Here is a 71,500-nt window from a genome sequence, read left to right on the forward strand (position 1 = left end):
TTGTGAACGTTTGCTGATTAGTGCATTTTCTGCCTAAAAAGTAAACGGCCACAACTTTGCGCTCGTAACTCCGATTGAGGTAAATCCAACGCCCGCGTCTTCGTCTCATCGAGCCCATTCCGTTCCCAACATTTTCACTATGGTTTGACACTGTGAAAATGACCACTTTGCCCTTGTCCGTAAACAGCCCCCTCCGAGAGAGAACTGTTTCCGGCGAATTTTTCTGCGGTCGTTTCTCACTTCTTCCCGGAGTATTTGTCGACCCCCAGGCAAGCCAACCTCTTATCATGAGCCCCGAACTTGCATGTTGACTTTGCTTGCACCTTGTGTGTGTGTAGTTGCAGTTGTTTCTTATCGTTTTCGTCTGCAGTTATTTTATTATGCTTATTATGCATGCTTGTGTTTTCATGCTACTTCTTGCCATGATAATTAGAATGTTGCTATTGATGATGCCATTTCACTACTCTAATTCATTTTCAAGTCATCGTTCTAAAATGATATGATGATGGTAATGCACCGTGGATATGTTAGTATTTGGTATTGTCATGATCGTTATGCTATAAGTGTTCACTTGAGAAGCCCGATGTTTTGTTAAAGTATTTGTACGAGGTATGCTCATTGTTGCATTCATGTTAAAATGCTGGTATGATGGTTGATGATGGAGAATATAATAATATGACTTAATAACAAAACCCCTCCATCATTGATGGGATCGAGTCATAGTGCCGCCAAATCGAACTTTTTCCAAGTGCAACCACATTTGCCGGTATGGGACCGCCTTAATGCGGTCTATTGTCGTGCCTCTGGTCAGTGCCTCCAACTAGGGAAGGTTATGGGCGTGCGCTACCCTGATCAGGTAGGCAGAGCATAACCTTGTGAGCCCGTTGTTAAGTTAAGTTTTGGTACCGGATCCCAGAGTGGATCGTGCCCACGACGGTGGTCGAGGTGTCTAGAGGTAGACACGGGGCCACCCAGGACTAGCCCAGTGGGGAGTGAGTCGGAGTGGCCGGGAGAGTGTCATGACAGTAGATCGGTTTCGTCAGAATGCCGTTGGTCCACCCGAGTGTGATGACGAGGCCATGGGTTCCGTGGTGTGGGTACAGTGCGCTACCTCTGTAGAGTGTATTTAAACTATCGATAGCCGCATCCTCGGTCATGGGCATAAGTTCGCAGTAGGGTACACTATCGGGTCTTGGTCGAAATGGAGGATAAACCTGAAATAATTAAGCTAGGCCAGATGTGGTCAGGTTGTGATCGCTGTCAGGGGTTGGGTGGGACATATGCCAAAGGATGGCTTATCATGGTGGGGGCGAGTAGAACGTCGCCAGTGCCTAGAAACGGGATAAGGCGTAGACATGCACGCCGGTGAATCTTACCCAGCTTCGGGGCTCTCCGGGGAGATAACACCCCTATTGCTGCTCTGCGGGGTCTCTGCATGGTCACTAAAGCAAGGTGACTACAATGGTGCTCCTGGAGCTGTATCGGGAGGCGGGAGAGAGCAAGGCTAATCCTCTCCTTCCTGGGCTATGTGTCTATCTCTATCAAGGTCCGAACCCTTTGCATGGGTGCCCCGGGGGGTTTATATAGGCCTACCCCCCGGGGATACAATGGTAATCCGGCTGGGCGCGGGTCCCAGCCGTCTGTCTCTCATGCCGCTGTCCTTCCCGCCGGCTTCTAGGGCCCGCCGACTGGTGGGTCCCGCGGACAGGCCCGACACTGTGTGGCACTCCTGATCACGCAGGCTTGGTCATTGGGTCGTGGCAACAGTGTCGCCGTCTATCAGGCGATCACTGTCGCCATTCCCCATCCAATCTGGTTAATGGCTTGTGGGGCCCTGGAGGGGAGACGGCCGACTCCAGGGAGGCCGACTCCCACAGGGCCGTCTTCGGGCGCTCTGGCCACCTTCGATCCACCCACTGACAGGCGGCCCCGCGGTCTTCGGGCCGTACAGGCCGGCGTCATGGGCATAGTGCGTCGTGCACTGTGGCTGAGGTCAGGGCAGGCATGGCAACAGTGCCGCGCCTCGCCGGAGATCTTCCGGCGATACGGCTCACTGTAGCCATGCCAGTCCCTCGTAGGCAGGAAGGGACGGCCACGTCGTGACCGTACTCTGCATTGGGCTTCGTGAAGTGTCATGGGCCGACTCCCATAGTCGGCCTCTCTGGAGGTCGCCAGCTTGGAGTCGGCTTGCCTTGGAGTCGGCTTGCCTTGGAGTCGGCTTGCCTTGGAGTCGTCATCAGGGACTCGGCTTCTCTGGAGATCGCCAGCTGGGACTCGGCCTCTCTGGAGGTCGCCAACTGGGAGTCGGCTGAAGGGGTGCGGCCTGCCCCGATGTCTTGAAAGATCTAGGGTCCCGGGTCAGCCTACCCGTGGCCCATTACTCCGACAGTAGTCCCCGAAGCTGGTGAAGCCCTGCGGACGCCGCCTCGTGGGGCTTCAAAAGTTTCAAACTTCCCAGCGCCGACTCTGAGACTCGGCCGTTGTCTTCTTTTTGGCCGACTCGCTGAAGTCGGATTTGTTCAGCGAGGGGCCGCTGTTTGTAAGTCGCGGTGGGAAATCAGGTGGCGTATTGGATACGCTTCCCTGCTGCCATCGAGGTGGTCCTATCGCGTGGCGCCATGTGGGGAGGATAGTCTGCTCACCCACGCGCACGAGGGACGGGCCGTCAGGCGGGGCCCGCCACTACCGTGCCTCGGCATCCGAACGGATCCGCTGCGGTCGCGAACGGTTGGCTCCCCCACGTCGTTACTGCGGGCAGTAACTTCATGGGGTAAATCATGGGGCGGCGTGGGGCTTCGTGCGTAGTTAATCCCACGCCCGCCCACTCGGCTCCTCAGCCCATAGGGCTATAAATAGGCAGGGAGGAGCGGGGCGGCACCGCACGCGCATCCTCTCCCCCACTCTCCTGCCTTCTCTTCTTCCTCCGCCGCGAGCAAGGGCACCTCACACCACGGCGATGAGTTCTTCCTCCGCCGCGGCCCCTGCCACGCGCTCCGGCGTGTGGGACGGTTCGGATGTGGAGGCGGAACATATCGAGTTCCTCCGCCGGACCCGTCGTCTCCCCAGTGCAGACCTCGTGCGCGCCCGTCCCGCGCCGGCGGGAGAGACCCGGCCCGCGCCGGAGGAGGGCGAGCGGGTCGTCTTCCGCTTGCACCTCATGCGCGGGCTGGGGCTGTCGGCGAGCGGTTTCTTCCGCTCGTTCCTGGAGTTCCACAACCTTCAGCCGCACCACCTTACTCCAAATGCGGTGGTGTTGCTCTCCGCCTTCGCCACTCTGTGTGAAGGTTTCCTCGGCGTTCTCCCCACCCTCGAGTTGTGGGGGGAGTTCTTCTCTTTGAAGCTCGGCACGTAGGCCGCCGGCACGCCGGCTCAGTGCGGCACCTACATCGCGGTGCGGCGCTCGACGGCCGACAACCCTTTTCCTCCCATCTCGCTGATAAAGTCGGTGAAGATGTGGCAGCGCTCCTACTTCTACGTGAAGAACCTCTCCACCGACGGTGACTGGGTCAACCTGCCGCACTTCAACCCGGCCCCCCTAACTGGGAGGCTCCCCAGCTGGTCTCATCGGGCCAAGTCGCTGACTCCCTCCGGAGCCGCCGCCATGGCGCGACTCCGAGTATTGCTGCAGTCGGAGGGCCTCATCGGATCCGACCTTCTGGCCGATTCGTGGCTCGCCGAGTCCTCCCATTTCAAGGCCGGCCTCACCTAATCTGTCAGATGAGCGGCCGCCACGACCCGAGTCAGATGTGCACCAAGGAAATGCCCCGCAGGGAGGTGGCGAACTTGGTGAACCACATCGTGCACTGCGAGTTCACGGAGGACTGGCAGTTCGGCAAGCAGCCGTACTCGCGCGACAACCCCCCTCCAGTGGTAAGTCGCATCTTTATGTAGTTTGGTCTTCTTTGCGGCCGACTCCGGCTTCTAATTCTTGTCAGTTTCTTCTGGGCAGAACCCCCTCATGGAGCCCGCAGCCGGCGCCATGAGAGAGCCCCGCGACTACGTCCCAGACTGCGAGGATAGCGACGTTGACGACCCCGACTTGGGGGCGGCGGCATTGGAGGCCGACGCCGAAGACGGCGGAGAAGGGGCAGACGGCGGCTTCAGGCCCTCGGCCACCTTCGCCGACTGGCCTGAAGATGACGCCGACGGGGAAGTCGTCCCACGCCACCAGCCGAGGGCCGGCCACTCCGGCCAAGGCGGCGCGAAGAGGCGTCACGCCAGGCTGAGCGCGCCCGGCAGCAAGCCGAAGAAGTTCAAGGGTGCGGCCGCGCGACCAAACGGGAGGAGGCGGCCGCGAAGGCCAACCGCTTCCGAAGGGAAGTGAGAAGGCCGCCGCTAGTTTCCGCGTAAGTCTTTATGCTCTTTTATTTTCCTTTGTTGGATCTTGTCCGAGTCTTCTTTGATTTTCCCTCCGCTCTTCTCCAGAGCCCCCCTCTCCCTTGAGAGAGTCGCTGTCCCCTCTATTATGGGGTCGGTAGAGACGTCCGCCAACACCCGGCGGGTCGATCCCGCCGCCGACCTTCGGGAGGCGACGGAGCGAACGCGCGGGAGAAGCGCGACGAGGAGGAGGCCGACCGCCTGGAGAAGGCACAGGCCGAGAAGGCGGCCGCCAACGCTCATAAGAAACTGGAGGAGGCCGAAGCCGCCGCCGCGGCGAAGCGGCGTGCTGAGGAGGCCGCGCGTCACCGATCGGCGATGCTCGTCCCTCCGTTGTCGTCGGCGCTGCCGGCTCCGGAGTTCACGGGGCAGACCGAAGAGGTCGGCACCGAGAACCCCCTCGTGGAGGAGGGCAGCGAGGCTTCAGGCTCGGACACCCTCGCGCCGCCTCCGCCGCCTCCACCACCGCCTGGGAGGCCGCACGGCAAACAGTCGGTGGGCCAGTCGGTTCCGTCGATCACGGACGAGGCCGAGGCGCGGCTGCTTCTTCAAGTCGCCGCGCCGGCGCGCTGCCGGCTTGAGAGGACGACCTCGGCGCCACGAGCTCGGGAGACCGGCGCCGCCAGCTCGGCGAGTCTGGACGTCGAGGCCTCCAGTGCCGCGCCCATCGGGTGGTTGCGCGGAGGCGGCACCGGCCCGCTGAACCAAGCGCTCCTGGACGTCCAGGCGAAGCTGCGCGCGGAAAGCGACGCCCTCCAAGTCTGCACCAGGGCGCATCTGGCCGTGCGGACATCCGTCCGAGCACGTTTCCTTCTTCTTTTTTGATGCATGTCTTCCTCTGTGGGGGCGCGCCAGCACACCCACTGAGTGTAGTCCCCGAGTTCTGGGCCGGCTGCTGAGCAGGCGGTTCGGAACTCCCTCTGGCGAGTTCCGAATACTGACTTTGCCTTTGTCGGTTTTTTGTAGGAGTATCATAACCTCTGCGCCACTGCCTTCAACCGCAATGTCGAGGAGCTGAACAAGCGGACCACCGACTTGGTGGAATGCCGGGGTGAGCTCTTTTCTTCCTTCTTCGCGGGGGCGCGCTGGCGCACCCATGGGCTGTAGTCCCCGAGATTCGGGCCGACTGCTGAGCAGTCGGGCCGGATCTCCCCGGCGATCTAATTTACTGATGACTTTCTTGTCTCTTCCTTCGTTCTTCAGGTGCCAACACCGCCCTTTAGGAGCAGCTGGGCGAGGCCAACACTGCTCGGCGTGCCAAGGAAGAGGAGTGCGGCAGGCTCGCCAAAGAGCATGATGTGCTGGCGACGCAGCTGGCCGAGCAGAGGGAGCTGCTCCAGAAGGCGCAGGATGAGGCCAAGACGCGGGAGGCCACCCTCATGGCCGAGTTCGAGATCGAGCTCTCCACCTGGACTGATAGGGAGGCGATGCTGACCTCTGGCTACCACGAGCTCGAGGACATCGTTGATGGTAAGTCTCTTTCGTTTCTTTGGGCTTCCGACTGTGTCAAGCCGACTTCTAATTTTCCGACTTTCTTCTTTTTTGTCTTGGCAGACTTCTTTCCTGGTCATTCACAGGCAGTCCCTCTGGCCATCGAGGCTGCTCGGGAGGCGCGAAGGGCGAAGGGTGAGGTGATCGCCGCCAATGCCCCCCAAACCATCGACGAGCAGCTCCTGGGCATTGGGGCCCGTCTTTGTCCGGCTCACCGGCTGCTGCGCCGGCTTCAGCGTGCCGGTGCCCAGGCGGTTGCCGCCCTGTGGCCGGACATGCCGGCTCTGCGCACCGCCAGTCGGACCGCCGACTGTCTGGAAGTCGCCGCCAGCCGTCTTGAGGCTTGGAAGGGTTCCTCAGCCCGGGCCGGAGCACGCCGGGCCTTGGAGTTTGTCAAGGCGTGGTATCTGGGGCTGGACCTGGACCGTCTGGCCACGTTCGGGTCAGAGGCCCAGGCCGAGCTGGAGGCCGTGGAAGGCGCCCTTGTCGAGCGCGCGGCAGCCATCGCCGAGTATACGGACACCAACGTCTTCGTGCCCGAGCGGACTGAAGGCGGCGAGGAAGTGTCGCCGGACTGGTTCGGGATGAACCCGGAGTATGACGAAGACTCGGCGGAGGTGATCGACTCCAGCGCCAAGGAGGAGGACGAGGCAGAGGACGGAGGCGAGGAGGAGGCGCCAGAAGACGGAGCGGGCGGCCAGCCTCAGCCCGATCGCGCCTCCGGCAACGAGCCGCACGGAGACAAGGCGATTGCCGCCGGAGGCGACCAAGCTGAGACCGCCCAGCCGACTGCCCCGGCACCCGACACCGCCGTCACCTCCGATCCTCCGGCCCCGGAGGCCGCCTCCTAGACTGCTTTTTCCGCCTCTGTTTATCTGTCTTTAGTAATCTTTTGAAAGACTTGTTAGGTTCGAACAATTCCACCCGCGGGGTGTATCCTAAATTTCTATTCGAAAATTCGGCCAAGGGCCTATGTAAATTTTTATCCGATTTCTACCTTTCCTTGCTTATTGCTCCTTAGACCTTTTCCTTTGCCGTCTTCCTTTAGTTGCCGCCTTGCCGGCTGGACAGCCGCTCTGCGGACTGTCGCAAGGTCAAGTGCTTGGCTACTTCGGGAAGGCAAGTACTTGGCTGTTTAGAGTTTCTTTAGCAAGTCGGCTAGAAAGCGACAGGCCGACTATCCGAGAGTCGGCTGTCTTTGATAAAAGCTGAGACGGCGAGCCGACTACTCATGAGTCGGCTCTGTGGGCGGAGGCTGGTAGCCGGCTTGAGCTATGCATAAGCTTTTAGGTCCTTAGCCATTTTTTCATGTGTGCGCTCGTTCTTGCTTGTTCTCTGCCTACCAGCAGTCGCTCTGCGAGCTGCGGCTTTCGACAGGAGACGGCTTGAGCGCAACACATTACTTGTCCGACTGCAGGAAGCATTTCATAGCGCAAGACGGCAAGTCCCCGGGCCGACTAGTCGGACCCGGTGCCAGACGGTATGATAAAAAAGAGTAGCATATTCGGAAGCGTAATTCTTATCATACAGATAACAAAAAGGCAGTCCCCAAGCTCGTCTCGGGGGGCCTAAGGTCTTAGTACTTTAATACAAAGGGGGTAGTGCGATACATACTGCATCAACTGTAAAATCTCCGAAGAAGATTCGCGTTCCACGGGCGCTCTGTTTCTTTGCCGGAGTCGTCCCTCTTGCGCGCTCGAGGCTTCTGAGCGTCAATCAGATAGTAGGCGTCGTTACCTAGCACCTTGCTGATGATGAAGGGACCCTCCAAAGGTGCCGACAACTTGTGCTGGCCGGCTGTTCTCTGAATCAGCCGAAGCACAAGGTCGCCCTCTTGGAACAATCTCGGCTTGACCTTGCGGTTGTAGTATCGGCGCAGACTCTGCTGGTAGATGCCGGACCGGCTGAGTGCCAACAGTCGGCCCTCTTCCAGCAGATCAACGCCGTCTTGGCATGCTTCTTCAGCTTCCTCTTCGGTGTACATGGTGACTCGTGGAGAGTCGAACTCTATATCCATCGGGATGATGGCTTCGGCACCGTGGACGAGGAAGAAAGGCGTGAAGCCGGTTGACTTGTTTGGAGTCGTGCGCAGACTCCAGAGGACAGCTGGTAGCTCCTCGACCCAACAGCCGGCCGAACGCTCGAGTGGTTCGACCAGTCGAGGCTTGATGCCGGACAGGATGAGGCCATTTGCTCGTTCCACCTGGACGTTTGACTGCGGATGGGCAACGGACGCTAAGTCCAGTCGGATGCCCTGCGTCGCGCAGAAACGGGCCAAGGCGCCCTTGGCAAAGTTTGTGCCGTTGTCAGTGATGATGTTGTGCGGTATGTTGTACCGCACCATTATGTCGGCGATGAAGGTTACTGCAGCCGGCCCGTTCAACTTCTTGATGGGCTTTGCTTACACCCACTTGGTGAACTTGTCCACCACAACAAGCAGATGAGTTAGGCCGCCCCGGGCCGTCTTGAATGGTCCTACCATGTCCAGGCCCCAAACTGCGAAGGGCCAGGCGATGGGGATTGTCTTCAGCGCGGAAGCCGGCTGAAGTGGCTTGGAGCAGAACATCTGGCACCCCTTGCATTTTTGGACTAGCTCTTTAGCTTCTTCCAGGGCAGTCGGCCAAAAGAAACCGTGCCGAAAGGCTTTGGCGACGAGTGCCCTTGAAGCCGCATGATGGCCGCACTCGCCCTGATGGATGTCTCTTAGAATTGCTTGGCCTTGTTCTGATTCTGCGCAGCGCTGGTAGACACCAGTGACACTGCGCCTGACTAGCTCTCTGTTGACTATGGTGTATGCTGCCGCTCGGCGCTGCACTTGCCGAGCCAGGATCTCATCTGTCGGCAGCTCTCTGTTCACTAGAAACTTGAGGATGGGTTGCGCCCATGAAGGTGCTACTATCTCTTCAACTACTACCACAGCGACTTGGACAAGGGTGGCTGGGCTGGGAGGCGGCGGGCTGGAGTCTGCGGCCGTTTGCTCGATTGATGGAGTCTTTGGGCCGACTGGCGCAGTTTCCGGGCCGGGCTCTGAAGTCCTCGGGCCAACTGGCGCAGTCCCCGGGCCGGGCTCCGAAGTCCCCGGGCCGGTTGGCACAGTCCCCGGGCCGGGTTCTAGAGTCCCCGGGCCGGTTTCAACTGTGGTTTTCTTGAGGCTGTCTGCTGGGGCTTTGGAGTCGGATCCGACTACTTCTGGAGGAGCCGGCACAAAGATGGAGTCTGACTCTGGTGAAGGCTTGATAGACGGCTTGAGGAGGCGCTGAAGGGCGATGCCGGAAGGTATCGCTTGGCGAGTGGAGCCGACTCGCGCCAAGGCATCTGCTTGATCGTTGTCATTTCTTGGCACGTGAAGGAATTCGCACCCCTCGAAGTATCCGCTGAGTTGCTGCACCAGGAAGCGGTAGCTCGCCATGTTTGCGTCTTTGGCGTCCCAGTCGCCGGATGACTGCTGAACCACCAAGTCGGAGTCGCCATAGCACAGGATCCGGCGAATGCCGAGTTCTTTGGCAAGCCGGAGCCCATGAATGAGCGCCTCATATTCGGCGACGTTGCTGGAGGCGGTAAAGTGGATCTGCAGCACATACTTGAGCTTGCCGCCCTTAGGGGAGGTGAGGACGACGCCGGCTCCCAGGCCGGTGCGCATCTTGGAGCCATCGAAATGCATCCGCCAATGGGTGGAGTCAGGCGCTGGCGGCAGGTACTGGGTCTCGGCCCAGTCGACGAGGAAGTCGGCCAGCGCCTGCGACTTGATGGCGTTGCGGGGCTGGTAGTAGATGGTGTAAGGAGCCAGATCTATAGCCCATTTGGCTACTCGACTGGAGGCGTCTCGGCTTCCAATGATCTCGGCGAGTGGAGCGGTGCAAACCACAGTGATTGGATGCTCTTGAAAGTAGGGCTTCAGCTTCTTGGCGGCAAAATGCATGCCATAGCACATCTTCTGGTGGTGAGGGTAGTTCTGCTTGGAGGTCGACAGTACCTCGCTCAGGTAATATACCGGTCTCTGAACAGGGAGCGCCTTGCCTTCCTCCTTGCACTTGACTACGATGACTGTGCTGACTACTCAGCTGGTGGCGGCGATGTACAAAAGCATGGGCTCTTTGGGAGTCGGAGCCGCCAACACAGGGGGAGTAGTCAACATCTTCTTCAGTTGGAGAAATGCCTCATCCGCCTTGTGGTTCCACTCAAAAAAGGTGGTCTTCTTCATCAATTGATACAAGGGCAGAGCTTTCTCGCCCAGCCGACTGATAAATCGGCTGATGGACGCCAGGCAGCCGGTGAACTTCTGCACATCCAACAGTCGGCTGGGTACCTCCATTCTCTCGATGGCCTTGATTTTCACGGGGTTGCACTCTATGCCGCGTTCGGAGACCAGGAAACCAAGGAGCTGGCCGGCTGGTAATCCGAAAACGCACTTCTCAGGGTTGAGCTTGATCTGGAATCGGCGCAGATTCTCAAAGGTCTCCTTGAGGTCTTCCAGCAGCGTCCCACGCTTCTCCGTCTTCACCACCACATCATCCACATAGACGTGGGCGTTCCTGCCGAGTTGCTTGAGGAGGCACTTCTGCATGCAACGCTGAAAGGTGGCGCCGGCATTCCTCAAGCCAAACATCATTGTCAGGTAGCAGAAGGCTCCAAATGGTGTGATGAATGCGGTCTTCAGTCTGTCCGCTGGGTTCAGCTTGATCTGGTGGTATCCTGAATATGCGTCTAGGAAACTCAGCAGCTCGCATCTGGCTGTGGAGTCTATCACCTGATCAATTCTTGGCAGAGCAAACGGGTCCTTTGGGCAGGCTTTGTTGAGGCTTGTGTAGTCGATGCACATCCGCCACTGCTTGTTCTTCTTCAGCACCAAAACCGGGTTTGCCAGCCACTCTGGAAAAAACACTTCCATGATGAAGCCGGCTGCCAGGAGCCGGGCTATCTCTTCTCCAACAACTCTTCTTTTCTCTTCTGACAGGAGGCGCAAGGGCTGCCTGATGGGTTTTATATCTGGCATAACGTGTAGCTTGTGCTCGGCGAATTCCGGCGGTACACCCGGCATGTCTTTGGGGGACCATGCAAAGATGTCCTGATTCTCACGGAGGAAATCGACGAGCTCGCCTTCCTATTTGCTGTCAAGGCCCGTGCCCATGACAGCGTACCTTTCTGGGTGCTCCGAGTCCAAGGGTATCTTCTTGGTCTCTTTGGCCGGCTTGAATGATCCTTCTGCCTCCGACTCCTTGGGGTCGGGCGACATCTCTGGCTGCTTTCCGGCCATCGCCACGACTCGGTCAAGGAGCCGCTTCTCGGCCGCGATCACCAGGGACTCGGCCAGCCGACTGCTCTCGGCCGCGCAGGCGGATGACTTCTTGTAGTCGCTGGCTACGGTCAGAATCCCCTTGGAACTCGGCATCTTCATCTTGAGGTAGGCGTAGTGGGGAACCGCCATGAACTTGGCCAGGGCAGGTCGGCCAAGCAGGGCGTGGTACGGGCTCTGCAAGTACACCACCTCGAACCAGACCGGCTCTTGGCGGAAATGATCTTTGTCTCCGAAGAGGACGTCTATCAGGATCTTGCCGATCGGCGAACAGGAGAGGCCGGGTACAATTCCATGGAACACGGTCCGGCTGCTCTGCAGCTGTCTTCGCTTGATTCCTAGCTTCTCCATGGTGTCCTTGTACAGGATGTTGATGCTGCTGCCTCCGTCTATCAGGACTCGCGAAAAACGGGCGGCCCGCCTATCAGTGGCCAAGGTCGCACGTAGGACCAGGGCATAAGAGCCCGGACTCGGCATCACCTCTGGGTGATCCGCCCGACTCCAACTGATAGGCCTCTCGGACCAATGCATGAACTCTGGAGCATCTGTTGCCACTGCATTTACTTCTTGTTGCTGTTGGCACCTGCTGCGCCGGTCATCTGCCACACTAGTGAACACTACGTAGGCTCCGTGCTCTTGTGGGAACTCGTCTTGCACTGCGCCGACTGGCCGAGCCGCCGGCTGCTGGGGTGGCGGCGGAGGCGGCGGCCCAGCAGGCGGTGGAGGAGAGAGGTCGTCTCCCTTGGCGATCCTGGTGAGCCAGTGGCACTTTCTAGTGGTGTGGTTTGACGTCTTCGCACCACTATGGAACTTGCAAGGACCATCCAAAGTCTGCTCATAGGAGAAAGCCGGCAACTAGTTGGACTTGCCGCCCTTCTGCCGCTTGGCCGGAGGCTGCCCTTCCGGCTGCTGATCTTCAACTGCTGCGACCTGCCGACTGTTGGAAGTCGGCTGTTGGGCCTTGCGCTTGTTGTCATTCTGTTGCTGTCGCCGACTGGTGTCTCCAGCCGGAGTTCTGGGAGCCTGAGGGGTCACCTTGCCAGCGGCGCTGACTTGGATTTCTGTCTTCATGGAAGAGTCGACTGTGGCGTACTTGTCTGCTATGACTAGCAGTTCGTCGAGGGTTTCTGGCTCGTCGCAGAGGAGCTTGTGCTTGAGGAGGGTGCCCTCTCGGCACCCGGCGGTGAAGTACTCGATAGCCTGCACCTCGTGCACACCCTCGCAGGAGTTCTGGAGCTCGCCCCAGCGTGTGAGGTAGTCGTGCATTGATTCATCAGGGCCTTGTACGCACAAGGAGAGTTGGCGCGGCTTTGGAGGTCGCTTGTACGTGCTCGTGAAGTTGCGGATGAAGGCTTCAGTGAAGTCGACCTAGCTGTTGATGCTGCAGGGCTTCAGGCTATTCAGCCATGTCCGGGCCGTGCCCTGGAGCATGAGAGGAACGTACTTCACGGCAACTCGCTTGTTGCCGTTCGCTATGCTGACGGCTGTGGAGTAGTCTATCAGCCAGTCCTCCGGCTTCATGGAGCCGGTGTACTTGGGTGTGTCTCGGGGGAGCGTGAACCCTTTGGGGAAGGGCTCGTCTCTGATGCGGGGCCCGAAGCAAGGCGGACCCAACTCGTCTTCCTCTTCCAGCGCCAGGGATCGGTGGAGTCGGTAGATCCGATGGCGGGCATCATTCTCTCCGACTCCCTCTCGGCATCCAAGGCGACCTCCGAGAGTCGGATGCTCAACAGGCGGCGGGGAAACTCGCCGCTCTCTTCTGGGCGGGGGAGGCAGGTAGTCGTCCCGCCGCTCTACTGCTCTCGGGCGGCCGTCTTGGTCGCGCTCGATGGTGATGTGAGTCCGACTGTGACTGACAGTCGGCTCCTTCTCTTTCCTTCCGCGGACTCCGCCAGTCGGCGTCCGAGAGGTCGCGCCTTGATCTCGGCGGGGAGGCAAGTCGTCGTTCGGCTGCTGCAGCGCATCTGCGCGGCCGCCGGCCGCGTTTTGCGCAGCAACCGCGTCAAGGAGCTGCTGGACTCGCTCCGTCATCACACGGCGCTCTTCGCCCTTGAAGTTCTTCAGCTCGTCAGTCGCCGCTTGGGCGGCGCGGATGTTCTCCACCGGGGTGGCGTACACGGGGCGTTTTGCCCCGAGCAAGTCGGCGATGGCTGCACCGCGCTGCCGGACCGCACCTAGACGGCTCGGCCCAGTCGGAGCCGGCGAGCCGCCTATGACGCGATCCATCTCGCGCTGGTATGCCTCTGACAAGCGCCTCATGCTTGCCAACTTCTTGGCGCCTTCGATGATCTGAAGGCGGCGCGTCTCCAGCGTCTCGGCGTCTGTGTCCTCTGGAATGGGCGCGGTTAGGTCTTGCAGGGCCGTAGGTAGCGGGTCCTGGGCTTCTTCGCCGGAGTGCTCGCCGTGGCTGATGACGAGCACCTCCGTGACGGCGCTTCCGCCGCTCTCCTCGTACAGAAGCGTCTCATCGTAGACCACCATGTTGGTGGGGGAAATGTCAAGCGACACGGTGTCGGAGTCGACCAGCATCGGGTCGGTGGAGCCTACGGACTCCAAATCTACGGCAGGCTCGCCGGTGATGTGGAGTTGGTCGAGGAGGCCCGCGAGAAGGCTCTCGGGGCCACCCGTGCCTGCATCGGATGCAGGTTCGTCGGAGAGGCGCACCTCGCCGACAAGTTCGGTGAGGCTTCTCGCGGCGCAGGCGGCCTCAGCGCCACGCAGCGTATCGAGGCAGACTCCATCTGGCGAGCCTGGCTGGCTGCGCTCGCCAGGGAGGAAGAGGGTTCCCGTCCAGAACAGATCTCCGGACGACGGTGCACCTCGCCCCACGGTGGGCGCCAAATGTCGGGGGTTGGGTGCGACATATCCCAAAGGATGGCTTATCATGGTGGGGGCGAGTAGAACGTCGCCGGTGCCTGGAAACGGGATAAGGCGTAGACATGCATGCCGGCGAATCTTACCCAGCTTCGGGGCTCTTCGGGGAGATAACACCCCTACTGCTGCTCTGCGGGGTCTCCGCATGGTCACTAAAGCAAGGTGACTACAATGGTGCTCCTGGAGCTGTATCGGGAGGCGGGAGAGAGCAAGGCTAATCCTCTCCTTCCTAGGCTATGTGTCTATCTCTATCAAGGTCCGAACCCTTTGCATGGGTGCCCCGGGGGGTTTATATAGGCCTACCCCCCGGGGATACAATGGTAATCCGGCTGGGCGCGGGTCCCAGCCGTCTGTCTCTCATGCCGCTGTCCTTCCCGCCGGCTTCTGGGGCCCGCCGACTGGTGGGTCCCGCGGACAGGCCCGACACTGTGCGGCACTCCTGATGACACAGGCTTGGTCATTGGGTCATGGCAACAGTGTCGCCGTCTATCAGGCGATCACTGTCGCCATTCCCCATCCAATCTGGTTAATGGCTTGTGGGGCCCTGGAGGGGAGACGGCCGACTCCGGGGAGGCCGACTCCCACAGGGCCGTCTTCGGGCGCTCTGGCCGCCTTCGATCCACCCACTGACAGGCGGCCCCGCGGTCTTCGGGCCATACAGGCCGGCGTCGTGGGCACAGTGCATCGCGCACTGTGGCTGAGGTCAGGTGTCAGGACCCCGACTCAATGCCACATCGATCTAGCATGTAACACCTCATATCACTTTGCGGCCTCACGCACGGTATTCCCACGGGTGTCGCCTTACCTTTGCCCGGGACCGTTTGCGCCTTTTGGCACACGTATATGACAGTGTCGCTAGCATCCATATGATAAGGAGCCCGGGCTGACATGGCTAGTCGTAAACCCAAAGTGGCACAGACTTACAGGGACAGGCATCCATGACCCAGCATCGAACGTGTCGGTCATCAGCGAGCGAATCCAGGCTGTAGCACTGGGCTAGCAGGACTCCGGTGAACCGGGCTGTAGCGGGCTAACAGGACTCTGGTATTCACCGCGTGACATTTCCCCGAAGGGACAGACACAGGAACGAAGAAGGACACATGCCGGCCAGCCTAAGTGTTCCAGAGCAGTAGCAAGCTACCATGGCTCAGTGAAACACTAGGAGACATTTCCCGGTAAGAGAGGCTACTAAAGATAAACAACTAGATAGTCAGATCCCACACATACCAAGCATTTCAATAGCATACACACAATATGCTCGATATGTGCAATACAACATGGCATCACAAAATGACTCTACGACTCAAGTAGTTTATTCAATAGGCTCCGAGGAGCGAGACATTACAAACATGGGTCTCATGACCCAACAATCAGAGCATACAAGTCAAAGCATATGCGGAAGCTTAACATGTCTGAGTACAGACATCTATAAATGAAAAAGGCTGAGAAGCCTGACTATCTACCAGATCCTGCCGAGGGCACAAGATCGTAGCTGAGGTAACAAGCTAAACGTCGAAGACCACGCGAACTACTAGTGAGACCGAAGTCTCTCTGCAAAACATAAAATAGGCAAACGTGAGTACAAATGTACCCAGCAAGACTTACATCAGAACTAACTACATATGCATCATTATCAACAAAGGGATGGTGGGGTTTAACTGCAGCAAGCCAGCTTTGACCCGGTGGCTATCCTAAACTACGACTGCAAGCGACTCTTTTGAGGTGGCGCACACGAGTCCACATATTCACCATATCAATACACCACTATGGATCCGCTCCCGTCTCCCTATGAGAACGCCATCCATAGCACTCACGCTTATCTTGCGTATTTTAGAGTATCCACTTTCACTTGTCTATGAACTGATATAAGCAACCCAGAAGTCCTTTTCCGCGGACACGGCTATTCGAATAGATCATATTAACCCTGCAGGGGTGTACTTCTTCACACACGCTCTCACCACTTACCGCCGTTTACACGACATGTACTCGGCAACCTTCAAGCGGAAGCCCAACGTGGGTGTCGGCCACGGCCTGCCTAAACACTCAAGTCCCTAGTCCAGGTTTATCGCCTATTTGGGTTCCATCCATGAGGAGATCCGGCCGGAGTTTCGCTCACAGCCCCAAACGATGTGAATAGGGTTCCGTGACACCAAACGGGCGCCCGGTTTACCCGGCCACGTGCCTACCGCATCACAGCCCACCCCTACGGTCAGCGCTGCGCACGGCCTCCAGCATACTACAAACACCAGAAACTACTTGCAACTCCTGGACAGAGGACAAGGGTGATTAAGAAGCCGAGAGGGTCCATTGGTTTCGGGCCCAATGCGTGGTAGTAGCTGAATCATGGATCACAAACACCGAACTCAGTTCCTGAGGATGGTTGCAATGAGACAACCCACCATGTACTCCTACATGGCCTCTCACCGCTACCTTTACCAAATCATGTTCACACACTTAGCTCACACACAGTAGGACATGTTCACACGCCTCTGATTCATCCCCGATGAATCAGACCTGACTCAACTCTAAGCAGTAGCAGGCATGACAAACAAACATGAATGAGTAGGCACAACAGGGCTCAAACAACTCCTACTCATGCTAGTGGGTTTCATCTAATTACTGTGGAATGACAGGTCATGCAGAGGATAAAGGGGTTCAACTACCGCAGCAAGTAACAGATGAATCGATGTTGTCCTAATGCAGTAAAAGAGAGCAGGAGCGAGAGAGCGGGATTTTATCGGAATGAACAAGGGGGTTTTGCTTGCCTGGCACTTCTGAAGATAACATTGAGTCTTTATCAGTGTCAACGATCACATCATCGGTATCACGTCTATCGAGAGGGGACAAATACCGGCAACACAGAAGGGAACACAATCAATGCAATGCACAATATGATGCATGATCATGACATGGCAAAATGAATGTGTTTTGGGCTAATTCATCTAAAACCAGATTAAATAAAGTTGGTTTGAATCCAAGATTCAAATTCAAACTCCATATGTGGTTATTTAAATGTCATTCACTTCATTTGCCCTAAACAGTAGTGATAAGTTGTTCTAACATGCATGTAAATGGTACAGATGGATTCCTTGAATTTTTCTGATAATTTTTCATATATAAATTATTTAATTTGGAGTTACGGTTAATTTTCTATGATTTATTGAAGTTTATATAATTTTCTGGAATTATAAATCATTTCCTAATTTATTTTAATTCCAGAAAGGAATTATTGCGTCAGCATGACCTCATGCTGACCTCAGCAGGTCAACGGGCGCCGTCCAGGTCAAACTGACCTGTGGGCCCTGCGTGTCAGTGTCTGGACTAACTAACATAATTAAGATTAACCCTAACTAACTTGGTTAGCCGGGCGGGGCCCGCATGTCAGTGAGTCAGTGTCTTAGTTAAAATTAGTTATTATCTTAACCAAGAGTTAGCAGGGGACGGTCCCACACGTCAGTGACCCAGGGGGGTCAAATCCCTGGTCAACCGGGGCTAATCCACCGGCGACATGACGCCGGCGAGGCCCGAGATGGCGGCGATGCGCGGAATCGCAGCACAGGCCACGGATCGAGGCGCGGATGGCACCGTTGGAACCCCGAGCCTCGTCCGCGTCCTCTGGTGCTAGTGGGGTTGCCGGAGACGACTCAGATCGACGGCGGCGTCCACTTCCGCGGCGGCCGGAGCTCGGCTAAGTGCGGGTGTGGTGCTGCAGCTCATAGGTGGGTGAACGGAGGTGCTAGGCAGCACCTAAAGGGCGGCAGGAGCATGTTGGAGCTGCTATGCGAGGCAGAGGTGCTCGGGGCACGGAGCTCGCCGGCCATGGCGGACGGCGGCTTCGGGTGCTCGTGGGGCGGCGGCTACAGGGCGCGCGAGAGAGAGAGAGGTGAGGGGAAACGACGGTGAGCTCACAGGGGGGCAGCAGGGTGGCTCAGTGGGCTCGGGGATGCGCCAGACGTCACGAATCGACGGCGGTGAGCTTCGGTGGCCGGCGACGGAACGGCGATGGTGGCGGCGTTGCAGGGCTTCCGGAGGGCCGTGGGTCGGTGGGGAGGAAGGAGTGGGTCGAGGCAGAGCCTTTGAGCGCATCGGCGAGGCTAGGGGTGGCCGGTGGCCACGAGGGAGCTCGTCGGCGGCGGTGAGCGTGTTCGGTGAGGTGGGAAACGGCGAGAGAGGGAGCAGGGGAAGAGTGAGAGAGGTCGGGCGGATCGGGACGACACCGGGGCATTCATCCACGCGGCCAGGGGAAGCAGGAGGTGGCCAGGGGAAGCAGGAGGTGGCCAGGCAGCGTCGGCGCGCGCCACGCCTCGCCTCTGTTCGTCCTCCTGGCAGAGGAGGAAGAGGACAAGGGGGAGGAGGTGGGCTGGGCCGGCCAGATGGAGCTGGGCCAGGTAAGTGGCGCCAGGTAAGTGGCCCAGGTGGCCTTCTCTCCCTTTTATTTCTGTTCTGTTTCTCTTTTCTATTTCTGCAATTTGTTTTTGATTTGATTTAAAATATCAAATCATTTTATAAAATCCTGGAAATAATTATGGGTGCTTTCTGAATTATTTCAGTGACCCTTAACAATTTCCAACATTTATTTGAACATTTAAATTATTTATAGTATTTAAATGCCCAAAGTCAAATACAATATGGTTTATTCAAAAAATCCAAAAATGTCTTGGAAAAATATCCATCATCTCTGGATATGGTTTTCACCCTTTTCCAGTAATCATGAACATTTTTGCAAACCAATTTGGGTTCTGTGAAAATATTTTGAAGTTGAACCTATTTGCAATGCTTTGGTGCTAGGGCTTGGTCATCCCCATGTCAAATTTCATAAAATTTAAACATGTTGCATAGATGCTAAAACAAAAACAAACAAGGGCTGATCTGGGGCTGTGACAGCTCACCCCCACTAAACAAAAATCTCGTCCCGAGATTCAAGCGTAGGGTAGGGTGAAGGGGGAGCGCAAACTAGCACAATCTTCACGATCCAGGTTGCACTTCATAGGAACGTTGATTCGATCACCATCATTGTCTTGAAGTCTTGCTCTGAGAAATCCTGTCAACATGACATGGAGGGAAGAAGACTCTAGAAGGGTCGATCTCCTCGAAGATCGAACAACTCACGGAATGAGACATAGGACCATCTCTCGGGTTGAGACACGAGATACACATCAAGAGGGGTGGAAAGAAACGGATGACGAAGGTTCACTAGGTAGACAATAATTCCACACTTAAGAAGGTGGTAAACGATTGTCCACGTAGCGAGGAGTTGAGTTGCTATGATACCACGACGAAACATCCTGGAGGAGGGTGATTCATAGATTATTACCCTAAGTGGCAAAAAGAATTACCTTTGATTCAGAGATCATTGAAACTCTTTATACCAGCTTAAGGCAAATCATAATCGATCATTTAGAGGGGTTTGGTAGAATGGCATACTCGGACTTGGATGATGTGGATTACCTTGTTGAAGACAACACAATGGATGATTTTTACTTACCACCGGAAATGGAAGAGACCCATGGTAGAATGGCACATTGGCGGTGCAAGCTGGGAACAAAATGCAAATGCTGGGAATGATTCTAGTAACTGGGGAGAGGCTCAACAATAGAGAGTTATCCCACTATTGGAATGGTTATAGCATAACCGAGGAAACTGAGAGGAATCCAGTTAGAGCCGATGGTAACACGTAGCGCTTGTGCGTGCTCTCAAGAACTTGAGCATTTCCATAATCATCAAGGTTTTACCAACATCCGTGTCAAGGATCCTGGCAACACAACATACCACCATGATGAACAACGATGGACGATGCAGATGCATAGGAAGATAACATCAACTCAGATTTCACCCTAGCGAGGCCAAGGAAACAAAATCTGGATGATCGACCGAGAGACATTTAGCACTCCGCTTCTAATGTTCTCCTTGACGTGCTAGTGTAACCCATTCATAGATATGGTTTGATAACTAGAACATCAAGTAAAGGTCGGACTTCGGGAGCAATAGAATCCATAAGGAACAGTTACGGAGGTAAATCCTACGAAATCCTTATGGGGAGGTGGCCAACTTCCTCAAACAAGATACTACAATAATAGGTCTTCCGGCTGGGTGTGTTGGCCACAACATCCACTTTACCGGTTATCGAGGGACCAATATTATAGTTCTTGGGAAATATTCCAACCATCATATCTGCCTGAGACTCAGATCTGGTTGGTGTCAGGATATTCCAGGCTCATCGAGTCCAGGAGGAAAAATGAAAGTTTGCAACACAATTCGACGAGATGACGTTGCGAGATTCTCGGGAAATGAACTACGATAGCAAGCTCCAAAACATGAGCTGGTTCTGCTACAAACATGTGAACACGTTGTCCCAGACAAGCATGCCCACATGGTAGTCTTACAATAAAACACTACCGAGTTCAGGAGGGGGAACCATCAACGAGGATATCGAAGTTCTTTCATAAGTCCGGATTAGCTTTTATGAAGATACTCCTTCTCCTTGAACAAATCAGTCAGTGGCTTGGTGTGCTAGGATACACATATGGAATGAAGGTTGCAAGTCTCCAGACCACAGAATACTTCGCACGTGTGCATGACTGACTTGCGATGATTCCAGAGGAAGCAACATTGATTTTCTCGAGTCCACGGCGGCAACTTGCATCAAATGCACATGAACTAGAGGAAGTCACTTCTTACATCCGAACATATGCTTCATGAGCTAGCATGAACAAATGCTTCAAAAGTTTCCAACACTAACTTATTGTCCAACAAAATCATGGAGGAGATAAGGATGTTGTCAATGGGCTCAACAACTATTCATCTGGGTTTCCTTTTAAAAGGAATTCCATAGTTAAGTGAACAAGTGATAGCATTGGTCAGACCAAAGATGTAATGGTGTATGCTCGAGGGATCAACCACGAATAAGACAACATTATGAGCATCGTTGGTACTGATTTGATTTGACGATAGCCCACACTCAAATCAAGGATTGATAAGACAATAGGTCCAGCAACTGATCGCAAGGACCAATTGATGAAGATATCATCTTTCTTCAGCACACCCTACACAAGAATATCCCTTTGGAACGAACTAAGTCAGACAAGCTTTTATCTTCCAACTCTCCAAGTTGTTGTCTAGCTTAACCAACTAGCTCAGGGATATCTAACACCGATTCTTGGAGAGAAGGTGGTTCATAAGAAACCAACTTGATCACGAGCTCAACATAACGGTCAGGTGACGACCTGGTAATACTTCCGAGAAGATCCTCGGAAAATCACGAACCACCGGTATGTTACTAAGCTCGAGAACAATCTTGCTTCTGAGGGCAAGACGACATGATCAAATGGGTGAGGACCTGAAATAATTCCTAACTCATTGGTCGAGGAGTGCACCAGAAATAGGGACTAGGTAGCACAATCAATCTTAGGGTGACGATTCAATAATCAACACGCTAAGAATGAGGTTATCGTCCATTTAACTACCAAGCAACAAAGTTGCTAGCAGTATTGATTTCACACGCCACGATTCACTTGTCGGCATTCTGGTTACAATAACACAGGAACCGAGGAATGAACAATGATGGCAAGAAGTATCACTGTACCAAGAGTTCATAGGATGGTGTGCAATTCCTATAACAATCCCGATATAAAGATGGTAATACTTCAGGGTAGAACAGAATCAAAAGCTGGGCTGGCATTTTGATCTGCGGAGCACAACTTCTTTGACCCAATCCTGGATATGGAAGAGGTACTGGAGTTTGTTTCTCCTAGTCATTCTGCGATAGAATGGCTTGACAGACCACAAGAGTAATAGGCATCGATGAACGAATGCACACATAATCTTAACTATCAATTGATAGACGAAGGTCAGTAGACAACTAAAAAGGGACAACTCAAGGAACATATGATTTTCTGCGTTGTGGATGCATGGTTTAGCATGTCGAACGAAGTTCAACAAATTTCTTCCGGATAACCCATGCAGAAAAGTAGAACTGGCAGAGCCATAACATATAATGGAGAACTCATCAAGAGCACTCTGGTTGTGATCGTTCAGTTCAACGAGGAACTTCTGCCATAAGTAGTTCATGGTATTTGGAAGAACGATATACCACGGACCTTGAGGACTAATGCAAAGGTTACTAATAACCTAAAGGAACAAGCAAACCCTATCAACATGAAGTAAGTAGAGTGAATCTCGGGTTCAGAACCCAGGAGTAGAATACCTACTCCTAAGTGGCATCACGGGATGCTTTCGAGAATAAAGGCCAGGATCATCACACTAGGATCACAAAACATTGCTAGATTACTAGGTGACTCCCTTAAACACCTAGGGCCATAATAGTAACTCCAACATAATGTCAAGGCAATAGAATACCTCAACTCAACAATTAGTGTAATTGAGCTGGCATAAAGGAGCATCGAAACCAGAGGAAAAGGATTTTGCAAATGCATCAGACTATTTAGAAACCTGGAATGACTCGGACAGCATAACGGCTGTAAATGCTCAGAAAAGATTTGAGACATTCACAAAAATGGTGGCATAACCACTCAGAAGCACAATATCAAGGTTTCAAGATCAACAATTAACATACGGAAGTAGTAGGAACTGAACTGAGACTTAAATCCAACAATCTTATAAGTCCACTGATTAGAAACACGTGATCCTGATAGAAAGAAGAGATAGCCTAGTTCTTAATCCCCGCAGGAAAGATAAGATGACTCAGATCAGAAGGCATAAGGTATAAGGAGTAAAAAGAGCCTTACGTTCCATCCCACAATCAATTCCCTTATATAACTAAAGAATTTCTAGACTCAACTTCGACCAGTTTGGCTTGGTAATCCTACAGGCAGTCAAGCTCTGATACCAGCGCTGTCAGGACCCCGACTCAATGCCACATCGATCTAGCATGTAACACCTCATATCACTTTGCGGCCTCACGCACGGTATTCCCACGGGTGTCGCCTTACCTTTGCCCGGGACCGTTTGCGCCTTTTGGCACACGTATATGACAGTGTCGCTAGCATCCATATGATAAGGAGCCCGGGCTGACATGGCTAGTCGTAAACCCAAAGTGGCACAGACTTACAGGGACAGGCATCCATGACCCAGCATCGAACGTGTCGGTCATCAGCGAGCGAATCCAGGCTGTAGCACTGGGCTAGCAGGACTCCGGTGAACCGGGCTGTAGCGGGCTAACAGGACTCTGGTATTCACCGCGTGACATTTCCCCGAAGGGACAGACACAGGAACGAAGAAGGACACATGCCGGCCAGCCTAAGTGTTCCGGAGCAGTAGCAAGCTACCATGGCTCAGTGAAACACTAGGAGACATTTCCCGGTAAGAGAGGCTACTAAAGATAAACAACTAGATAGTCAGATCCCACACATACCAAGCATTTCAATAGCATACACACAATATGCTCGATATGTGCAATACAACATGGCATCACAAAATGACTCTACGACTCAAGTAGTTTATTCAATAGGCTCCGAGGAGCGAGACATTACAAACATGGGTCTCATGACCCAACAATCAGAGCATACAAGTCAAAGCATATGCGGAAGCTTAACATGTCTAAGTACAGACATCTATAAATGAAAAAGGCTGAGAAGCCTGACTATCTACCAGATCCTGCCGAGGGCACAAGATCGTAGCTGAGGTAACAAGCTAAACGTCGAAGACCACGCGAACTACTAGTGAGACCGAAGTCTCTCTGCAAAACATAAAATAGGCAAACGTGAGTACAAATGTACCCAGCAAGACTTACATCAGAACTAACTACATATGCATCATTATCAACAAAGGGATGGTGGGGTTTAACTGCAGCAAGCCAGCTTTGACCCGGTGGCTATCCTAAACTATGACTGCAAGCGACTCTTTTGAGGTGGCGCACACGAGTCCACATATTCACCATATCAATACACCACTATGGATCTGCTCCCGTCTCCCTACGAGAACGCCATCCATAGCACTCACGCTTATCTTGCGTATTTTAGAGTATCCACTTTCACTTGTCTATGAACTGATATAAGCAACCCAGAAGTCCTTTTCCGCGAACACGGCTATTCGAATAGATCATATTAACCCTGCAGGGGTGTACTTCTTCACACACGCTCTCACCACTTACCGCCGTTTACACGACATGTACTCGGCAACCTTCAAGCGGAAGCCCAACGTGGGTGTCGGCCACGGCCTGCCTAAACACTCAAGTCCCTAGTCCAGGTTTATCGCCTATTCGGGTTCCATCCATGAGGAGATCCGGCCGGAGTTTCGCTCACAGCCCCAAACGATGTGAACAGGGTTCCGTGACACCAAACGGGCGCCCGGTTTACCCGGCCACGTGCCTACCGCATCACAGCCCACCCCTACGGTCAGCGCTGCGCACGGCCTCCAGCATACTACAAACACCAGAAACTACTTGCAACTCCTGGACAGAGGACAAGGGTGATTAAGAAGCCGAGAGGGTCCATTGGTTTCGGGCCCAATGCGTGGTAGTAGCTGAATCATTGATCACAAACACCGAACTCAGTTCCTGAGGACGGCTGCAATGAGACAACCCACCATGTACTCCTACATGGCCTCTCACCGCTACCTTTACCAAATCGTGTTCACACACTTAGCTCACACACAGTAGGACATGTTCACACGCCTCTGATTCATCCCCGATGAATCAGACCTGACTCAACTCTAAGCAGTAGCAGGCATGACAAACAAACATGAATGAGTAGGCACAACGGGGCTCAAACAACTCCTACTCATGCTAGTGGGTTTCATCTAATTACTGTGGAATGACAGGTCATGCAGAGGATAAAGGGGTTCAACTACCGCAGCAAGTAACAGATGAATCGATGTTGTCCTAATGCAGTAAAAGAGAGCAGGAGCGAGAGAGCGGGATTTTATCGGAATGAACAAGGGGGTTTTGCTTGCCTGGCACTTCTGAAGATAACATTGAGTCTTCATCAGTGTCAACGATCACATCATCGGTATCACGTCTATCGAGAGGGGACAAATACCGGCAACACAGAAGGGAACACAATCAATGCAATGCACAATATGATGCATGATCATGACATGGCAAAATGAATGTGTTTTGGGCTAATGCATCTAAAACCAGATTAAATGAAGTTGGTTTGAATCCAAGATTCAAATTCAAACTCCATATGTGGTTATTTAAATGTCATTCACTTCATTTGCCCTAAACAGTAGTGATAAGTTGTTCTAACATGCATGTAAATGGTACAGATGGATTCCTTGAATTTTTCTGATAATTTTTCATATATAAATTATTTAATTTGGAGTTACGGTTAATTTTCTATGATTTATTGAAGTTTATATAATTTTCTGGAATTATAAATCATTTCCTAATTTATTTTAATTCCAGAAAGGAATTATTGCGTCAGCATGACCTCATGCTGACCTCAGCAGGTCAACGGGCGCCGTCCAGGTCAAACTGACCTGTGGGCCCTGCGTGTCAGTGTCTGGACTAACTAACATAATTAAGATTAACCCTAACTAACTTGGTTAGCTGGGCGGGGCCCGCATGTCAGTGAGTCAGTGTCTTAGTTAAAATTAGTTATTATCTTAACCAAGAGTTAGCAGGGGACGGGCCCACACGTCAGTGACCTAGGGGGGTCAAATCCCTGGTCAACCGGGGCTAATCCACCGGCGACATGACGCCGGCGAGGCCCGAGATGGCGGCGATGCGCGGAATCGCAGCACAGGCCACGGATCGAGGCGCGGATGGCACCGTTGGAACCCCGAGCCTCGTCCGCGTCCTCTGGTGCTAGTGGGGTTGCCGGAGACGACTCAGATCGACGGCGGCGTCCACTTCCGCGGCGGCCGGAGCTCGGCTAAGTGCGGGTGTGGTGCTGCAGCTCATAGGTGGGTGAACGGAGGTGCTAGGCAGCACCTAAAGGGCGGCAGGAGCATGTCGGAGCTGCTATGCAAGGCAGAGGTGCTCGGGGCACGGAGCTCGCCGGCCATGGCGGACGGCGGCTTCGGGTGCTCGTGGGGCGGCGGCTACAGGGCGCGCGCGAGAGAGAGAGGTGAGGGGAAACGACGGTGAGCTCACAGGGGGGCAGCAGGGTGGCTCAGTGGGCTCGGGGATGCGCCAGACGTCACGAATCGACGGCGGTGAGCTTCGGTGGCCGGCGACGGAACGGCGATGGTGGCGGCGTTGCAGGGCTTCCGGAGGGCCGTGGGTCGGTGGGGAGGAAGGAGGGGGTCGAGGCGGAGCCTTTGAGCGCATCGGCGAGGCTAGGGGTGGCCGGTGGCCACGAGGGAGCTCGTCGGCGGCGGCGAGCGTGTTCGGTGAGGTGGGAAACGACGAGAGAGGGAGCAGGGGAAGAGTGAGAGAGGTCGGGCGGATCGGGACGACACCGGGGCATTCATCCACGCGGCCAGGGGAAGCAGGAGGTGGCCAGGGGAAGCAGGAGGTGGCCAGGCAGCGTCGGCGCGCGCCACGCCTCGCCTCTGTTCGTCCTCCTGGCAGAGGAGGAAGAGGACAAGGGGGAGGAGGTGGGCTGGGCCGGCCAGATGGAGCTGGGCCACGTAAGTGGCGCCAGGTAAGTGGCGCCAGGTAAGTGGCGCCAGGTAAGTGGCCCAGGTGGCCTTCTCTCCCTTTTATTTCTGTTCTGTTTCTCTTTTCTATTTCTGCAATTTGTTTTTGATTTGATTTAAAATATCAAATCATTTTATAAAATCCTGGAAATAATTATGGGTGCTTTCTGAATTATTTCAGTGACCCTTAACAATTTCCAACATTTATTTGAACATTTAAATTATTTATAGTATTTAAATGCCCAAAGTCAAATACAATATGGTTTATTCAAAAAATCCAAAAATGTCTTGGAAAAATATCCATCATCTCTGGATATGGTTTTCACCCTTTTCCAGTAATCATGAACATTTTTGCAAACCAATTTGGGTTCTGTGAAAATATTTTGAAGTTGAACCTATTTGCAATGCTTTGGTGCTAGGGCTTGGTCATCCCCATTTCAAATTTCATAAAATTTAAACATGTTGCATAGATGCTAAAACAAAAACAAACAAGGGTGATCTGGGGCTGTGACATCAGGGCAGGCATGGCAACAGTGTCGCGCCTCGCCGGAGATCTTCCGGCGATACGGCTCACTGTAGCCATGCCAGTCCCTCGTAGGCAGGGAGGGACGGCCACGTCGTGACCGTACTCCGCATCGGGCTTCGTGAAGTGTCATGGGCCGACTCCCATAGTCGGCCTCTCTGGAGGTCGCCAACTTGGAGTCGGCTTGCCTTGGAGTCGGCTTGCCTTGGAGTCGTCATCGGGGACTCGGCTTCTCTGGAGATCGCCAGCTGGGACTCGGCCTCTCTGGAGGTCGCCAACTGGGAGTCGGCTGAAGGGGCGTGGCCTGCCCCGATGTCTTGAAAGATCTAGGGTCCCGGGTCAGCCTACCCGTGGCCCATTACTCCGACAATCGCCATAAGGATCACGAGCCAGATATGGTCGGGTTGTGATCACCGTAAGGATCACGGGCCAGTTGTTGGTCGGGTTGTGATTGCCGTAAGGATCACGAGTTTGTCTCTGTTGGTGATCAGGAAGTGAGGTGATCACCGTTGGTAAGAGAGTCCGAGGGACTCGGTACACAAGTTTGGTTGCATTGCATGAGTAATATGTTTGCATTTAAAGAACCATGAGATGGTTGCATAAAGTTGACATGCTATGTCTGCATTTGATATGATTGGTAGTTTATGTATGCAATGCCATGCTTTGATTGATATGGTTGAGATGATATGCTATGTTTGGATATTGACAAGTTAGAAGTAAATTTGATATACCATGTTGTTGCCATGCTAGTGGATGCCATGATGTTAGTTTGATTTATGCCTTGGGTTCATATCATGCCATGCTTAGTTCTGATATGAGATAGTTGTTGCATTCGCTTGGTTCTTGCTCTGTCTTCTACTTGTTTGGATGCTATGTATTTGGTTGTCTTGCAAGTACATTCAATGTACTGACCTGGCGTATCATGCCAGTTTTGTAGGTCGCTCATTTGTTTCGTCGTACTAGGCCGTAATCTTGCCAGTCCTGTGAGTTGTGGAGCCCCGCCAGAGTGTTATGCTGCCAAATCAAGACTCCCGCCGCCATTTAAATAGACTTCCGCTGCCATGTAAATAGCCTTAGGGCTATGCCAGAAGATTATATTCATCACTGATGTAATCATATACACATGTATTTGATGAATATTCTTGTACCTGGAATGCTGTATCATGGACCTGTCGTGCGTCAGGTGTTATCCTGGGCTGACGTGCGAAGGCCCCCTACTCCATGCGGATCGGGGTGCCACAAGGGTGTTGTTGGGAAATGCTTCAAACAACCTCATAATGTCACATTTGACAAACTCCCAGCAGTGCTTATAGAATTCTGCTAGTATGTTATCTGGGACAGGGGCTCGATTGCTTTCCATACTAAATAAAGCCTTCTTAACCTCCTCTTCAGTGAAAACACTGGTAAGGATGATATTATCATCAGCTGTGAGCTTCTCATCACCAGACCGTGTTTCAAGAGACAGATGGAACAAATTTCCCTTCGCCGGGCAAAAGAGATCTTTGTAAAAGGTTGAGGCATGGTCTAGTAGGTTTTTGGTACCCTCTATAACAGCACCCCCACCAGTCAGGGAGTGGGTAATATTTTTCCTTTTTTCCATTTGCAACACCATGAAAATAAGTTGTGTTTTGGCCTCCCTTCAGTAATCATCGCTCATTAGAGTGCTGTAACCAAAACAACTCCTCGTCTGCAAGGATTTCATTCAGTTCCGCACATAAAAAGTCCTTTTCTCATACGTATCCGGATCAAGGGGGCCATTTTCCTCTTCTTTTTCAATCTCTTCCAACTCCTGCTTGATCCATTTTTTCCCTTTCCTCGCATGCCCAAATGCATGCGACCCCCAGCCTTTAAAATATTTTTTGATGCGCTTCAGTTTGATATTCAGAATATCAATTGGATCCTCAGAGTTTACAGGTTGTTCCCAAATCATCTTGGCGTTAACATAAAATTCTTCATTCTTCAACCAGCTCAATTCAAACCTGAATTCACGTTGGTGAGGGGGTTTGTTCTTTAAAGGTTCAGAGGAGAGCAACCGGGGATTGTGGTCCAAAACATCTCACACCAGCTTACGAATAGCAACTAAAGGAAACATGTCTTCCCACTCAGGGTGAAGGAAATATGCCCTAGTGGCAATAATAAAGTTATTACTTATTTCCTTATTTCATGATAAATGTTTATTAATCATGCTAGAATTGTATTAGCCGGAAACATAATACATGTGTGAATACATAGACAAACATAGTGTCACTAGTATGTCTCTACTAGACTAGCTCGTTGATCAAAGATGGTTAAGGTTTCCTAACCATAGACATGAGTTGTCATTTGATAAACGGGATCACATCATTGGGAGAATGATGTGATTGACTTGACCCATTCCGTTAGCTTAGCACTTGATCATTTTAGTTTACTGTTATTGCTTTCTTCATGACTTATACATGTTCCTATGACTATGAGATTATGCAACTCCCGATTACCGGAGGAACACTTTTTGTGCTACCAAACGTCACAACATAACTGGGTGATTATAAAGGTGCTCTACAGGTGTCTCTGATGGTACTTGTTGAGTTGGCATAGATCGAGATTAGGATTTGTCACTCCGATTGTCGGAGAGGTATCTCTTGGCCCTCTCAGTAATGCACATCACTATAAGCCTTGCAAACAATGTGACTAATGAGTTAGTTGCGGGATGATGCATTACGAAACGAGTAAAGAGACTTGCCGGTAATGAGATTGAGCTAGGTAATGAGATATCGATGATCGAATCTCGGGCAAGTAACATAATGATGACAAAGGGAACATCGTATGTTGTTATGCGGTTTGACCGATAAAGATCTTCGTAGAATATGTAGGAGCCAATATGAGCATCCAGGTTCCGCTATTGGTTATTGACCTGAGACGTGTCTCGGTCATGTCTACATAGTTGTCAAACCCATAGTGTCCGCATGCTTAACGTTCATGTGTTTGCGTGTTTTGATGTACCGAAGGTAGTTCAGAGTCCCAGATATGATTACGGACATGACGAGGAGTCTCGAAATGGTCGAGACATAAAGAATGATATATTGGATGACTATGTTTGGACCTCGGAAGTGTTCAGGGCAAGTTCGGACATATACTGGAGTACCGGGGGGTTACCGGAACCCCCTGGGGAGTATAATGGTCCTATTGGGCCTTAGTGGAGAAGAGGAGGGGAGGCCAAGGCAGTGTCGCGCGCCCCCTCCCCCTTTAGTCCGAATTGGACAAGGAGGGGGCGGCGCCCCCCTTTCCTTCCCCCCTCTCTCCTCCTTCCCACTTCTCCTACTCCTACTAGGAAAGGAGTCCTACTCCCTGTGGGAGTAGGACTCCCCCCTTGGCGCGCCCTCCTCCTGGCCGGCCGCCTCCCCCTAGCTCCTTTATATACAGGGGCGGGGGGGAACCCCAAGGCACACAAGTTGATCATTGATCTTTAGCCGTGTGCGGTGCCCTCCTCCACCATAATCCACCTCGGTCATATCGTAGCAGTGCTTAGGCGAAGCCCTACATCGGTAGCTTCATCAACACCGCCATCACGCCGTCGTGCTGACGGAACTCTCCCTCCAATCTCTATTGGATCGTGAGTTTGTGGGATGTTACCGAGCTGAACGTGTGTAGATCACGGAGGTACCGTATGTTCAGTACTAGGATCGGTCGATCATGAAGACGTACGACTACATCAACCATGTTTTCATAACGCTTCCGCTTATGGTCTACGAGGGTACGTGGACGACACTCTCCCCTCTCGTTGCTATGCATCACCATGATCTTGCGTGTGCGTAGGAAATTTTTTGAAATTACTACGTTCCCCAACAGTGGTATCAAAGCCAGGTTTATGCGTAGATGTTATATGCACGAGTAGAACACAAGTGAGTTGTGGGCGATACAAGTCATACTGCTTACCAGCATGTCATACTTTGATTCAGCGGTATTGTTGGATGAAGCGGCCCGGACCAACATTACGTGTACGCTTACGCGAGACTGGTTCTACCGACGTGCTTTGTACATAGGTGGTTGGCGGGTGTCAGTTTCTCCAACTTTAGTTGAATCGAGTGTGGCTACGCCCTGTCCTTGTTGAAGGTTAAAACATCACTAACTCGACGAAATATCGTTGTGGTTTTGATGCGTAGATAAGAACGGTTCTTGCTCAGCCCGTAGCAGCCACGTAAAAACTTGCAACAACAAAGTAGAGGACGTCTAACTTGTTTTTGCAGGGCATGTTGTGATGTGATATGGTCAAGACATGATGCTAAATTTTATTGTATGAGATGATCATGTTTTGTAACAGAGTTATCGGCAACTGGCAGGAGCCATATGGTTGTCGCTTTATTGTATGCAATGCAATCGCCCTGTAATTGCTTTACTTTATCACTAAGCGGTAGCGATAGTCGTAGAAGCAATAGTTGGCGAGACGACAACGATGCTACGATGGAGATCAAGGTGTCGCGCCGGTGACGATGGTGATCATGACGGTGCTTTGGAGATGGAGATCAAAGGCACAAGATGATGATGGCCATATCATATCACTTATATTGATTGCATGTGATGTTTATCTTTTATGCATCTTATTTTGCTTTGATTGATGGTAGCATTATAAGATGATATCTCACTAAATTTCAAGTATAACTGTTCTCCCTGAGTATGCACCGTTGCCAAAGTTCGTCGTGCCGAGACACCACGTGATGATCGGGTGTGATAAGCTCTACGTTCAATACAACGGGTGCAAGCCAGTTTTGCACACGCAGAAATACTTGGGTTAAACTTGACGAGCCTAGCATATGCAGATATGGCCTCGGAACACTGAGACCGAAAGGTCGAGCGTGAATCATATAGTAGATATGATCAACATAGTGATGTTCACCATTGAAAACTACTCCATTTCACGTGATGATCGGAACTGGTTTAGTTGATTTGGATCACGTGATCACTTAGATGATTACAGGGATGTCTATCTAAGTGGGAGTTCTTAAGTAATTTGATTAATTGAACTTTAAATTATCATGAACTTAGTACCTGATAGTATTTTGCTTGTCTATGTTGTTGTAGATAGATGCCCGTGTTGTTGTTCTATTGAATTTTAATTCGTTCCTTGAGAAAGCTAAGTTGAAAGATGATGGTAGCAATTACACAGACTGGGTCCATAACTTGAGGATTATCCTCATTGCTGCATAGAAGAATTACGTCCTGGAAGCACCGCTAGGTGCAAGACCGGTTGCAGGAGCAACGCCGGATGTTGTGAACGTCTGGCAAAGCAAAGCTGATGACTACTCGATAGTTCAGTGTGCCATGCTTTACAGCTTAGAACCGGGACTTCAACGATGTTTTGAATGTCGTGGAGCATATGAGATGTTTGAGGAGTTGAAGCTAATATTTCTAGCATGACCGAATTGAGAGATATGAAGTCTCCAATAAGTTCTATAGCTGCAAGATGGAGAAGAATAGTTCTGTCAGTGAACATATACTCAAAATGTCTGGGGTATAATAATCACTTGATTCAACTGGGAGTTAATCTTCCTAATGATAGTGTCATTGACAGAATTCTTCAATCACTGCCACCAAGCTACAAGAGCTTCGTGATGAACTATAATATGCAAGGGATGGAAAAGACAATTCCCGAGCTCTTCGCGATGCTAAAGGCTGCGGAGGTAGAAATCAAGAAGGAGCATCAAGTGTTGATGGTCAACAAGACCACCAGTTTCAAGAAAAAGGGTAAAGGGAAGAAGAAGGGGAACTTCAAGAAGAACGGCAAACAAGTTGCTGCTCAAGAGAAGAAACCCAAGTCTGGACCTAAGCCTGAGACTAAGAGCTTCTACTGCAAAGGGACTGGTCATTGGAAGCGGAACTGCCCCAAGTATTTGGTGGATAAGAAGGATGGCAAGGTGAACAAAGGTATATGTGATATACATGTTATTGATGTGTACCTTACTAAAGCTCGTAGTAGCACCTGGGTATTTGATACGTTCTGTTGCTAACATTTGCAACTCGAAACAGGGACTACGGATTAAGTGAAGATTGGCTAAGGACGAGGTGACGATGCGCGTGGGAAATGGTTCCAAAGTCGATGTGATCGCAGTGGGCACGCTACCTCTACATCTACCTTTGGGATTAGTTTTAGACCTGAATAATTGTTATTTGGTGCCAGCGTTAAGCATGAACATTATATCTGGATCTTGTTTGATGCGAGACGGTTATTCATTTAAATCTGAGAATAATGGTTGTTCTATTTATATGAGTAATATCTTTTATGGACATGCACCCTTGAAGAGTGATCTATTTTTGTTGAATCTCGATTGTAGTGATACACATATTCATAATGTTGAAGCCAAAAGATGCAGAGTTGATAATGATAGTGCAACTTATTTGTGGCACTGCCGTTTAGGTCATATTGGTGTAAAGCGCATGAAGAAACTCCATACTAATGGACTTTTGGAATCACTTGATTATGAATCACTTGGTACTTGCGAACCATGCCTCATGGGCAAGACGACTAAAACGCCGTTCTCTGGAACAATGTAGCGAGCAACAGATTTGTTGGAAATCATACATACTACTCTGTATGTGGTCCAATGAATATTGAGGCTCGCGACGGGTATCGTTATTTTCTCACCTTCACAGATGATTTGAGCAGATATGGGTATATCTACTTAATGAAACATAAGTCTGAAACATTTGAAAAGTTCAAAGAATTTCAGAGTGAAGTGGAAAATCATCGTAACAAGAAAATAAAGTTTCTACGATCTGGTCCTGGAGGAGAATATTTGAGTTACGAGTTTGGTCTTCATTTGAAACAATGCAGAATAGTTTCGCAACTCGCGCCACCCGGAACACCACAACGTAATGGTGTGTCCGAACGTCGTAACCGCACTTTATTAGATATGGTGCGATCTATGATGTCCCTTGTTGATTTACCGCTATCATTTTGGGGTTATGCTTTAGAGACGGCTGCATTCACATTAAATAGGCACCATCTAAATCTCGTTGAGACGACGCCTTATGAACTTTGGTTTGGCAACAAACCAAAGTTGTCGTTTCTTAAAGTTTGGGGTTGTGATGCTTATGTGAAAAAGCTTCAACCTGATAAGCTCGAACCCAAATCGAAGAAATGTGTCTTCATAGGATACCCAAAGGAGACTGTTGGGTACACCTTCTATCACAGATCCGAAGGCAAGACATTTGTCGCTAAAAATGGATCCTTTTTAGAGAAGGAGTTTCTCTCGAAATAAGTGAGTGGGAGGAAAGTAGAACTTGATGAGGTAATTGTACCTGCTCCCTTATTGGAAAGTAGTTCATCACAGAAACAGGTTCTTGTGATACCTACACCAATTAGTGAGGAAGCTAATGATATTGATCAAGAAACTTCAGATCAAGTTACTACCGAACCTCGTAGGTCAAACAGAGTAAGATCCGCACCGGAGTGGTACGGTAATCCTATTCTGGAGGTCATGTTACTTGACCATGGCGAACCTACAAACTATGAGGAAGCGATGATGAGCCCAGATTCCGCAAAATGGCTTGAGGCCATGAAATCTGAGATGGGATCCATGTATGAGAACAAAGTGTGGACTTTGGTTGACTTGCCCGATGATCGGCAAGCCATCGAGAATAAATGGATCTTCAAGAAGAAGACTGACGCTGACGGTAATGTTACTGTCTACAAAGCTTGACTTGTTGCAGAAGGTTTTCGACAAGTTCAAGGAGTTGACTACGATGAGACTTTCTCACCCGTAGCGATGCTTAAGTCTGTCCGAATCATGTTAGCAATTGCCGCATTTTATGATTATGAAATTTGCCAAATGGATGTCAAAACTGCATTCCTGAATGGATTTCTGGAAGAAGAGTTGTATATGATGCAACTAGAAGGTTTTGTCGATCCAAAAGGTGCTAACAAAGTGTGCAAGCTCCAGCGATCCATTTGTAGACTGGTGCAAGCCTCTCAGAGTTGGAATAAACGTTTTGATAGTGTGATCAAAGCATATGGTTTTATACAGACTTTTGGAGAAGCTTGTATTTACAAGAAAGTGAGTGGGAGCTCTGTAGCATTTCTAATACTATATGTAGACGACATATTATTGATTGGAAATGATATAGAATTTCTGGATAGCATAAAAGGATACTTGAATAAGAGTTTTTTCAATGAAAGACCTCGGTGAAGCTGCTTATATATTGGGCATCAAGATCTATAGAGATAGATCAAGGCACTTAATTAGACTTTCACAAAGCACATACCTTGATAAAGTTTTGAAAAGGTTCAAAATGGATCAAGCAAAGAAAGGGTTCTTACATGTGTTACAAGGTGTGAAGTTGAGTCAGACTCAATGCCGGACCACTATAGAAGATAGAGAGAAAATTAAAAATGTTCCCTATGCTTCAGCCATAGGCTCTATCATGTATGCAATGTTGTGTACCAGACCTGATGTGTGCCTTGCTATTAGTTTAGCAGGGAGGTACCAAAGTAATCCAGGAGTGGATCACTAGACAACGATCAAGAACATCCTGAAATACCTGAAAAGGACTAAGGATATGTTTATGGAGGTGACAAAGAGCTCGTCGTAAATGGTTACATCGATGCAAGCTTTGACACTGATCCGGATGATTCTAAATCGCAGACCGGATACGTGTTTATATTGAACGTGGAGCTGTTAGTTGGTGCGGTTCTAAACAAAGCATCGTGGCGGATCTACGTGTGAAGCGGAGTACATAGCTGCTTTGGAAGCAGCAAATGAAGGAGTCTGGATGAAGGAGTTCATATCCAATCTAGGTGTCATACCTAGTGTATTGGGTCCAATGAAAATCTTTTGTGACAATACTGGTGCAATTGCCTTGGCAAAGGGATCCAGATTTCACAAGAGAACCAAGCACATCAAGAGACGCTTCAATTCCATCAGTGACCAAGTCCAGGTGGGAGACATAGAGATTTGCAAGATACATACGGATCTGAATGTTGCAGACCCGTTGACTAAGCCTCTCTCACGAGCAAAACATGATCAACACCAAGACTCTATGGGTGTTAGAATCATTACTGTGTAATCTAGATTATTGACTCTAGTGCAAGTGGGAGACTGAAGGAAATATGCCCTAGAGTCGATAATAAAGTTATTATTTATTTCCTTATTTCATGATAAATGTTTATTATTCATGCTAGAATTGTATTAACCGGAAACATAATACATGTGTGAATACATAGACAAACATAGTGTCACTAGTATGCCTCTACTAGACTAGCTCGTTGATCAAAGATGGTTAAGGTTTCCTAACCATAGACATGAGTTGTCATTTGATAAACGGGATCACATCATTGGGAGAATGATGTGATTGACTTGACCCATTCCGTTAGCTTAGCACTTGATCGTTTTAGTTTACTGCTATTCCTTTCTTCATAACTTATACATGTTCCTATGACTATGAGATTATGCAACTCCCGATTACCGGAGGAACACTTTGTGTGCTACCAAACGTCACAACGTAACTGGGTGATTATAAAGGTGCTCTACAGGTGTCTCCGATGGTACTTGTTGAGTTGGCATAGATCGAGATTAGGATTTGTCACTCCGATTGTCGGAGAGGTATCTCTGGGCCCTCTCGGTAATGCACATTACTGTAAGCCTTGCAAGCAATGTGACTAATGAGTTAGTTGCGGGATGATGCATTACGGAATGAGTAAAGAGACTTGTCGGTAACGAGATTGAGCTAGGTATTGAGATACCGACGATCGAATCTCGGGCAAGTAACATACCGATGACAAAGGGAACAATGTATGTTGTTATGCGGTTTGACCGATAAAGATCTTCATAGAATATGTAGGAGCCAATATGAGCATCCAGGTTCCGCTATTGGTTATTGACCGGAGACGTGTCTCGGTCATGTCTACATAGTTCTCGAACCCGTAGGGTTCGCACGCTTAACGTTCGGTGACGACCGGTATTATGAGTTTATGTGTTTTGATGTACCGAAGGTAGTTCGGAGTCCCGGATATGATCACGAACATGACGAGGAGTCTCAAAATGGTCGAGACATAAAGATCGATATATTGGATGGCTATGTTTGGACTTCGGAAGTGTTCCGGGCAAGTTCGGACATATACCAGAGTACCGGGGGGTTACCGGAACCCCCCGGGGAGTATAATGGGCCTATTGGGCCTTAGTGGAGAAGAGGAGGGGCAGCCAAGGTAGGGGCGCACGCCCCCTCCCCCTCTAGTCTGAATTGTACAAGGATGGGGGCGGCACCCCCTTTTCCTTCCCCCCTCTCTCCTCCTTCCCCCTTCTCCTACTCCTACTAGGAAAGGAGGAGTCATACTCCCGGTGGGAGTAGGACTCCCCCCTTGGTGCGCCCTCCTCCTGGTCAGCCGCCTCCCCCCTAGCTCCTTTATATACGGGGGGCACCCCAAGGCACACAAGTTGATCATTGATCTTTAGCCGTGTGCGGTGCCCCCCCCTCCACCATAATCCACCTCGGTCATATCGTAGCGGTGCTTAGGCGAAGCCCTGCGTCGGTAGCTTCATCAACACCGTCATCACGCCGTCGTGCTGACAGAACTCTCCCTCGAAGCTCTACTGGATCGTGAGTTCGTAGGACGTCACCGAGCTGAACGTGTGTAGATCGCGGAGGTGCCATACGTTCAGTACTAGGATCGGTCGATCGTGAAGACGTACGAGTACATCAACCGCGTTGTCATAACGCTTCCGCTTACAGTCTACGAGGGTACATGGACGACACTCTCCCCTCTCATTGCTATGCATCACCATGATCTTGCGTGTTCGTAGGAAATTTTTTGAAATTACTATGTTCCCCAACACAGGGCTCATGAGAATTCTATCCAATTTCTCCAAAGTAGGGTGCCTTTGCTTACTAGTCCATGTATATCTGCCTCCCCCCATATGGATCTCCCTAAGATTCAGGTTCTGGATGATACAATTAAACCTATCCATGTAAATGGAGCGATGAAGATCCTTATTTTTATTGCAGCTCTCACGGAGGATATTAAAGTCACCACCAATCACATAAGGAGTACTAATACTACTACACATTGAGGCCAATTCTGCAAGGAATTCATCTTTTTTGTCATCGTGGGCCGCCCCATATACCACCACCAGTGTCCAAACACTCTTAATTGTCATATAAAACACAGTAACCTGCAGTAGGTAGATACCTGCAACCCAGGCGACCACTTCCAATGTTTCCTTCTTAACTCCACACAGAATCCAACCAGATTTACCAACAGAAGGAATCCAGTTCCAACTGAATCTATCAAAGGGGTCAACTCTTCTCAAATATTTGGGGTCAAAATTCTTTTTCTTGGTCTCTTGAATGCCCACAAAATCCAGGGAATGGTCTTTAATAATATCAGAGAAGCAGGTAGTCATTACTTTCTTTCCTGCTCCTCTGCAATTCCAAAAGAGACCATTCATGGTGGGTTTTTCTTTTTTGTACCTCTCTTTCTGGTAGCCCTACTAGGAGACAGAGTAGGGCTTCCAGATCTTCTCCCCAACGAGGTCACATTTTTTTGGCTTCTAGTAGTGGGTCTAGCTATAATCACAGTAGGTTTCCTCTCTTTCTTTTCCTAGACCTCACCACAGTGAATTTCACTTCCTCCTCATCATGCACATCCACCCATTCCATATTTAAAGGTGTTTGGTCCCCTTTTCCATTGGTCAATATTAATTCCCCCTCCCCCCCCCCCCCAAAATTATCATGATCAATATTTGTTTTATTGTTTTCAATATTTCTACATTTTTCAAGCTCTCTAAGGACGTCCACACTCGCAAAGTCATTATCAGGAATATTAACCCCTATTTTCACAGCCCTAAGAATAAGATCAGGATTAGACAAGGTTTCAAAAGAATTAGGGCTTTACACCATACCTTCTATATCTCTCTTTTTAGTTGCTGCCATGGCCTTCTCATCCACCCTCTCCATCATGATGTGGCATTCCTCAGGCTGAATCGCCAGATTCTCTTTAGTGACTAGTGGGGGAGCAGGCAGCCCCTCCCCAACCTGCTCAACTTCAGGAGATTCAACCCTGTATTCCTGAGTGGTAATTAGGGTACGATCACAGTCCCTAGTTACTTCCACCACCTGATGACATTTTACCACATCAGAGTAAGTTTTCTTAGGGCAGATCAGGTTACATGACACAGTTTTCTCAGCAAGGGGGATTACTTTTTCCTGTTCCCTCTCTTGGGCCATAGTATCAATGAGAAGTGTAGTGTGCAGCGAGTCATCAGACTCCACACTCTCCTGCGACTCCCTGATGGGGTCTGGTTTCCCTCCCCGGGCAGTAAAAGGAGATTTTCCATAAGACACAGCAGGAGGATCTTTTTCTTTATTTCCAGGAGTCGACAGGGGACGATTTTGTCCATCAACATTGCCATCAGGCTTAGCAGGAGTCTGGACAACTTTTTATCTCTATTAGGATCTTTCACCAGTATCCGTTCCACTTCATAATAAAAGTCATAAAAGTAATCTCCCAGCACAGCTTCAGCAATCACAGGAATTTCATCTACATTTCTGCATCCAATCCTCACCCGGACAGAAGTCGGGCGGTGCAAAGTGGCAGCATCAATCTCCAAGGGAACCCCAACTAGTGATGTTACATATGCCAAGTTCCTCTCACTTATTTTATCCAAGGGAACGTTGCTGACCTTAACCCACGCCATTTCCATCTTTCCTTTAGCCCCAACCGCAGACGACCACGGTGTTGGCATGGATAATAGCACCACTAGTCTTAAGCTTCACCCTCCCCACATAGCAAATCTGAGCTACAGCTGTGGATCAAGTTTTCGTTCTCTTCGTTTGTGTGGTTACATGTTTCATCTTTCCGATCTACTTTGTTGGTGCACTAGTACTTTGGGGCCTTAGCACACCGATTTCTCGACTGTCTACTACAACAAGGTTTGCCCAGCTCCAATGAGGGCGCGCCTTCGGCTCACTTCAGTGCTTCTAGTCGTCGCTAGGTGGTCTATAGACCTAATTGTAACATTTATTATCTCTAGTGTTCTCTATATTGCAATGATTGATGAATAGATTGAAATTTTCCTCGCACAAAATAATATTTATATCAACTTCCCATTTAATAGTATCTCAAGCTTGTCTCAGAAACTTTTGGTGGACAGGAATCAGGGATAATAATTCAAACAGAAGTCTTTGTCTCAGAGCTTGGAAGGACATTTGTACAGCTAAGAATGAAGGAGGGTTAGGTATTAGAAACCTCCAAGCCATTAATGAAGGCCTTATTCTTGCTTCAGCTTGGAGACTTGCAGATGCTCCTAACTCTTATTTGTACCTTGTGCTCAAATCCAAATACTTTCCGAACTCTTCCATTTGGACTGCTACTTCCACTGTTTGAAAATCTGCTTATTGGTCTTACATTCTCAAAATACTTCCCAAGTTAAAAGCCCACTCTTTCTACCAAATTACTCAAGGGAATATTGCCCTCTGGAGTTCCCCATGGTGTTCTTCCTGGTCCACTATTCATAATCATCTCATCATTCAGCCACCTGGCTTTATTTATCCTGCTCAGGTTAATGATCTATGGCTTCCTGGGCAAAAAACTTGGAACAACAATCTTATTCATTCTCTTTTCCAAGAGCCTATGGCTACTTCTATTACTCAAACCTCCATCATTCAAGATGACTGCCCAGATATTCTCTGTTGGGACCTCGCTCCGAGTGGCAAATGCACTTCTAAATCCACTTATAAATTGTGCTTGCAGGATATTCAAAGCATTCCTAGGAATACTCCCTCTCAACTATCTTTGTAGGTTAAAAATCTTCTCACTCAGGTTTGGAAGCAAAAGTTGATTGCACCCTGTGTTCAAACTTTTGCATGGAGACTTCTTCGAAAAGCTCTTCCTACAGGTTTGCGAGCGGGGTGGTGAGGATGAAAATGAAATGCATCACTTTTTTCTTTGCGATTTTGCTAGAGCAGCCTGGTTTGGCCACCCTTGGTATATTAGATCTGATGGCTTGGTTCAAAATCATTTCTCTATGCATAGTATTATTCTCAGTTTACTAAATATGAATCATCCTCATGCATATATATCTAACATACTAAATTTTATGTGGTGCATATAGAAAGCCAGAAATGATAAGCTTTTTGACAGGCGCAATTCTCAACCTCATCATGTTCACATTGCTGCAAAAGCTTTGTCTGACAAATATACGACTGTGTCAATTTCTTCTAATCAGGGACAAGCTATTGGTCAAGTTCATCAGCAAGGAAATAGTTGTGTTATTCCTGCTCAATGGCACACTCTCAAATCTGATCTTCTTATATCTGGAGCAAAATTTATTCTGATGCTGCTTTTAAATGTGCAAAGGTTCCAGGATTACCACGTGGCACAACAGCTACAGGAGTAGGAATGTTTCTCAGTTTTTTCAGGACCAATCGGAAGTGAATGTGCAAATTCAAGCTTCTACCCAGAACACCAGCTTGCCACTTCAAGCGGAAGCTCTTGCTTTGCTTTTTGCAGCTCAAGTCGCCCATAGACTTCAGATCTCTAGGCCTACTTTTCTTACTGATTGCCTCTCTTTGGCAAAGCAGCGGCGGCAAGAAGTGTATTGGCAGATTCTACCCCTTGGACCATCAGAACTTCTCTAGCTGAATTTTTCTCCTTTACAAATGATCTCCAAGCACAGGTGTATCACATATCAAGAGAGATCAATGGTATTTCTCATAATGTGGCTCATCAGGTTCTTAGAAGTTTACCAGAACCTGACACTAGTTGTTTTGCTTCAGCTCATACAAACATGATATGCCCTGTTGTTTCTCTCCTGTCTAATTACAATTCAAGGGCTATGTAATTCACGCTGTAAGATGTTACTGAGCTAAATGTATTGGTTGGCGCTTTGTGCGCCTTTCTATGTTCAAAAAAAAAATCTCATTTAAGGGCTCATTTGGTAGGCCGGGGAATATTTCCCAGGGAAGCAAATCCCATCGGGGATAGGTGGAGAGATGGGGAAAATTCTTCTGGTGTGCTGAGATCGGGATTTTCTACCCAGGGAAATTAAGGGGATCCCGGGTGGATCTCGACTTACCAAACGAGCCCTAATAGTAGTATAACTTCCCACTGTTCTGGGATCCTCTGATGGGCCCGCGAGCAACCAGGTTCCGACATTTGGCCCACCCCGAAACACGCCTCCACCCCGACCGAACCAACCAACATCCGCCGCCGATCTCTCGCCACTCACTTTACTCATTCCAGATTCCACTCCAACCACCCGCAAAACCCTAGCTAGCCACGCCCGTGCTCCCCTGACCACCTCCCGCCGGCGCCGGCGATGGCCAGCCGGTTCTCCAACGTCGACCCGGTGACGGCGGCCGACATGCGGCGCCAAGGCCTGGACCCGCACGAGCTGGACCGGAGGACGGAGCAGCTCATGTCGCTCATCCACGGCAACCTCCCGGACCCGCCCGTCTCCACCACCGCCCGCCTCACCGCCTTCCGCGCGCGCCCCTCCGACGGCGTGGACCGCATCAGCCGCCTCTCCGACGCGCTCCTCCGCGACATCGTCTCCCGCCTCCCCATCAAGGACGCCGCCCGCACCGCCGCGCTCGCCGCGCGCTGGCGCGGGGTCTGGCGCTCGACGCCGCTGGTCCTCGTCGACACCCACCTGGTCTCGTCAGCGCGCGCCAGCACGCCGGACGTCATCGCGGCCGTCTCCCGCGTCCTCGCCGCGCACCATGGTCCCTTCCGCTCCGTCCACCTCACCTGCAGCTGCATGGGCGCGTACCAGGCCCAGCTCAAGCGCTGGCTCCGTCTCCTCGCCGCCAGGGGCGTCCAGGAGCTCGTCCTCGTCAACCGCCCGTGGCTGCGCGAGGTGCCCCTCCCCAAGACGCTCTTCACCATCTCCACCCTCACCCGCCTCTACATCGGCGTCTGGAAGTTCCCGGACGCGGCCGGCCTCCAAGGCGCCTCCTTCCCCCACCTCCGGGAGCTCGGCATCTGCAGCGTCGCCATGAAGGACGGGGACATCGACGCCGTCGTCTCAAGGAGCCCCGCCCTGGAGATCCTCAACATCCAAGGGAGCATGAAGGGGGTGCATCTCCGCCTCGTCAGCCACAGCCTCCGTTGCGTGCAGATCTGCTCTTTCGTCATAGAGAGCGTCAACGTGGTGAACGCCCCGCGTCTCGAGCGTCTCATCCTGTCAGAGTGTCTCAATCCTGCCGGCGGATCGTGCATCAGAGTAAAGATTGGCAACGTCCCCAAGCTGAAAGTATTCGGGTTCCTGGAGCCAGGAAAATACGTGCTAGAGATCCAAGACACTGTCATCATGGTACTGCCATTACTGTACATCCATCCTCTGAATGATCATTCAACTTTGTTCAATTTGCGAACAAGTGCAGTTCAATGTGCCATCTTTTTTGCTGAATCTGATCCATTTCAGGCTGGGATTAAGACAAGTGCAAGCATGATGGTCACAAGCGTGAATGTCCTTAGTATGAAGGTGTGCTTCGGAGTCTACGACGATGTCAAGATGGTGCCCGCCTTCCTCAAATGCTTCCCCAATGTCGAGGCGCTGCATATTACGGTACTAGCACTGGTATCCTCATGTATGTTGATGGTGCACGATCCATTACCTGCTGAAATGTTGACGAAATTACGTAATTTGCAGTCTGAAAAATGCGATCAACTCGCTGGCAAGTTCGACCTCAAGTTCTGGGAAGAGGTTGGTCTCATCGTAAGTGTGCTCTTGCGGCTCAAGGTGATCACGTTTCGTGAATATCGTGCCAGGCAAGATGAGCTTGCCTTCCTCCAGTACATCTTGCAGCATGCAATGGTGCTCAAGTATGCAGTGGTTCAGATGGTCAATCCAAAATTCACTTCACTGTCAGTAGATGAGATGGCCTACACCATAGACAATATGCAAAAAAAAAAAAAAAAGGGCAACCTGGTGCATGTAGCTCCCGCTTGCGCAGGGTCCAGGGAAGGGTCCGACCACTTTGGGTCTATAGTACGCAGCCTTTCCCTACATTTCTGTAAGAGGCTGTTTCCAGGACTTGAACCCATGACCTCATGGTCACAAGGCAGCAGCTTTACCATAGACAATATGCAGCCTCCTAAAAATAAAAAGTGGGCCAGCACAGTTGGTTTATTAACCATGGGGACTCATGGTCCTGAAGGAGGTGAAACTTGGACTTTTCGGAAAGGAGCAGACCTCTCCGACGACGACCCTATTGCACCAGTTAAATTCATCATAAGGGGTTAGTGTTGTTTTGCAGTATCTATAATTCTACACATGATCGATGCACAGATTTAGATTCTCAGTATGTTCCAGTATCTCAAGATTGTGCTAACATGATTATTCAATATACTGGTGAAGTAATTCAGTAGTGCTATTGTACAATATATATGACCATCTAGCAACATATTTATTGCTTGGTCATTGCATCCTGTAATCCTGATTTCTCATTAACAAAATTTGATTACCCCTATAGTGTTTCATTCTAGAGTTATTCCAGTATGAAATGTGAATCTTTGTGTATACCTATGCGAGCTAGGTTGTTTAATTTAGGTATGCATTTATTTAGCTTTCAACCTCATGACCACTAGACATCCTAGATCAATTGTTCCTTGGACACGAGTCTCAAATTTCAGGTTGCATGAATGTTTCTCAATTTTGATTTTGCACAAAGTTATGATGCATGCATGTTGTTTCCACTTAGCCCTACTACACTAGCCAAAGTACTTACCTTGGCTAATTAGCCACTAAAATTACAGTCCATCACATCTACTCCCTCCGTCTTATAATGTAAGATGTTTTTTGACACTACGCTAGTGTTAAAAAACGTCTTACGTTATGGGACGGAGGGAGTACCGTTTATGTAATGCGCCTCACTTACTGGCAAAATTCACACATTGCCAGGACCATAAGTTTGCATTTGGATATACGGCCTCAATTTCTTCACCATGTCTCCGTTCCTTCCGTTCTGCTATGTTGCTGGACCACTTGTCTACTCCATCCTAATCAGGCTGTCTTTTGTTATGCATTTGTGCGGCATCAGTTGCAGGCCCGGCGATGCGCCAGCACAAGTCACGAGCTGCCAAGCATCGCAACTGAGATCTTCGACGCAAGGAGTTATGCACCGTGGGTGTGTTTAATCTGAAGAATTAACCTACCTGGTTGCCTTCCATGGTTCTTGTAGTGATAGAGTGCTGAAAATGGTGTCAAGTTCCTACTCTGTTTTGCATGAGTCTGTGTGTGGTGGTCCATGGCCAGAGATCATTCTCCAGTAACTGAAAAAGACATGGTGTAGTTGGCAACTTTAGGCACTGTAGTGATCGAGTTCTGCAATGGTGTCAACTCTAGTTGCTTCGTTTATTTATGATGAACTACCTGTATACCGAGCTCATTCTAGTTCTAGTTCAGTATGGCCGGAGCTCATTCTCTATTACTGTGCCTAAAAAGGCATGGTGAATTTGGCAGCTACTCCCACTAGTGTCACAAACGTTCTTATATTATGGGACGGAGGGAGTATTAGGCAGAACTAAGGAATCCTTGGACTAGAAACAATCAAAGCATCAATCATTTCTACACACGCAACATCAATCAAGCATCAATCATTACTCAGCAATGCAACTTGTGCTAATTCAGGATAGTACCCTTGCGCGCGCGACTCGAGGGCGAAAGCCTAGCGCCGCCGGGCTCCTCCCTCGCCCTGGTCCCTCATCGCCGCCCCGCCTAAGGCTGGTGCCGGCCAAGAAAGGTGGCGGCAGGGCCGTGCTGCTCCGCCCTGGTGGAAGGTGTGGAGGGCCCCAAGATTATAGTTATGAATAATAAAGAGTTGAGTTACCCCATTGTGAGAGTGTGATATCTCAAGTCTGTGAAGGTCATCAGGAGTGTGGGTACTAGAACCACCAGGCGACGGGTTCCTACAGTTCATCTCGGAGCTGAGCTAGCCCTCGGATTTTCAACAGTAGTGAGTTCCGGTTCCCTGACCAGCCAGTGGCAGGCGCTACCACTACGGCCGGTCATTTTGCATCCTCTGCCATGGCAGCTGAAGAAGATGATTTGTACAGTTAAATTGTCTATTGTGCTTTTTCCTTGATGTACTTTTCTTGTTTGTGGCGATCTTGTATTGTCATATGTAGGGCAGGGAAAGATCATGTACTTAATTTTACACTCATGTTCTGATACAGTGAAGATCATGGCTTCCACTTAGATGAAGAAAAGTACGGAAAAAGAAATGCAAATCTTCAATGTCCTGCTATCTCTAGGTTCGAATGTCGATAGGAGGCATGCTATTATCCGAATACAAATCTTTATTGTGTACTTGCTCTTAATTTCCTTGATGATGTCAACTGTAAGACATCGAAAGGTCATCTACTTATCTTTACGTTCTTGTTCTGATATAATGAAGATCGACCCCACAAAAAAAGAAAAGGATATAATGAAGACCGTATCTTCCACCTAGATGAAGAAAGAGACATCGCCTGTCTCAACTATGGAAAAAGAAACACAAACCTTTGATATCCAAGTATTGGCATGTACTCCCTCCGTTCCCAAATACTTGTCTTCCTAGTCATTTCAAATGGACTCAACATACGAATGTATGTAGACATATTTTAAAGTGTAGATTCACTCATTTTGCGCCGTATGTAGTCACTTGTTGAAATCTCTAGAAAGACAAGTATTTAGGAACGGAGGGAGTAGTACTCTTGTAGTACGTTTGCTGCTCTACGGGCTGTGCTGAACTGCTGGTTGGTTCACTTGGTTGAGAAAAGTCACACATTCAGTACCTGAATGTCAATACAGGGTATTAGTACATGGAAGGTATGATAAACGACAGCAATGTAGCTTGAAAACCATGCCTGTGCAGCCTCGATATATCTCCGATGGACAGAAATACGCAGCAGTTTTGCAAGAATGAAACCAGTGCTCCCACAGATGAAATCAGTGCTACCACTGTTCTTCGGTAAACGGCAGGAAACAGGAGGCAGGTTTTCCTGCCAACCCAAACTGAAGATAAAAGGTACTGTTAGTCAAATTATCAAAAAGAAAGAAAGTTTCTGACCCAAAAATGCCAAGCTATAAAAATTGCCGAAGTTGTCAAAGAAAATCTGCGCTGTTACAAAACACATGTGCCCAAATTCAGGTCGCCACAGCTATCATAAATCCAACACTTAATTTATTGCATCGGGTAAGTGGTATCTTCTGAAATTAGTTAGAATGTTGGCAATACTTTGGTGTAGTGGATGCTGGGTTTCCTTTTGTTCCTTGTGGAAAAGTAGGCATCATAGTCTCTACGATGCACTGTCTCAATTTTTGGATTCTCCGGAAAAATGACTGGATTATTCATGTCGATGTTGATTAGTTATTTATTCTCAAGCTAAGTTGGCTACCATTGAAATATTGCTAGGAGACATAAAGGCCACAGGAGAAGAGTTGTTTGGATGTTTAAACCGGTAGAAATCTTAATTTGATACCTGAAATCTGTAGAAACGAAACATATATTTTATTGTAGTTTAGTAACTGAATCTTTTAGCCTTTATAATGAGAGCTCTTGTTCTTGATAAGTAGGTGTGGAGTAGCAGAGGCACTTGATATCTGTACTTTCCCTACTATAGTTAATCAGCGTGTGTGTTCTTTTCAACATGTTTAAGGTGCTGAGTTACAACTTACATCAGTGATATTTAATTATACAGGGACTTCTGTAGGGATTTCAGAAAAATTATGTATGTGTGGTGAAGAAAAGGCAAGGATGCTGTGGCTGGCTGCAGATTTGCCTATCTAGAAGATCCATGTTTTTCTTTCGGTTGTCTTTTTGGAAGGTTCGGCAAACGACAGAGAACAGGAGCCCGGCTTTCTTCTTGATGGTTTCAGGATAGCCTCCATATGCCTACGGATATAAATATCAGACCACCAAAATCAGTAAATTACTTTAAAGGGAAAAAAATGAAGCACTCGCCAGGCAATTGTGAAGTTAAACGATCTCTAAATTGCTGCAATACCTGAAGAAGATACAGCCTGAAGACCATCCATAGCTTCCATGGATACACCAAATGTGCATGTCTCTAGCACATCTTGTTTAAGGAACACCTACCTTCCAGCAAGAATTGGACAGCTAGTCTAATTTTCTCACGCTCAACATTTTCAGAGTAACACTGTCAATAGGATCAGGACCAAGCTGCTCCAGCCTAACCAATTGACTGATACTTGTGGATAAGCAAAGCAAACTACTACCAAAACAACAACCATACATGGCAAGGCAAACCATTGGAATGCTCTTATTAACAATAATGACATCAGGAAATAAGCCCAGCCGATTGGACAACACTCACCTGATGCAGAATATCAGGACAATCATGTGGCAGAGATAGTAACCACAGGCTGATGAAACGAATCCGTACTTTTGAAATATCAGTTTGCCAAAAGAAGCACAAATTCAGTTGTTACACCCAAAGAGGCAACAAAGCATTGGCAGTCATCCATCAATCAATTCCCCATCCAGCAATAAAAGCACTAACTAAAGCAACAGAACCAGCTAGAGTCGCTACTACTAGATAGATACAAGCAATGCAGATGCAATCTAGGAGGAGGTGAACTTGGTGACGGCCTTGGTGCCCTCAGAGACGGCGTGCTTGGCGAGCTCCCCGGGGAGGACGAGGCGGACGGAGGTCTGGATCTCCCGGGAGGTGATGGTGGGCTTCTTGTTGTAGCGGGCGAGCTTGGCGGCCTCGGCGGCGAGCTTCTCGAAGATGTCGTTGATGAAGGAGTTCATGATGGACATGGCCTTGGAGGAGATGCCAATGTCGGGGTGCACCTGCTTCAGCACCTTGAAGATGTAGATCTTGTAGGTCTCCACGCTCTTCTTCGCCTTGCTGCCCTTCTTTCGGCCCCTCGTCTTCGCCTCGCCGCCGGCCTCCTTGGACGCCGTCTTGCCCGCCGGCAGCCGCTTCTCCGCCTTGGGCTTCTTCGCCGCCGGGGCCTTCTCGGCCGCCTTCTCCGTCGCGGGCTCCTCCTCCGCGGGCTTCTTCGCCGCCGGCTTCTTCTCCGCCTTGGGGGCCATCGCTTGTTCGGGAGAGTGGGGGATTTGCGGGTGCGTTGGGTGTGCTGGAAGAAGGTGGGGGATTTGGGGCGAGATGGGAGGAGAGGAGGAGCGGGGCTGCTGGGTTTATACGGAGGGGGAGGCGGGCGCTGATTGGTCCAGGGGTGGTTGCCCCGGATCGGTGAGGTGGAGCCGTAGGATGCGTTCGCCGATGTTCGGTGTGGACGGGCGGGATGCGTTTCGGAGCGGATCGCTGTTTTTTTGTAAGGGCAAAAATGATCTTGGCGGGAATGGAAAGGCCGGAACGGTTTTGGATTTCGATTACGGAAGGGGAGCGCGCGGCTGCGACAATGGTTTTGGATTTCGCAGGCTCAGATTTTGAATCCTACAAGCCACCAGCAAGCACCTAAGCCATGATGGCCTTCATCAGAAGAAAAAAACCATTAGAGCACCTACAACCACCGGACGCACCGTATGCTATCCAAACGCTCGATGGCCTGTTGGGTCACTGTCCGACAAAAAAGACCACCGCCGGCCTTCTCAAACAAAGCTCGAACATCTGGGTTGTCCGGCAACCCCATACCCGCGCCCAGAGACCATCGTCACGTCAGGCCATCCTACTATGGTACGTGTCGTCCTCATCCCCATTCCCACAAAAACCTGAAGCCTGACACCAAACCCTGGTCAACCGCACTTTCTCAGCCTTTCCGCTCCACTTTCATCTCCTCACCTTCATTTCCCCGCCCTATCCCTCGCTCCATCAACTGAGAGAAGCTCGCCGTGGACCATCGAGATCGTCGACGGCGAAAACGTGGAGCTGGCGGTTCGCGTTGTACTCCGCCGCTCACGGCTAGTTCGGGGCGGGAGCTCCTTGTCCACGGCGTCGGCGGCGGCCCAGGTGGGCACTTGCAGCTCCGCGACACCCCGCGGGGCGCACGACGCGGTCCATGCCTTATCGGGCAGGCGACACGGCGACCAATGGCGCCCGACACTGCCAGCAGTTGCTCCTCCCGGGCGCCGTTGGGTGCTCGTGTCCACAAGGCAGCCGGAGTCCAGGGTTGCTGGGTTTATATGGACGGGGAGTGTGACGCCCAGATAATTAAGCTATAGTAAGCCTCCACTAATGTTGCCACGTCACCACTATTACTGTTGGTAAACTCGCGTTGTCGGTGTACTAAAGTAGGGGGGTACCTTAGTATCCCGAACTTGTGCACGGGCAGTCGCAGCAACCCGCGGCAGGGCTTGCCGGGCGTCCGCCAAGATCCTCCACGGCTACTTTGATGCCATTCAAGATCGAAGTACTCAAACCAAGGCCCCGGCAAGAGGAGCTTGCCGGGAAGGCCAACCAAGGCCCCGGCAAGAGAAGCCGGCCGGGAAGAAAACAAAGGCCCCGGCAAGAGGAGCTTGCCGGGAAGGCCGACCAAGGCATCTCCAGAAGACTTGCCGCGGCGCCCCGCGCGTCCCGGCAAGGCCCGACGGCCGGCAAGCTTGCCGGCACGACAAGAGAAGGGCCGCGGCAAGGCACTTGTCGCGGCAAGGCGGCCACCCTACACCCAAACTCCAGCGCACCCGACGACGTGTCGCCACAGGATCGCTCCTGGTGCACGTGGCGAGCAGCTGTGCAGCAGGGCGGTGCGAGGTGGCAAGCGAAGCTGACAAGGAGGCCATCGTGGCGATCGGTGGCGCCTCTAACGGTCGTTTCCTTGCACTGTTGGGGCGACCAGACGGGCATTGAATGCCTTGTCCCCTGCTGTCAGAATTAGGTAGGGGACACTGTTGGTAGTAGTTGTACCAACCCGCGTTTTTACCTTTCTACCCCTCTTTCTATGCTGCCACCTGTCGGTGACCCCTTTAGCCTATAAAAAGGAGGCCCATGCGCACGTAGAAGGGGTTCGGTTCGGAATTTGGATTCCGCGGCTTAGAGGTTCGGAATTTTGGGTTCCGCGGCTTAGGGGTTCGGAATTTTGGTTCCGCGGCTCACACACACAACACCACCATACGCTCGCTCTCGAGCAAGATCAAATAAAAACACAAAGCAGCAGTAGGAGTTTTATCTCTTCGGAGAGCTCCGAAGCTGGGTAAAAATCGCCCGTCTCGTCTCCCCGCGCGCGCCCGACCTCGATCTGCTCTGCGCGCGGCCTCCGCCCCCCTTGCCGAACCAGAAGCCCCCCCCCCCGTGCCCCATAGGTGCCCGGGGCCGCAGGAAAGGAAAACCGGCCCCGCGACATCTTTGGCGCGCCAGGTAGGGGGCGCGTCGAGGTCGTGAGCATCTGATCCGGTCTCCGCGCACGCTGCATCAACGCCTTCATCAACATGCCACCGAAGAAGAAGCCTTCGGAGGTGGCCGCTCCGTCTACATCGATTCCGCCACCACCGCCGGAGCAAACGGGCGGTGGAGTGGACGCCGGCGGAGGAGTGGGCGCCGATGGTGGGACTCACGTCACCACCAGATCCAAAAACAAGGCCCCGCAAGCGTCGGCGACCATGCAGACGCCGCACCCTTCCCAGGAAGTGCAAGGTCGACAACGCCCCGGTGCTCCTAGCACCGTGCTCGTGTTGGAACAAGGCCAAGCTGGTGGGTCGCGAGACGCTCGAGGTCAGCATGCACGCCCGCATGCTGGCGCGAGCGAGGTACGGTCGCCCGGGCGGGGTGTTGCACCTCCCAATCCAGTTGGGAGTCCGAGCACATCCCGCTCCTCGCGCCGCTCGTCGCCACCACCACCCAAGACAGCAGAGGAAGCGCTGGCCCGAGCCCAGCTGCTTCTGGACTACCCTCCGGCGCCGCACAAGATCGACGACTGGAGGATGACCATATACAGCCTCATCAGCTTCGCCAACGGCGACAAGCCCCGGCAACCGAGCGCATCGAGGCCCCGGCAAGGCGCCCAGGCGCAAGCCGACGCCGACAAGACCGGTGGGGGTGCCACCTCCGTGCACTCCCAGCCCCGAAGGCCAAGATCGCCGGCTCGTCGGGCCAACCCCGACGGCGACTCCACCGCGTCGTCGGACCCGCGAACCCGACGCGATCAACGCCACGTTCTCCAAGAACGGCGGCACGAAGACGCTCGCACTCGCATTGAGCGCAGAAGGGAAGCGCGCCGTCAATCTGACCAGCGCGCTGGGCCCACTGTCGACATGCACACACCAGGGGAACCAAGCGACTTGCCGTACGCGGCAGGTTGCCCTGCGTTCACCCGCGAGCTGCGGCAAGTCCAGTGGCCCAAAACCAAGAACTTCAAGCCAGACGTGCCCGAGAAGTACGATGGCAGGATACATCCATCGGAGTTCCTCAGCATCTACACCATCGCGGTGCAGGCTGCCGGAGGGCGCGACGAGAAGATCCTCGCCAACTACTTCCCGCTGGTGCTCAAGCCCAACGTCAGATCTTGGCTCCTGCACTTGTCGGACGGTTCCATCTCTTCATGGGCGGACCTGTGTCATCAGTTTGTCGGCGCCTTCACAGGTGGCCACAAGCCTCATGGCCAGGAGAGTGACCTCCACTTGCTCGTCCAGAAGGAGGGAGAACCCCTGCGCAAGTACATACAGAGATTCAGCCAAGTGCAGCGTAACATCCCAGACGTCCACCCTGCCACAGTTATTAGCGCGTTTCATCAGAACGTGCGTAACCGCAGGATGAGGGAGGAGATGGCGATGTGCAAGATCAGAGACGTCAGCGAGCTCTATGCTCTGGCCGACAAGTGTGCACGGGCTGAGGAGGGGAGGAAAATCCCCGGAGAGGTTGCAGGAGCAGAAGGATCTGACAGTGAGGATGCCGCCCCGGCAAGGAAGAACCGGAGACGGAACAACAGGAAGAGAAAGGCTAAGGATGTGCTAGCTATTGAGCATTCCAGCAACGGAGGCAGCTCCGACAAGGCCAAGGCCGATGACTCCGGCGAGGCTGTGGTAGCCGCCGACAAGCAGGGTGGCTCCGGCAAGCGGTACTGCAAGATCCACCGCACCAAGGGCCATGATCTCCAAACCTGCAAGAAAGTGGAGCAGATGGCGGAGCTACAGAAAGCCGAATACGAGCGCCGCGATAAGGAGAGAGCCCGGGGAGGTGGCGGAGGATCCGGCAAGAAGCTTCCCGCCCGGGGAGGACACCGCGGCAAGGCCAAGCCGCGGCAAGGAGATAGGCCTCCCCGCGGCCGCGACAAGGACGAAGATGAGGATGAGGATGATGAGATGGAGGAAGATGAGACCGATGACCAAGAGTTCCAGAAGGCGACAGAGGTGTTGTGCATCGACGGCGGCGCCTCTCTGCACGCCTCGCACCGCCAACTCAAGCAGTGGGTGCGAGAGGTGAATGCAGCGGAGCCGTCCGTCGAGGCGCGCAAGCCTCTGAAATGGTCCGGCACGCCCATCATCTTCGATGTTGAGGACCACCCTGATCGCATCACTGCGGTCGGGTGCTTGCCGATGTTGGTCTCACCAACAATCCGCAACCTTAAGGTCACGAAGATGTTGGTTGACGGCGGGGCCGGCCTGAACCTGATTTCCTCTGCAGTGCTCAAGAAGCTCCAGATCCCCGACAGCGAGCTCAAAGAAACTGGTACCTTACAAGGGATAAATCCGGGAAGGAGCAAGCCCAAGGGGAAGATCATGCTGCCAGTGACGTTTGGTAGCGAGCTGAACTTCAGGACAGAGAGGGTCACCTTCGATGTTGTTGATATCCCATTACCCTACAATGGGATACTCGGCCGACCAGCGCTTGCCAAGTTCATGGCAGCCTCTCACTACGCATACAACGTGCTCAAGATGCCTGGTCCGATAAGTGTCATCTCTGTCCAAGGCGACAAGAAGGATGCACTTATCTGCACCGACAAGATCTACCGGGAAGCAGCAGCCGCAGCAGAGTGCAAGCCACTTGCCGCTGAAGCTCCCCGGGGGAAGAAGAAAGTCAAGACCGGCAAGAGCAGCTCTGATGCCCACTCCGGCAAGCGCACCTCCCCGGAGTGCTGCGCTGCCGTCGAGGACGCACCATCGAGCTCCACCGGCAAGTGCAAGAAGGCAAAGGCAGATCCACCAAAGACTAAGCCCGGTAAGAGCAGCTCTGGTGCCTGCTCCGGCAAGCGCACCTCTCCGGAGCGCCGCGCTGCCGTCGAGGATGCGCCATCGAGCTCCACCGGCCAGTAGGGACAGCTCCGGTGCCTGCTCCGGCAAGCACGCCTCTCCGGAGTGCCGCGCTGCCGTCGAGGATGCGCCATCGAGCCCCACCGGCCAGTAGGGCGAAGAAAGCGTCCAGTTTCGAGCTTTTGAATTGTATTCCCTGAGAATCCGTACCTTGTATGAAGAACCTGTGCGCAGAAGGGTCGAATCGTGGCTAAGTTGCGCCCTTGATCTGTTTCGAGTCCGCTCAACGATGAAAGCGTGCCGCAACTAGCCCGACAAGTTTTTCCTGCCGGAGGCAACACCGCCAGTGGGCTGCTGATGTTCCGCACTCAGCAAGCGTGCTTGCACCGGCAGGTTCCCCGAAAGCATGAGGGCGAAAGCATACAAGGAAGGGATTCAAGGGAGAAGTGCGGCCTTACCGGAGCACGGAAGACAGAAAAGCTAAGTTGCCCAAGTTCGAATACGGAACACTTTCAGTTTTAAATTTCTATGTTGCATTCCTTGAACGTTCATGCCTTGTATGAAAAACCCGTGCGCAGAGGAACCAACTCGTGGTTGAGTTGCGCCCTTGCTTTGTTTTGAGTCCGCTCAACAATGAAAGTGCGCTGCAACTGGCCCGACAAGGTTTCTTGCCGGAGACAACACCGCCAGCGGGCTGCTGATGTTCCGCACTCAGCAAGTGTGTTAGCGCTGGCAAGTTCCCTGAAAGCGCAGGGTAAAAACATACAAGGGATGTGATGGAATAAAGAATGTAACATAGTAAGCCTTGCCATGGGACGTCCTTTGTATGAGAAGCTTGTGCGCGGAGGAGCCGACTCGTGGCTAAGTTGCGCCCTTGATTTGTTTCCGAGTCCGCTCAACGATGAAAGCGCGCTGCAACTAGCCCGACGAGGTTTCTTGCCGGGGGCAACACCGCCAGCGGGCTGCTGATGTTCCGTACTCAGCAAGCGTGTATGCACCGGCAAGTCCCCTAAAAGCGTAGAGCGTGAACATACAGAGGGCGAAACACGGTGTTGCATTACCCAACTTGAAGTTACGTTGCAAAAGGTAACTTATTGCGGCGCCGTCTAAATTTTTCTCATGACTAAAATGACAGCGACAAGGAAAAACCAGAAGGGCGCGCTGGCGCAGGGGCCCCGGCAAGCCGATTTCGCTGGGGGCTGCAGGTACCGAAGCTCCTTCGCGGCAGGCCAGGATCCCCGGAGGCCGCAGCGTCAGCGACAAGGGCAAGGAAAGGCGCACCGGCACCTAGGTCTCGGCGGAGCCAGAGTTGCCGGGGGCTGCAAACGCCAAGATTCACCCCCGGCAAGCCAGAGTCGCCGGGGGCTGTAATATCAGATAAGCTTTTCATCCCTCGTCATGCATCCTCTTATGGACTGGGGAATGCGAGGCCACGTCCTTGAACGAGCGTGCCTTGTATGGAAAAACCTGTGCGCAGAGGAGCCGAATCGCGGCTAAGTTGCGCCCTTGATTTGTTTTCGAGTCCGCTCAACAATGCAAGTGCGCTGCAACTGGCCCGACAAGGTTTCTTGCCGGGAACAGCACCGCCAGCGGGCTGCTGATGTTCCGCACTCAGCAAGTGTGCTTGCACCGGCAAGTTCCCTCATAGCGTAGGGTGGAAACATACAAGGCACGGAGTCAAGTAGAGGATATAATCCGGCAGGCATTCCCCTCTTTTCATTAAAAAACATCCCAATTTAGTACAAGTCCATAGAGGATGAAAAACATGATAGAGAGGATTACAAATTTTAAATACAGCTAAGGCTCGAAGGCTTACAAATTAAAATATAAGATGCCCGTAATCCCTCTCCTGTTTCTCTTTTCAGGAGGTAGGTCAAGGAGGCCCCGGCAAGAGAAACTTGCCGGGGAGGGCAAAAGGAGCGCCTAGGCGAACTACGGGTGCCAGAAGATGCCAAGAGAACTCCCCGGGGGCCGGCCAGGAGCTTGGCGGAGACGGAGGCGCCGGAGGCAGAGCTCGAAGACGGGGTGGCAGGACGTCAGCACGCTGTCGAGGGCACCTCGCCCTCGTACTCCGACTTGACGGCCTTGCCGCCACCCCTCTTCCTCTTCCGCAGCCTCCCTACGCCAGCCGCCCAAGGAGACGGCCCCGGGGAGTTCAGAAGGTCGGCAACCCGGATGATGGGGTCGCCGGTGGCGCGCGCGAGGCAGCGTCCGGCGCCTAGTCGGACCCGCCGTCCTCGTCGTCGCTGTCGCTCCCCTCCTCGTCACTCTCGCTCGAGGAGGGGCCTTCGCTATTGGAGGAGCTGTCCACGCAGCACCTTGCCCGGACGCTGGAGTCCCCGAAGACCTTGACGGAGAGGAGGTCACCCTCCATTAAGTTAAAATGGAGGGTAAACCCCGCCATCAAGCTGTGGATACGGGCGAACGTCTTCCATCCACGGTCAAGATACATCACGCCAGGGGCTGGGGATGCAACGTGGACTCGCGTGCCGCTGATCCCGCAGCCCCTCATCTGCAGTCTCAGCATCTCGGGCGGGTCCGGTTCCATCGCGCTTGCGAACGGAGTTGGAAGCCGGAGGCGACGACGAGGCGCTCGACACAGCCTGACGAAGAAATCGCAAGGGTCGTCCCCCATGTGGACCGCCGTGGGTGGAGGAACCGCCGGCGGGGGCGAAGCTGGCGCGCCGCCCCGTCCGCCTCTTCCCCGAGCGCCTCGGCCTCGTCCTCGACCTCGTCCGCGACCACGCCCCCTCCCTCTTCCCCTTATGGCTGGTTCCCCCACCAAGGGTGCGAGAGGGGGAGAGGTGCGCTGTCTGGCGGCGACCCTCGCCGCCACCGATGAAGAGCCAGGATTCCCTTTCTCCATGGCGAATGGGAGAAGGGAGAGCAGAAGCTGAAGAAAGGAGGAGATGAGGGAGTGCGGGCTTCTGTGCCCCCCCTCCTGCCCTTTATAAAGGAGCAGGGTGGGAGCCCGGCCGCCCCGCTCGGCGAATCAAGGCACGGGAAGAGCAGGGAATCGGGATCGACCCGCTGCCTCTGCTCGCGACGGCCCGGATTCCCACTCCCACCGTCCATGACCCCAAGTGCATGGGAGCCACGTCGCGGGGATGCAGGGCCGAGGTGACGGGCGAGGCGGCCTCGCCCCACCCCGTGATCGTGGGGTTGGGCGCCTCGAAAACCGCGCACCGGTCCCATACAGTAAATGCACCACGCCCCCACGCCTACCTCCGTTTAGGTAGGAGGGCGTGAGCCGTCCCCTTCATCATGGCTTGATGCATGCTCACGAGGCTCAGCCCCGCACACGCCGCCCACGTCGCCCACGACGCCGCGTTTGACGCGTGCCGCTCTGGGTGTGCGCGGTGGAAGCGGAGAGATATGCGATATGACCTAGGCCGCGCGTGCCCGTGCACTGTTTTGGGCCTGGCCCAACAGCGCTCGGCACCGTGTATGGCCCAGGCCCGGGGGCTCCTGTCGGTGTACTAAAGTAGGGGGGTACCTTAGTATCCCGAACTTGTGCACGGGCAGTCACAGCAACCCGCGGCAGGGCTTGCCGGGCGTCCGCCAAGATCCTCCACGGCTACTTTGATGCCATTCAAGATCGAAGTACTCAAACCAAGGCCCCGGCAAGAGGAGCTTGCCGGGAAGGCCAACCAAGGCCCCGGCAAGAGAAGCCGGTCGGGAAGAAAACAAAGGCCCCAGCAAGAGGAGCTTGCCGGGAAGGCCGACCAAGGCATCTCCAGAAGACTTGACGCGGCGCCCCGCGCGTCCCGGCAAGGCCCGACGGCCGGCAAGCTTGCCGGCACGACAAGAGAAGGGCCGCGGCAAGGCGGCCACCCTACACCCAAACTCCAGCGCACCCGACGACGTGTCGCCACAGGATCGCTCCTGGTGCACGTGGCGGGCAGCTGTGCAGCATGGCGGTGCGAGGTGGCAAGCGAAGCTGACAAGGAGGCCATCGTGGCGATCGGTGGCGCCTCTAACGGTCGTTTCCTTGCACTGTTGGGGCGACCAGACGGGCATTGAATGCCCTTGTCCCCTGCTGTCAGAATTAGGTAGGGGACACTGTTGGTAGTAGTTGTACCAACCCGCGTTTTTACCTTTCTACCCCTCTTTCTACGCTGCCACCTGTCGGTGACCCCTTTAGCCTATAAAAAGGAGGCCCATGCGCACGTAGAAGGGGTTCGGTTCGGAATTTGGATTCCGCGGCTTAGAGGTTCGGAATTTTGGGTTCCGCGGCTTAGGGGTTCGGAATTTTGGTTCCGCGGCTCACACACACAACACCACCATACGCTCACTCTCGAGCAAGATCAAATAAAAACACAAAGCAGCAGTAGGAGTTTTATCTCTCCAGAGAGCTCCGAAGCTGGGTAAAAATCGCCCGTCTCGTCTCCCCGTGCGCGCCCGACCTCGATCTGCTCTGCGCGCGGCCTCCGCCCCCCTTGCCGAACCAGAAGCCCCCCCCCCCCCCCGTGCCCCATAGGTGCCCGGGGCCGCAGGAAAGGAAACCGGCCCCGCGACAGCGTTGATTCAAATCATGTTCAAATTCAAAAGCAAGTCAAACGGCAAAAGTTTTCAAACTTTCAAACTAAAATGTTCTGGGTGTGGAAAATAATCCCCGGATATTTTTCATGTTGAACACATATTTTATAAAATTGTTTTTGTTTTAAAAGCAATGGAAAGCATAAAACAAATAAAAGAAAAGTAAAAGAATCAGAAATAAAATAGAAGGGAACCCCCTGGGCCAAAGCCAGCCAACTGGCCCGGCCCACTCCCCCTCCCTCGCTCGACCTCCTGTTCACCCGACTGGGGCCGCTACAGGGGGTGCCCCGCCGGACCAGCTCGACGGTGTCGACGAGTGGATAAGAGGTTGCACCCGCAAACTCTCTCCCTCCCCTGGAACCCTAGCCGCCCACTCCCCCCCCCTCCCCCCGCGGTCAGATCCAGGTCCACCTCTCCCATCTCCTCTGGCTTGATTTTGAGCTTGCAAACTCACACGGTCGCGGCTTCTCCACCGTCGTTGACACGTCCACCGGCCTCTCCGGCGCTCGGGAGCACATCCCGGGGGTTCGTCGCGTTCGTCCACGTCCATTCAGGGCATTGGAGCAAGGCTGGAAGCTGCATGGACGGAGTCGTCGACCTCTTCTTCCTCCTCTCATCTCCGTCGCGTACATTATCGGCCGCCGTCGTCGACTGCCTCATCTCCGGCCCGTCCCCGGCCTCCTCGAGTCCACTTGTAACAACCTGATTTTCGGCCCTTTCTTTTGATTTTGATTTTTTGAGGTTTTTGCGTGAGTTTTCTTTTTCCGTGGCTTTGTGGTCTGGAAAATGAAGAAGATGACCTCTTCTTTCTTTCCGGAGTGGATTGTCATACCCAAATCTTTCCCTATACCTTTCCATTTCCACCTTGGACCAAATTCCAATATTCTTTTTATTGGGAAAATTCCTTTTCCATTAAAGGAATAACTGAATTTGCCCTAGGTTGTGAAGCAACCTATATCTCCATCACTCCTAAAATTCCCAAATAATTCTCATAAATTGTTTGGGTCATATCTTCCTCAAATATGGCAAAACTTTTCATTGCCATGTTTAAAAATAATCCTCAAATAATTCATTTCCTATTCTGTCCTAAATGGCTCATTGTGAAGCAAGTGCTATTTTCCTTTGCCAAATTGACCTCAAACTCCTTGGACACCTTTTTCTGTCCATATCATTGCCACATGCAAAAATTCAACCTCATTTTCCTGTTAGTTATTAAATTATGATTTTCCAAAGTTTCTGTCCAGAAAGAAGCTTTGTGAAGGAGGTACAAGCTAGGCACATCCAAATGAGTTGCAATTTTGCATGGTCCTTCATATCATCGTATCATAGCCCTCCACCCAAGTTGAGCTCATATCATGCCTCCATGTGAGCTCATCTTCAATTATTTGATTCTGTCCAAAATTTCAGTCTGTGAAGCAAATATAGTTTATCTTGCTCCATTATGGCTGAAATTTTTTCTAGGCCTTCTAGTATCCATATAACCTATCTCCACCCATTTTGGGCACATTTCATCAGGCCATTATTCCTCTAGAGTTTTTGCAAGTTTTTGTCGAGAGGAGATGTTTGTGAAGCAAGTACCATTTTGGCTTGGCCAATTGGTATGAGACTTTTTGAGAATCTTCATAAGACCAAATGACTCTGCCTTGCCCAATTTGACCTCAAGTTGATACTCCATGTGAGTGCATCATCATGCTCAAGTTTCTGGACCATTTTGGTCAGTTGCAAAGCAACTATATTAAACCTTGGTCATTTTCTCTTCAAAATCCCGAGGATTGTAGTCCATACTAGCCTAAACACCCGGACATCACATTTGACCCATAGCATCTCTCTGTTGATCACACTTAGTTGATCAAGTTTGCAACAACAAACTTCAGAGGTTAATCCCCACTTAACCACTACATCTTTAACTAAGCCACCACCTTAGTTGCGACCTACCCTGGAAGGACAAAACCCCAGACAACTTTTGCCAGCTCGCTGAATCCTCCAAATGCCAGTTCTGGTGGTGACCACCGATTTGGCATGCAGTTTCACGCGCTCTGTGCGTTGTGGTGTGTCCAGAGTACTGTTTGTGCTTTGGCACCGCTCCCTCTCGTCTTCTTCGCATGCGTGAGCATGTCCCTTGTCTTTCCCTCGTCATCGCCGTTCCCATGGACCCCTCTCCCCCTCCGGAAGCTTCCTCACCGACGCAAACCGCCGCGTGCCCACGGACGTACAATGGCGACTTTGGCTCGGAGCTCGCTCGTCTCTTCTTCCCCGTGCTCCCTTGGTTGCCTCTTGCCCCCGTGCGCTCTTCCCTGTGTCTCCCCGTCGCCTTATCCTCGAGCCCATGCACGAGCACACGTGTCTGCGGCGCCGGCCACGCGTCCGCGGCGATGCCAGCTTGGCCAAGCCCTCGCTCGGCTATATAAGCCCCTCCCCTCGCCTCCCGAGCACCCAACTAGCTCCACCTCTCTCCCAGGAACCTGCCTAGCCTCTCCACCGAGTCGGAGCTGCTCTCCTCATCGCTCACTGTCACCATGGCCGTCGCTTCCCTCCGGCTAAATCCCCCCGAACCAAGCCCTCCCCCTCCTTCCTGACCTCACCAAAGGACCACCCGGACCCCTTAGATCCTTCCCAGGCCATCTCCCCCTCGCCGGAGCCACTGTGGCTGCAACCCCATCTCCACCCAAAGCCCCCTCCGCCGGAGTGCTTGTTGCTCTCAACCCCGCCCTCCTCGAGGTCCGTTCTACCATGGGATGGGTGTGGCTCATCACGCTGATCACCCCAGTAGGTCGGCCAGCGAGAACGATGGCCGGAGCCGCCCAGGACCCCAGCCGGAGTGCGCCGTTCCTCCCCTGCATCGGGCGCGAGCGGGAGGAAGAAGGAGTTGACCTGGCTAGGCGGGCCCCAGCCCCGCGGCCCCACCTGTCGGCGAGCGGGCGTTGACCCCGCCTGCCCACGTGGATAAGTGACGGTCCCCACCGCCCGTGGGACCCGCCCGTCAGCGACCACGCTCCCGGTCCCGCCTGTGCTGACTGGGTAAGTGGAAATGTCTTTTAGCTAGTATGTTTTCTTCGTAGGAAAGCGTAATCCAGTGAGCTTCAGGTAGAAATACGCTTTCACTTCTCTGAAAGCGTACTCTGTTTCTACTACGGCTTGAAATACGCTTCTCCGTTCTAAAAACGTATTTTCTGAAGTGCGCCTTCTGTTTTTCTGCCTAAGCCCAGCCTGAAAATCTTTTTATTACAGATGGGTCCCTGGCAGAAACCCTTCACAACCTTTTGCTCGAGACTCCAAATGAGGTGAATCCAACGCCCATTTCTTTGTCTTGTCGATCCCGTTCTGTTGGTCACACTTTCTCTATGGTTTGACATTCTGAAAATGACCTTTTTGCCCTTGCACGTAAACAGCCCCCTCCGAGAGAGGACTGTTTCCGACGAATCTTTCCACGGCTTCACCGCACTTCACCCCGGTGCCTTCTTCATCCCCAGGCAAGCCACAATACCCACTTGCATGATAGTCATGCAGTAGCCATGGTTTTCAACTTGAATGTTTAATAGATGTTTGCTTGTTTAAAATATGGTTATCATTATTTTGGTGATGGTTAGAGTTCCATGTTCACCTTCATGCTATGTTGTTATGCACTTGGTTACCATGTATTCTTGCTAGCGTTGCTTTGTATACTTATGCTTGCTAGTAGTACATGTTGATGTCAGTGATGGTCCTCGGTGCATGACTGTCGTCTGCTCTAAGTACCATTGTTATGCATGTTCCATTGCATCCAGTTGGTTCAATGCTTGCATGGTAGCATTGTTGATAGGTTCTTGCATGCTATTTATTGTTAATGCTAGTGGTTATGCTATGTTTCTGAGTATTGTTATACTTGTGATGTTCATGCTAGTCAGTATGCCATGCTCAGTCGGATAGATGCTTTGTTGTTGTTGATATGGTAAGAAGTAATGTTGCACATCCATGCTTGTGTTGATATCATGTTCATGCATTGTAGTTGCATCATGTTATTTTCATATGACTCGGCTTGTTGCATTCAAGTTTAACCGGACTTAATTGAACTTGAACAACTATTGGCTGAGTCATGGTGCCACCATATCGAGCTGACAAGTGCAACCACATTTGCCTTTGTATGGGGAGGCCCTAATGGGTCTATTGTCATGCCTCTTGCCGGTGCTCCAACTAGGGAAGGTTATGGGCGCGCGCTACCCTAATCAGGTAGGCGGACATAAGCCTTGTGCGCCCGTAGTTGTTATAGCCGAATGGTCCCCGTTTGGGACCATTTATTTGTTTGCCACGACGGTGGCCGTTGGTGCCTTTGGTAGGCACGAGGCCACCCATGACATAGCCCAAAGGGGAGTTGGTCGAAGTGGCCAGGAGAGTGTCATGGCAGTAGATCAGTTTTGTCGGAACGTCGTTGGTCCACCCGAATGGGGGTGCGAGGCCATGGGTTCTGTGGTGTGGGTAAAGTGTGCTACCTCTGCAGAGAGAGAGAGAGAGAGAGAGAGAGAGAGAGAGAGAGAGAGAGAGAGAGAGAGAGAGAGAGAGAGAGAGAGAGTTAAATCTATCGATAGCCGCGCACGCAGATAAGGACCCAGTTCGTAGTTGGTCACACTATGGGTCAACAGTAATAATAATGATGTGCTTAATAACAACCCCGGTTCGATGATGAAAGAAGTTGGTTGATCTTTATGTGATCGTGAGAGGATCACTGTGGTATTGAGGATACCGAGTTGTTGGATATCCGTAATGTTGTGCGAGAATCATGGGTAAAGATCAAGCTCCTTGTGGTCATGTAATGATTACTACGGTATTGTTTATACCAAGCTTGATTGGATCCTAAGATTATCATGTGATGTCCGATGTTGGTAAGTGATGCATGTGCGGGTTACGAGGTAACCCTGAGAAGAGTAAGTTGGTGCATTATTGTGCCATCATGTTGCATGCTAGTATCGTCATATTCATATGTTCATGACATACTCATATTGTTCTAGTGTATCATGTTCATGTTGTTCATGCCATGTTGTTCTGATGATATCATGTTAATCATTGTTAACCTGTAATTGCCATGCTGTTGTCGGTCTTGAATGCTTCTGGTTGTTGTGAGCTTGCAAGTACATTCAATGTACTGACATGGCGTGTCATGCCAGTTTGCAGGTCATGCCGGATTTGATTGCTTGTTTGCCGTGGATGCCGTGTTTGCGAGCTAGGATAAGCATTCCATTCATATTCCCTGCGGAGTGGAGTTCACCACCATCACTGTTGTTCCGCTGCTAGAAGTTATTCCGTTGCTTCGAGTTGTTCTGCTGCTTGCATAGAGCAACAGTGGCAGGCGTAGTGTCGCCGTGCCGATGTAAGTCCCCGTTATATCGGAACCCCTTGTACCCAAATAGATTGTGATAAAAGAGCTAGTTTGTTCTATGCTAAGCAGTGTCGTATTCCAGAAGGCTTCATCTCGATCTCTGGGATGGAATACGGGGCGTTCCGGTTTCTTTGAGCCGGGGTGCCACATCACCTTTGGCACCGATGTGAGCTCCTCGCCCCCCCCTCTTTTCCTTTCGAATCTGGCGCCGTAGGCCGCCGTCCCCGCCGCGTTCTGACCTTGCCCCGTCATGTCACCCCCCCTGTTTGCTATTGCGCCGATGCTACTGCTTTGCTGCTGATACTGCTCCTCCTGCCGCAGCTGCGAGCTGCTAGTGCTGCCCCTCGCGCCACGTGCGCCTGCTGCTGCGGACACCACCGCTTGCCGTCGCCGCCTACGACCATTGCTGCAGCCTCGCGACGCTGTTGCACCTTGCAGCTCACCACGCCTCGCTGGAGTCGGCGCCCGCCCTTTGCGCCCACTCCGCCCGTCGCCTCCCCCTATGTGCCCCCGCCTCTGCTCCCTGCCGCCCGCCTGCGCGCGCCCCTGCAGCCGACCACCGCGCCTCCCCGCGCTCGCCGCCACCGCCGTGGTCGTGACTTCGCTCGCCCTCGCCTGCCTGACTGCCGCTGCCTGCTGCTATGCACGGCTGCTACAATAACATTCAATTATTGTAGCAGCTAGCTAGCTTTTCTATTTCTACATTGACTAGCTCTCTAAACAACCCCTAATCATGGACTAAAAAGTTGTTAACAGGACTAAAAAAATATGGGCAGGTAGTATACTTGACAGAATCCATTTTACCCCACTGGACCAAATCCTTTCGTTGCATGGATTAAATACTACAAAAATGGCAAAATGCTATGTTTTGTTAACAGAAAAACCGGAAAACAACTTTATGGATGAAAGTGTTACTAACATGTAGGTAGCAGAAAAATGCTCACAGTTGATTTAAAGCACAAAATCATAGGATGTACAGAACAATAGCTTTAGCCTTCGGAAAACAACTAAGTGATGTTTAAAAATAAGCAATTCTTAGCTTAGTAGAATTTCAGAGTTACTGAATATTATTAAATCTTTGAAAATTAATAGTAAATAAACCGTAACTCGGATGAAAAAGTTTTATACATGAAAGTTGCTTAGAACAACGAGAAGAATCCGAATACGTAATCCGTTCGCCCGCCACACATCCCTATCATAGCAAACGTTGAACCTTTCCCCTCCGGTTCATTTGTCTGACGGACGTCTGGGAAAACTTTCCCGGATGTTTTCCCCCTTCACCAGTATCGCCTAGCAATGCGTTAGAACACCTCTAGCATTGCTTATTGTCTTGTTATGCTTATGTTGCCGTGTATTTACTATTTCTTCCCCCTCTTATCTCTGGTAGACCCGAGACCGATGTTGCCGTTGTGATCGACTACGTCACTGACGACACTTCTTCCCTTTCAGCGGAGCTTCCAGGCAATCCCCCTTTGATCATCCTGATATCGCCCATTCTTTTCTCTCATGCTTGCATTAGATTTTGCTACTGTAATTGATTGCTCCTATTCTGATGCATAGCCTGCTTTTGTACCTGCAATTGCACCTTACCTGCTTATCCTAAACTGCTTAGTATAGGTTGGATTGATCCATCAGTGACCCCCACCTTGTCCTTGTTGCCCCTGCTTCATCATCAACGACTTGATCAACGTGATCGAAAACCAGAGCCCGACACCTCACATCACATCACGCCCCTTTTGTTGCTCGACTCTGCATAGCTACTATCGAGTGCCAAGGGTGATACCTCATAACGCACTCCTGATGATAATTCTGTAGTGTAGCTATTCGGTCGTGATCATTGAGGGTGATTCCTCCTTGACCACTCCTAATACGACTTTGTCGTGCAACCCCTCAAGTGTGAACCTCGAGGGTGGTTCCTCTTACGTTCACCTTGATGATTACATCGAGTTGACTTTAGTTGAGACCATTGTTGAAGTTGGGTTGGCCCTGAGGGGTACCCACGAGTTGATGTGAAAGTTAGGCGGGCTCGGAGAGCACCTATGAGTTTTCCACATGGCACGGCCGGGCAGTCTGGGCCCTTGCCGTGAGTCCACGAGACGGGGCGACGGGGTCACATTATCGTGAGTCTCTGCTCGTCTCGGCGAGCCCCCAATGCACTAACATGTTTGGGTATTTGTTTTGAGTTGGCCTTTGGCCTTTACGCACTAACCACCTGGCCAGAATAGTTATGGGCCTCGACGTCACAGTATCAACCGAAGCTTTGTCAGACGTCCAGTTCAGCAGTGCGACACGGTCGGATGGCCATCGAGGCGGTGCTGGTATTCACCCTGCTCGCAGCGACCCGGAGTGCTAGGGACGATGGGCCCAAGCCTCGAAGTGCTTAGGATGTAGACCGGCGGCGACCTCTTTGCTGAGCCTAGGTAGGGCTGCGGTGTGTTGATCTTCCGAGGCTGGGCATTGACCCAGAAGAGAGTATCCGGCCAGAGTAATCAAGTGTGTTGGAAAACGTGGTGCACCCCGTAGGGAAGATTATCTATTAATAGTCGTGTCCATGGTAACGGACATACAGACTTATATCCTGATCTTATATAACTAGAAATGGATACTTGAGATATGTGATGGATATGTGGCTCCGAGATTGCTTTCTCACAGGGAGTCGAGGAAGGATCTTTGGGCGTTGTTTCCACAACATGCTTGTTAATTAAAATGCTATTCTCTACTCCTCTACATGCTGCAAGATGCTTGGAGCTGCTTGAAGATGCTATTCTTTGATAGGCTAGGCCTTCCCCCTCTATTCTGGCATTCTGCAGTTCAGTACACATATACAAACCTTCCATTTGATACCAATGCATGCTTAGTATAGATCTGATGTTTGCGAGTACTTTGGATGAGTACTCACGGTTGCTTTGCTACCCCCTTTCCCCCTTCTTTCTTCTTTCCGGTTGTTGCAACTAGATGGTGGATCCCTGGAGCTAGATGCCACCCCGTCGACTGCTACTACGTGGAGACCGACAACAACCAGGAGTAGTTAGGAGGTCCCAGGCAGGAGGCCTTGCCTCTTCGATCGTTGTTGCTTTTGTGCTAGCCTTCTTAAGGCAGTCTTGTCTAACTTATGTCTGTACTCAGATATTGTTGCTTCTGCTGACTCTTGTGTGTCGAGCTTTTGTATTCGAGCCCTCGAGGCCCCTGGCTTGTAATATAAAGCTTGTATTATTTTATTTGTGTCTAGAGTTGTGTTGTGATATCTTCCTGTGAGTCCCTGATATTGATCGTACACATTTGCGTGTATGATTAGTGTACGATTGAATCAGGGGCGTCACAGGGAGGTGGGCATTGATTGCCCTAGTGGTGGTTGCCCCAGATCGGTGAGTTGGAGCCGTAGGATAGTTCGACAATGTTTGGTGTGCATGGCGGGATGTGTTTTCGATCGGATCACTGTTTTTTTGTACAAGGGCAAAAATGATCTTGGTGGGAACGGAAAGGCCGGAACCACGGGTCGATTAGGCCAACTCCAACGCGCAAGCCCAAACGGACATCCAGTTCATCCACTTTTCATCCGTCTGGGGCAGGAAAACGGACATGGCCATCCGCTTGCGGTCGTGCGGCCATCGGTGCGCCCAACGGGTCGGCCACACCCCCAAACGGTCTGTTTTTTGGACGTGAAAATAAACCCCCAAAACCCCAAATAAAACATTAAAAACAACTCAAAAATATTAACACGGACATTAAAACGTCCACATTACCCAAGTTCGCACATTAATATAAACAAGATAATTTAAAACATTAAAAAAAATAAAAGGGTCAATAGCGCCGCCGTGGCCGCCGTCTACTCCTCGTCGCCGTCCTCGTCGCTGGTGAGGTCGACGTATGGAGGTGGCTACCAAAGATGGGCTGGCTGCCCCTGCTAGGGTGGAGCTGCCTATTGTGCTCGCTGCAGTGGCGCCTACACGACCTCTTCACGCGGCGGGGATGGTGACGACCGGACGGCATCTACCTAGGGCGTGCACGGCACGGTCTCCGTCCACGTCCAGGATTGTCCGACCTATGCCGGGTTCCATCCCGTTGGCTCCTCCATCACCACCTCTGGCCTCTCCTCCTTCATGGCCTCCTCCTTGATGTATGCATCAATCTCGGGGAAGGCGACGTCGCCGGCCGCTAACAGGGCCAACATCTCCTCGAGGCCCTCACATTGGCGCTCGTCATGGGTGTGGACTATGGAGGGACTCCTCCATCACCTGCCTCATCAGGTCCTCCTGCTCGGCAGCCATCATTGGCTGGGGGGGGGGGATGGAGGCGGTGACGGCAACGGCATAGGGGTGAGGCCGCAAACCTGCCTGCGGGCTCTGCAGATGGCCTGCAAAGTAGGACTGCCACCGGATGTTGTGCTCGTCGTGGAGCCACGTATCCCACGGTGGCAAGTCCACGACGTACCTCCAGTCATCGATGTGGTCCGGGGGTAGGTGGGCGCAGTGATGATGGATATCCTCCCGGCGGGCGCGGCCGCTTACTGTGACCGGCGGGACAGGCACATGATCCGTGGAGAGGTGCCAGTTGATATGTCTCCAACATATCTATAATTTTTGATTGTTCCATGCTATTAAATTATCCATCTTGGATGTTTTATATGCATTATGGTATTATTTTATTTCATTTTTCGTGACTAACCTATTAACCTAGTGCCCAGTGCCAGTTGTTGTTTTTCCCTTGTTTTTGTCTTCTATAGAAAATCAATACCAAACGGAGTTCAAAGGGAATAAAACTTTACGATGATTTTCCTTGGACCAGAAGAAACCCAGGAGACTTGGAAAGGAGGCCGGAAGATCCACGAGGCCAAAAACTGAGTTCTGTGTTTGTGATCCATGAACAACTACTACCACACGTTGGGCCCTGAAATATGACCCCGCTCGACTTAATAACCCCCTGTCCTGTGTCTAGGAGCTGCAAGTAGTTTCTGGTGTTTGTAGTTAGCTAGAGGCCGTGCGCAGTGCTGACCCTAGGGGTGGGCTGTGATGCGGTAGGCTCGTGGCACGGTGTACCGGGGCACCGGTTTGGTGGGCTCGGGAACCCTGCACACGTCATTTGGGGCCGTATGTGTAAACCTCGGTCGGACTCCTTGCGGATGGAACCTGAATAGGCGATAAACCTAGACTAGGGACTTGTGTGGTTAGTCAGGTCGTGGTATACACCCACGTCGGCTTTCGCTTGAAGCCTGCCGAGCACATGTCGTGTGCAAACGCTAAGTGGTGGAAACATGTGTGAAGAAGTATACCCCTGCAGGGTTATAAATGATCTATTCGAATAGCCGTGTCTGCGGTAAAGGACCTCTGAGTTGCCTATACAGTTCATAGACAAGTGAAAGTGGATACTCTAAAATACGCAAGATAAGCGTGAGTGCTATGGATGGCGTTCTCGTAGGGTGAGGGAGCGAATCCATAATGGTGTATTGATATGATGAATATGTGGACTCGTGTGCGCCACCTCAAAAGAGTTACTTGTAGTCGTAGTTCAGGATAGCCACCGAGTCAAAGCTGGCTTGCTGTAGTTAAACCCCACCATCCCTCTGTTGATAATGATGCATAAGTAGCTAGTTCTGATGTAAGTCTTGTTGGGTACATTTGTACTCACGTTTGCTTAATTTATGTTTTTGCAGAGAGACTTCAGTCTCGCTAGTAGTTTCGCGTGGACTCTGAAGTTTAGTTTGTTACCTCAGCTACGATCTTGTTCCCTCGGCAGGATTTGGTAGATAGTCAGGCTTCTCAGCCCTTTTCATTTGTAGTTGTCTGTACTCAAACATGTTATGCTTCCGTTGTTTGTATGCTCTGAATGTTGGGTCATGAGACCCATGTTTGTAATACTTGGCTCCTCGGAGCCTATTGAATAAATACTTTGAGTCGTAGAGTTTTGTTGTGATGCCATGTTGTATTTGCACATATCGAGCATATTGTGTGTATGTTATTGAAATGCTTGGTATGTGTGGGATCCGACAACCTAGTTGTTTATTCTTGGTAGCCTCTCTTACCAGGAAATGTCTCCTAGTGATTCCACTAAGCCATGGTAGCTTGCTACTGCTCCGGAACACCTAGGCTGGCTGGCTGGCATGTGTCCTTCTTCGTTCATGTGTCTGTCCCTTCGGGGAAATGACACACTTTGTTCCTTTAAGTCCTTGTAGCTTGCTACAACTTTGGTTCATACGTTGCTGATGGACACGTTCGTTGCTGGGTCATGTATTCCTATCCCTGTAAGTTAGCGCCACCTTGGGTTTATGACTAGTCATGTCGGTCTGGGTTCTATGTCATATGGATGCTAGCGGCACTATCATATACGTGAGCCAAAAGGTGCAAACGTCCCGGGCCAGGTAAGGTGGCACCCGTGGGAGTACCGTGTGTGAGGCCACAAAGTGATATGATGTGTTACATGCTAGATTGGTGTGACTTAGGATTGGGGTCCTAACAGCTTTGGTATCAGAGCCTGACTGCTTGTAGGATTACCGAGCCAAACTGGAAAAGTTGAGTCTAGAAATTCTTTAGTTATATAAGGGAATTGATTGTGGAAGGGAACGTAAGGCTCTTTTTACTCCTTTACCTCATGCCCTTCTGATCCAAGTCATCCTATCTTTCCTACGGGGTTAAGAAACTAGGCTTTCTCTTCTTTCTATCAGGATCACGTGTTACTATTTCATAGACTTATAGGATTGATGGATTCCAGCCTCAGTTCAGATTCTACTATCTCCATGTATTGGCAATTGATCTCGGAACCTTGATTTTATGATGATCGGGTGGTTATGCCACCATTTTGCACAATGTCTCAAATCTTTTCGAGCTATTATATAACCGTTATGTTGTCCGAGTCATCTCAGGTTTCTAAATAGTCTGATGCATTTGCAAATCCCTTCTTCCCGTTTCTGATGCTCCTTTGGCCAGATTAACCACACTAGCTAGTGTGTTGGGGTACTCCACGTTTTGTGTTCCCAGTTGTCAGCGTTCTGGGAACGGGGGTCCCCAGACTTGCCTGCCTGCGGCCTGCGGCCTGCCTCAAGTGGTGGCCCAGTACGGCCCATCTTCGTTAGCACAAGACTCAAGACCCTCGTGAGGGGCCAAGCCTCGCGGGGCAGACGACACAAGGATTCCTCAGGAACGGCCTCGCCAGGCAGGCTCATGAGGAGGCAGAGAGATCAAGGCAGGGCACCTCGTGGGGTGCTCATGATGCAAGCCATGACGATCGAGACCAGGCGGGCGCCAGCCTGCGTAGTGTCCTTGTTTCCTCTTTGCTGCAAAGGGGGCAAGCAGAGGAATGGAGTACCGAGGCATCAGGCAAAGGTTGCCATTTCAGTGCAACAAGACCAAGACCAGCAGAGCGGCAGGATGGAGGTCACCGTGGATCCCAAGACGGCGTCATCGCCAGTGCCTTTGGTAGCCGAAGACCAACTTTAGTCAGGATAACTTGTACTAGA

The 71,500-nt window shown here is 51.5% G+C and overlaps 2 protein-coding genes across 2 annotated transcripts; one reads left to right on the plus strand and one right to left on the minus strand.

Annotated features, from left to right (window-relative positions):
• The first annotated feature begins 42,286 nt into the window (after window positions 1-42,286).
• LOC123110434 (putative FBD-associated F-box protein At5g56700) lies at window positions 42,287-45,494 on the plus strand. Its single transcript, XM_044530935.1, has 4 exons — window positions 42,287-43,378; window positions 43,490-43,633; window positions 43,718-44,306; window positions 45,108-45,494. Exons 1-4 carry the CDS (start codon window positions 42,383-42,385, stop codon window positions 45,161-45,163), a joined length of 1,785 nt encoding a protein of 594 aa, XP_044386870.1. The 5' UTR covers window positions 42,287-42,382; the 3' UTR covers window positions 45,164-45,494.
• Window positions 45,495-48,434: 2,940 nt separating this feature from the next.
• LOC123110435 (histone H2B.2) lies at window positions 48,435-49,198 on the minus strand. The gene has a single exon (XM_044530936.1). It carries the CDS (start codon window positions 49,110-49,112, stop codon window positions 48,633-48,635), a length of 480 nt encoding a protein of 159 aa, XP_044386871.1. The 5' UTR covers window positions 49,113-49,198; the 3' UTR covers window positions 48,435-48,632.
• Between the last annotated feature and the right edge of the window lie 22,302 nt (window positions 49,199-71,500).

This window comes from Triticum aestivum, chromosome 5B, assembly GCF_018294505.1.
Source record: "Triticum aestivum cultivar Chinese Spring chromosome 5B, IWGSC CS RefSeq v2.1, whole genome shotgun sequence".
Taxonomy (NCBI): domain Eukaryota; kingdom Viridiplantae; phylum Streptophyta; class Magnoliopsida; order Poales; family Poaceae; genus Triticum; species Triticum aestivum.

What these genes read in the sequence shown, in the direction of transcription:
- LOC123110434 (XM_044530935.1), top strand. Translation starts at nt 42,383, where the DNA reads ATGGCCAGCCGGTTCTCCAACGTCGACCCGGTGACGGCGGCCGACATG. An exon ending in TCCAAGACACTGTCATCATG is followed by an intron (nt 43,379 to 43,489) that starts GTACTGCCATTA and finishes GATCCATTTCAG; the next exon opens with GCTGGGATTAAGACAAGTGC. An exon ending in AGTTAAATTCATCATAAGGG is followed by an intron (nt 44,307 to 45,107) that starts GTTAGTGTTGTT and finishes GTGCGGCATCAG; the next exon opens with TTGCAGGCCCGGCGATGCGC.
- LOC123110435 (XM_044530936.1), bottom strand. Translation starts at nt 49,112, where the DNA reads ATGGCCCCCAAGGCGGAGAAGAAGCCGGCGGCGAAGAAGCCCGCGGAG.